The sequence below is a fragment of the Dioscorea cayenensis genome, chromosome 18, assembly GCF_009730915.1.
Source record: "Dioscorea cayenensis subsp. rotundata cultivar TDr96_F1 chromosome 18, TDr96_F1_v2_PseudoChromosome.rev07_lg8_w22 25.fasta, whole genome shotgun sequence".
NCBI classification, from domain to species: domain Eukaryota; kingdom Viridiplantae; phylum Streptophyta; class Magnoliopsida; order Dioscoreales; family Dioscoreaceae; genus Dioscorea; species Dioscorea cayenensis.
In genome coordinates, this window is record NC_052488.1 from 22,975,208 (window position 1) to 23,046,115 (window position 70,908).

At 37.9% G+C, this 70,908-nt stretch overlaps 9 protein-coding genes and 1 non-coding gene across 10 annotated transcripts in view; 5 read left to right on the forward strand and 5 right to left on the reverse strand.

The window, feature by feature from the left end:
* LOC120282455 (transcription factor DIVARICATA-like) overlaps positions 1-1,927 on the forward strand; it is a 2,800-nt gene extending 873 nt beyond the window's left edge. Inside the window, exons 2-3 of the mRNA XM_039289275.1 lie at positions 1-302; positions 479-1,927. The exon at positions 1-302 is cut by the window's left edge and continues 236 nt beyond it. Coding sequence (XP_039145209.1) covers positions 1-302; positions 479-977 — 801 coding nt within the window. The 3' untranslated portion in view covers positions 978-1,927. The remainder of the gene's footprint in view (positions 303-478) is intronic.
* A 2,720-nt stretch (positions 1,928-4,647) lies between these two features.
* On the reverse strand, positions 4,648-11,188 carry LOC120282454 (beta-glucosidase BoGH3B-like). The gene is made up of 8 exons (XM_039289274.1): positions 10,613-11,188; positions 10,454-10,544; positions 10,200-10,345; positions 9,836-10,079; positions 9,652-9,756; positions 9,389-9,571; positions 6,776-6,977; positions 4,648-5,164 (listed from the first exon to the last, which is right to left on the reverse strand). The coding sequence occupies exons 1-8, from the start codon at positions 10,972-10,974 to the stop codon at positions 4,668-4,670; spliced, it is 1,830 nt and encodes a 609-aa protein (XP_039145208.1). The 5' UTR covers positions 10,975-11,188; the 3' UTR covers positions 4,648-4,667.
* A 791-nt stretch (positions 11,189-11,979) lies between these two features.
* On the reverse strand, positions 11,980-16,238 carry LOC120282091 (coronatine-insensitive protein homolog 1b-like). The gene is made up of 3 exons (XM_039288825.1): positions 15,486-16,238; positions 13,097-13,580; positions 11,980-12,999 (listed from the first exon to the last, which is right to left on the reverse strand). Exons 1-3 carry the CDS (start codon positions 15,971-15,973, stop codon positions 12,199-12,201), a joined length of 1,773 nt encoding a protein of 590 aa, XP_039144759.1. The 5' UTR covers positions 15,974-16,238; the 3' UTR covers positions 11,980-12,198.
* Positions 16,239-19,105: 2,867 nt separating this feature from the next.
* Positions 19,106-23,394, reverse strand: LOC120282102 (coronatine-insensitive protein homolog 1b-like). The gene is made up of 3 exons (XM_039288843.1): positions 22,775-23,394; positions 20,270-20,753; positions 19,106-20,172 (listed from the first exon to the last, which is right to left on the reverse strand). The coding sequence occupies exons 1-3, from the start codon at positions 23,260-23,262 to the stop codon at positions 19,372-19,374; spliced, it is 1,773 nt and encodes a 590-aa protein (XP_039144777.1). The 5' UTR covers positions 23,263-23,394; the 3' UTR covers positions 19,106-19,371.
* Positions 23,395-29,509: 6,115 nt separating this feature from the next.
* On the forward strand, positions 29,510-38,427 carry LOC120282953 (ATP-dependent zinc metalloprotease FTSH 7, chloroplastic-like). Its single transcript, XM_039289783.1, has 15 exons — positions 29,510-29,668; positions 32,434-32,466; positions 32,568-33,533; positions 34,137-34,202; positions 34,286-34,420; positions 34,540-34,605; positions 34,682-34,867; positions 34,959-35,045; positions 35,138-35,251; positions 35,350-35,474; positions 35,559-35,667; positions 36,541-36,666; positions 36,777-37,100; positions 37,176-37,299; positions 37,819-38,427. The coding sequence occupies exons 1-15, from the start codon at positions 29,510-29,512 to the stop codon at positions 37,941-37,943; spliced, it is 2,745 nt and encodes a 914-aa protein (XP_039145717.1). The 3' UTR covers positions 37,944-38,427.
* A 142-nt stretch (positions 38,428-38,569) lies between these two features.
* On the reverse strand, positions 38,570-38,641 carry TRNAD-GUC. The gene has a single exon. It is a non-coding gene; the product is annotated as a tRNA-Asp (tRNA).
* Positions 38,642-38,853: 212 nt separating this feature from the next.
* Positions 38,854-40,338, forward strand: LOC120282099 (protein SRC2 homolog). The gene is given in 2 exon segments (XM_039288834.1): positions 38,854-39,531; positions 39,533-40,338. Coding segments are annotated over 2 exon segments (1,032 nt in total). The 5' UTR covers positions 38,854-39,027; the 3' UTR covers positions 40,061-40,338.
* A 3,507-nt stretch (positions 40,339-43,845) lies between these two features.
* On the forward strand, positions 43,846-44,689 carry LOC120282097 (pleckstrin homology domain-containing protein 1). Its single transcript, XM_039288833.1, has one exon. It carries the CDS (start codon positions 43,937-43,939, stop codon positions 44,402-44,404), a length of 468 nt encoding a protein of 155 aa, XP_039144767.1. The 5' UTR covers positions 43,846-43,936; the 3' UTR covers positions 44,405-44,689.
* A 2,389-nt stretch (positions 44,690-47,078) lies between these two features.
* On the reverse strand, positions 47,079-48,883 carry LOC120282954 (glycerol-3-phosphate 2-O-acyltransferase 6-like). Its single transcript, XM_039289784.1, has 2 exons — positions 48,254-48,883; positions 47,079-47,954 (listed from the first exon to the last, which is right to left on the reverse strand). The coding sequence occupies exons 1-2, from the start codon at positions 48,881-48,883 to the stop codon at positions 47,079-47,081; spliced, it is 1,506 nt and encodes a 501-aa protein (XP_039145718.1).
* Positions 48,884-70,764: 21,881 nt separating this feature from the next.
* LOC120282955 overlaps positions 70,765-70,908 on the forward strand; it is a 3,024-nt gene continuing 2,880 nt past the window's right edge. The window contains exon 1 of the mRNA XM_039289785.1: positions 70,765-70,847. Within this exon, the coding sequence (XP_039145719.1) occupies positions 70,765-70,847 (83 nt within the window). The remainder of the gene's footprint in view (positions 70,848-70,908) is intronic.

Genomic DNA, 70,908 nt, shown 5'->3' on the forward strand with positions numbered 1-70,908 from the left:
TATATTGACAGCGACACTCCGAACAGGTGGAAGATGGTTGCTGAAATGCTCCCTGGGAAGAGCGTGGACGATGTTATCACACATTACCGGGATTTGGAGCATGATGTCAGTCATATCGAGGCTGGTCTCATCCCGGTTCCTGGTTATAGTTCCCCATCTTTCACTCTGGATTGGGAGAGCAGCAACCTTGGATTCGAAGGCTTAAGGCAAGCTTACGGTGCTGTTGCTGGGAAGAGGGCTGCTGGAAGGCTCTCTGAGCAAGAGAGGAAGAAGGGGGTCCCTTGGACTGAGGATGAGCACAGGTACCTACCACCACCCTATGAAATTATCAAACGCCGTCTGTTGTTATTAATGTTTACAAATTTAGTTTTTTTCTTTTCTGTTCTTTTTCTTCTTTCTTTCCTCGTTTGGTCTTTGGAATTAAAACAACAAAGTATGAGTTGTTGATCAAAGCTAGCTGATCTATGGTTTTTGTCAGGAAATTTCTTATGGGGCTGAAGAAGTATGGGAAAGGTGACTGGAGAAATATATCTAGGAATTTCGTCCCCACTCGGACACCTACTCAGGTGGCTAGTCATGCGCAGAAGTATTTTATTAGGCTCAGTTCTGGTGGTAAAGACAAGAGGAGGTCTAGCATCCATGATATTACCACTGTCAATCTTCCTGATGATAATCCTGTCTCTCCAACTCATGCCTCTTCTCTTTCCACCCAATCAAGTTCTGTGGTCTTGCCAGGGACGCCGGATAAGTTCTCTGTCAAGTTGGAACCTAATAATTGCACTGAAGCAGCCAGAACCATGAGTGGTACGTCAATCCAGATGCACACTAATAGGCTTGTGCAACCATCTTATGGTGTCACTCCCTACCAACTGAAGTTGCAGGCTCAAAGTCCAAATAAAAGCTCTTTTGGTTCCATCATGGGAGTAAACCACAGTATGTTCCGCACCTTATCTGCTCAGCTCCATCCCCATGGCTAAGAATTACCCAATGTAATATCACTCTATAAACCTTACTTCATCTGGCATTTCTAATGAAGTTCTTGTGGATATCTTCTATGAGGTCATTCTTTATGAGAGGAGCAACTGTGTCATCAAGCCATTGCATTTGGAATTTCACATGAGGAAAGAGGAAAGGGGAAAGTCCTAGCACATGTGTTTTGCTTTGAATCAAATTCTTTTTCAAATTCATCTTAACATGACTGCAATTCAGTGGATTGAGTTTGAGGTCTCCTTTTGCGGATGTTAATTGGTAATTCTTGCATGGCTATGGGATTGCTCTGTATATGAGTTTTGAAGCAGTAGAATGGTTCTTTGACGTGCTGTTTTCAGATGAAATGAAAACCTGTGTACTCTTTTGATTTTTTTGAAGGCGTATGATCGTATTCATCCGAGAATGCTGTGGCAAAGCAATACTAGCTAGCTAGCTCCATATATATTTTGGTTCTTTTTCTAGTAATAGGATAAGACTTTTCTTATTGTATGGAAGAGATCTTCATGAGAGTGTATCTTGAAGAGGCCTTGCATCAACATTATCATACAAAATGGCCTCTTGAGAAAGTTCCAGCTTAAAAGAATATTGACGATACCTTACATTTGACGGTGCTGTTCATGAGGTATGCACTGTAGGCCTTTTTCTACCTTATTATAACTATGTGTCACAACTGGGTACGTTCTGTGTGTAAGCTGTTGTGAGAAAGATGGATCGGAGAGCGGGTGGACGGTCGACCTACTATTGTGGTGTTGATAGTTGATATTTTACCAGTCATGTCTTGATGTCTAGATTCATAATTTCCAATTGCTCATTGAAACTGTCCTAATTACTCTAATGTTTCTCATGGCACATGTCAACCTTTTATATGCTTCTCTTTAATTATGTAATTCTTCAAAATCATAGCTATATTAATTAATGTGGTATATGTTTGATTGAAGACATGATGGCTTACCTTTTTAACAATATTGTTCTTTCATCTTTTCCTTTTTCTATGGACTAGTATCACTTCGTGTCCACTTAATGTTTGTTTTTATCCATGGCTAATGAAGTCAAATAGTTTTTATGTTTAGCAGTAGTAGTATGTTACTTTTAAGAGTTGAAGTGAATTTGGTGGATGAGGGTAGGAATCAGATCATAATACCAAACCAAGCGTTTTCTTTTGAGGCCTGACTAGATTTTTTTCTTTGTTAAGATGATTGTCTATGTTCAAGTGCCTCCTTCACTTGATTATTTATTTAATTTTTTATTGTAGTTGTGTTCTATGTGCAAATATTTATTTCAACATGCATTTTGGTCTTTGGGACATGCATGCAAAGCTCGAGCATGACATGTTTGATAGAGAACCATGGTCACAAAACTTGGCTGAGATGCGTCTGGTCTCCACTATCTTTGCATTTTATAGGACAGCCTCTCCTTTTTCGGATAATTCTTTTTCTTTGTTTTTGGCTTTCTCTTATCAAGGAAGGGAAGGGGCGTCCTTGGGGTTGTTGACGGGTCCTTCATTGTTCACAGTGTGTGACACTGTGAGTGTTAACTTATTGACAGGAATATCATCACCAAGTCGGCTAACAATATGGTGGATCTGGATTCTGGATGCTGTGTGTAGCTAGGACCTGGTTGTTTGTTGATTGAATCCTGTTATAAGTCTTCAAACTCAAGTTTGCAGTCACTAACTCACCCTCACCAGCAGCATATGCATGTTCTGGATAATGAAAACTAGTAGTTATTTGTGCATGTTGTAATACCTTTTTCATTTTTTCTCCTCTTCGTAAAGTTTTTATATGTTTTTTCTTGTTTGACAAGAGTTATATTATTCTGTATTGAACTTCAAGCTTTTCAATGTAGGCTTTGCAAAACACTTAATCGATTTGGTCATCATATTATTGAAAATAAATAAAAATAAATCAAAATCAAAGAACTATATCCATAATCTACTTGGTCATTTCACCCGTCACTCTTATGCATGAAGCATTTAGTGCACTCATCCTTTTAAGGATGGGTCCGAAAGGCATACTGGCAGAATATTCAAGTTTTTGTTTTTTTAGGGAGAAATTATTCAGGTAAAAGTGATATTAATGAAACATGAGCAAAAGAATATAAAATTCTTTCTAACAAAAAGGAGTAAATACGTGGATGAGGGAGGGTTATTTATAATAAGAATATTTCTCAGTACAGTGTATATATTATATATACACAGCCATCAAAATCTCAACTAGAACATTTCCTAATTAGAGCAGGTCTCAGTTATATATTTGTTATGCGTTTGTTGGATCAGTGGAGTAGTAGGAAAGTATATTATTATAAGGATAATTCCACTTGGTTTCTCACTTGTTATTTATTAATAACTCCTGCTTGTTTGATTGTGTTTTCTCCATATATAAATCAACAGAGCAATTTGTGCTACTAGTTGGATCGCATGGTGTCATCAGTTGGGTTGAATTGGGTTGGGTTCACTGGGCCTGGATGAATTCTGATCACTTTACTTTAGGCTGATGGATGTCCGCATCGCGCGATAAAGATTCTATCGTTATCACCGGCAAGCTACTTTCTCAATGGAGTTGGATGTTTCATCAAAGACAACAACAAGAAGGCAACTGTTGTTTCTTGTGGAGGTGGGTGGCTTGTGCCTGTTCTTTGTGATTAGTTATTTATTCTTTCTTTTCATTTTTTTTTAATTATTTTTTCATTGGTTTTCTTATTCCACTCGTGTTCCTGCATGTGTTTGATGTTGTTGTTGTGGGCCTTGTGGCCACTATTATCATCACTATTGCAGCTACTTTGTGATGTACTGGATGCAACTTACAATACAAGACTTGCTTGCGTAGATAGACATCTCACTTGACTTTAGTTTTTATTTATTATTTATTATTTATTATTTATTATTTATTATTTATTGGGTAGGAAAAGATTCAACGCAACATATGGCAACAAGTGGAAGTGGTCATCCCTGTTTAGCTTTTCTGGAGGTTAGTGACAAAACAACTCACTTTCTTTAGTAAAGATACAGCATCACTTCTGATGGTTGAATAGGAAAAGCACCACCGGGTTCCACTTTATTCTCGTTTTGATCCCCCATTAATTAGATCCAGGCCACATCTACGGTCTCAAAGCTCTGCACTCTTCTTTTTTAAAAAAACAACTTAAAAAAGAAATGCATTTTTGCCTTCCCTTTTCACCGTATTCTGATTCCCATTCCTTTTAAATTGGTTTTGCAGGGTCCTGCAATCTATGTAGTTATGCTTCTACACCACCTGCTCAAGATAAATATCTCCCAAGTGGCAATTTGAGTGTGCTTGTCGTCATCTCACGTCATAAACAAAGTTTTTTTTTTTTTCTTATTATTCCATACCAAAGAACAAACATAGTGTCCCGCAATCTATGTTTTTTTTTTCTTATTCTCCCAAATTTGATCAAGCATGCCAATCACCATAGCCATACCAAGAACACAAATAGGAGTGTGCTATGAACCAATGTTTTAATTTTAATAACTATACAGCAAAAATACACCACAAGCATGGCACCCACGAATAAAAAAATATCATATATATATATATATATATATATATATATATATATATATATATATATATATATATATATATATATATATATATACATATATATATATTTGATAGCCTGATCAAATTATTGGTACTAGAACGAAAAAAAATTAAAGATTAATCTTCTGTTTGTAAGTCCAGCCCCATCTTCAACCCAAATCCAAGTGGAAATAAAGGGTCATACAAGTTATTTCCAGCATTCAGTGGCAACTGAGCAACTGTTCTGAACCATGTAACTGGCAGCAAACCTTCAAATTCATGATCTCCAAACAAAACATCAGTAATTCCACTTGCCTCAGTTCCAGGCAACCAAGCAGCAACCAGTGCATCTATTTCATCCAACAGATAGGGCTCCAGAACCAAAGGCCTTCCAGATATCAAAATAACTAATGTAGGAACCCTGCTAGCCACCAGACTAATAGTACTTCCACCATTTAGAGGAATATCAAGATTTGATCTGTCCCCCAGGAATTCAGCATACGCAACTTCTCCAACAACTACTATACCAAATGTGAAATCTTGATCCACAAAGGTTGTAGCTGATGGACGTTCCTCATAGATAACTTCAGTATTCTCTCCTACTGTTTCTTTGATGGCTTCTAGTATAGTTGTGCCTGTGAACAAGCAATGATACACCCATGTAGATTATGCAGTGAGTACAATAGACTCCAGCCCTAGACATAATTTAGGTTTAGAAGGTGCTTAAGAATTAAATTATGGGTTTTCATGAAATTAGATATTAAGGTTACATTAGGTAATTAATTTCACTTTTTAGCTTGTAGACTGTCAAATCTGGCAGGTATATTTTGAATTTTATTCTAAGTCAAAAGGTTTAGCTAAGTACTTGTGTAGATAAGTTTATTTGCATGAAACATCACAGGTAAGATCTCTATTATCTATAAAAGGTTAAGGAGGGGAACAGTCAATGAATTAATTTCAGGTTCTTTAAAAAGTTATATACCTTTGAAGTGTGATTCCATAAAGTGCTGTTTGATAAGAGGAAATGAAATGAGGTGGGAATGGAATGAATTGTAATAAGACAATGGAATGGAATTGAATGCGTATTCTCATTCTGGTGTTTGAATTTGACAATGGAACGACAACCTCATTCTCATTTTATTGTTTCGTTGCTCAATATGATAAATTGGAATGGATTGGTGAATATAAATTATAAAAAAATAATAATATATAATTACAAAAAATATAATTATAAGTTTGATAAAATAATATAATATCTAATTACAAAGACAATAATCATATTTTTAATTAAAAATTTTAACACAAAAATGGGAATAAGGTTGCCATTCCATGTTTACATTCAAACACTGAACATTTATTTCATTAATTCATTTTTAGTAATAAAATCTCATTGCAATTTGAAACGCTCGTTCCCATTTGTCTTATTTCATTTCCCCCACTAAACCCACCAATATGGGAATGAGTGTTTCATTCCCTCCTACCAAACAACACCTAGGTGCTATTGCTTAAATTCCTCGCCGTCATTGCCTAAGCCTATCCTACATCATAACCACATCCAAATATAGATTCACAATTAAATATTTCGCTCTATTGTGGATATTCATATTGAACTTCATTGCACAAAGATTGACATAAAGAGCTCAGATGTTATAACCAATAGAATTATGGGGTGAGAAATGAGAAATAGCTCTGGGACATGCAGTGCCGTCAGATGAGAAGTGATCCAGAAGCATTTAAGAATCCAGGAAAATATAACTGCCTTCGGCCTTATGGGTATGGTGATTTGCAGTCAAGGGTAATTTTCAAACCAAAAGTAGGGACTCATTAAAACTGTATATAACCAATAGAATTATGCCTAGCGATATGTCGGTTGCTCAGTAAGGAAGACGCCTATAAAATTCTTGGAGTTCTTTGGCCACATTCATTGTGATTGCTTACCCCTACTAAAGTTGGCATTATACTCTACAAACACTTAGTCCGATAATTGAGCTGATCCATGAAATTACTATCAGTTAGAGGTGATTCATGACAATAATGCTGAGGATAAAATACGTTTACCCATTAAATGAATAGCAAAAATAAACTATGGCGAAAGTAAATGGAACTAGTCCACTAATATGAAGTTAGTGACTATGGGCTAAGAGAGCAATAAGAGAATTATATGATAAAGAATGAGTATGAACTGAAGAATACTGTTGAGATTAATGGATGAATTATTTTCATTGTGTTTCAGCAGGATGACGTACCAGTTGTTATTTTTCCACTGTTTCCGTGCCATGTTATGGTCCATCCTCCACACTGGTATCCAATATCATCAGCATGGGTTCCCGCAACAAGAATTTTTCTGGCCTTTTTGTCCAAAGGAAGGAATGGCCTATTTGAATCCTTTCCGTTTTTCAACAGGACCAGGGACTTTCGAACTGCCTCACGAGCCAATTCTCGATGTTCCTGGAGAGAAGTAGGTTAAACATTTAAAATTGCCAATCATTGATAAAAAGGCATTGAATGTATTAAGCATGCTTCTCAAGATACAATTTTCTACATTTAAGTGGTTCTTTAAATAAATTTCGTTTTATGCCCAAAAGGCCAACTAAAGAAACAATTTATATTTTAAAACAATTACTAGAGAAGTATAGGGATAGGATACCTGGGGAGGCCTTTTAATGGGTTTTAGTAAAGAAAGAGGCTACTACTTTGTCCATAGATCTAATAAAAGATATGTGTATAATAGCTATATCAATAGCAATAGAATTAAAGGGAGAGAGACTAGAGAGTTCTTTTATTATTATATATTTATATCAAGGTTCAACATCAAACCCTAACTTATTTGCTTTAGTTTTAGTTGAACTGCCTAAGCATATTCAAAATTAGATCCCTTGTTGTGTGTTTTTTTGTCAAAAATGTGCTCTTAATAGATGAAAATAAATAAGGTCCCAGTTTAAAGTTGGAGATGCGGAGAGACACTTTAGAAGTTAAGAGTTTGGTTAAAGACAAAATATGTAAAATGCGACTTAGTGAAAAGGTAAGTAGAAATGAGGGAACTTATCGAAAATGTCACAAATAAGATTAAGGACATGTTTAGTTATAAAATAAAATAATATGGCATAATTTTATTATGTAGGAAGTGCAAATGTTTATTACAGAAATTGTGGAATATTTTATTCTTACTGAATGAGTGTTAGTTTAACAAAATGACAAAATTGTAACCGGTCGATCGGTCACTGGAGACCGGCCAATCAGCGGTCGGACCAGTCGGTAGATTGGTGGTTAGTGGCTGCCAGTCACGGAGGCTGGCCGAACAGTTCCGGACCACCAATGGACCAATGGCCAGTCATCGGAGGCGATCGGACCACCAGTGTACCACCGGTGGACTGCCGACAAGTCACCGGAGGCAAGCTGGATGATGGTCAAACCGCCACACACTTACAATAAAAAAATATTCCACTTATAACCCATATTATGCCATAATGCTATATTCCAAATCAAGTGTCCAAACAACCAATATGGCATAATTATCATAATATGGCACAATTTTCTAAATTATGGCATATTGTACGGCCATATATATATATTTTTTTCTATCCAAACAAGCCCTAAGATAGATTGGGTAAAATAAAATTTTATAGAATGGTTGTTACGTCAGCTATGTTTTAAGGTTGGAATATTGGACATTTATGAAACAATATGCTCAAAGGATGAGAATGGCTAAAATGAGAATTTTGAGATGAATGTCAGGAATTACTAAGAAGGACCAATTAAGAAATGAATTTATTTGAAATAGATTAGGAGTGGCACCTATTATTGATAAAAAAAGGGCCAATTAAGATTGTAGAAGACCCATAGATGCCTTTATAAGAAAAGTGGAAGCTCTACAGGTGAAAAGACATAGAAAAGGGAAAGATGGACCTAAAAAGTCTTTTAGCATATGTGCTCGATTTATCTATTTGGCCTTTGATAGAGCAATGCGAAAATGAAGAATTCATGTAACTAAGGGCTTATTATTGTTGTTGTTTTAATATTGAAATCTTTTTTATAACAAATTCCTAGAATCCTCTCAACAAATACCATATACTGCAAACTAATAAATTTGCCACTATCATATGGTTATCAAATAAACAATTTTAAAATAAAATCCACTTTCTTGTTTAACTTATTTATTTTAAATAAAATAAGTTTCTCATGTAATTTACTTATTTAAAACAAAATCCATTTATTGTTTTATTTATTTATTTGTTTGTGTTTATGTGAATTAAGTGGAAAAGGGGAATTTCTCAGGTAATGGGAAAATATTGAGAACTCATACTACTTCAGCCATTTGGCATCAATATTAGCCTTAAAAGGCAAACCCAATAGACCTTGATTAACTAAACTTTTTTCTCAATGACAACCTTTTGATCGGCATCTCCCAAACTGGTCATAGTATACTAACATTTGTGTGGATCTTATAATTCTTATCAATGGTATGTAGAACCTAAAAATTGCCACCTTTCAATCTGAAAGATCTTGCTTGCTACGTGCAACTTTCAAGAAGAATTCTATACTTATTACTAAGGCAGCAACTGAGAAATTGGCATTCAAAACATTTCAGATGGAAAACTGTAGTTTCATCTTTGGATTCGATCGACTCAGTAAGCATGCAATAGCTTCTGGTGAACATGGCACCTCAATTCACAGCAACTTAGAAGGTCATGAGCTAATTATTTGTTACCTTTAGTCCAACTAAATATTTTACAAAAAGATGGTCACCATTTCTCCATGGGACTTTGTTTGTTGAGGTTTCTAATATTGCATGGATAGAATTATTGGAATCTGATCATTCTCCTAGACTATAATTTCTTATTGAAATTCTTCAAGTTTACCTTGCAACCAACTGTGTGAAGCAGAGATCGATCTGAGAAAGGGTGCTCAAATAATCCAGCAACAAACTTTACCCTCAGGATTCGCTCAACAGCATCATTGATCCTGGACATGGGTATCTCCCCAGTTTCCACCAAAAATATCAAATCCTCCACAAACTGTCCATATCTGAAAGGCACCATTATCTGAAAAAATGCGCCAGCAAAATAATTGGATAGTTCAACCGCAGTAAAGGAGTTAAATTTTTCTGAAAATCAACTTGTACCATGTCAATGCCGGCATTAATTGATGCAGAAATGCAATAACGATAATTTGATCCATGCGGCTTAGAGAGCCTATCAATGCCTTGACAATCTGAGATCACAAATCCCTGAAAGAAAGAGTACAAGGTGAGTTGTAAGGCTACTTGAGTGAGTAACTACTGTTCCAATGGAGTAGAAAGTGAGTACCTTGAAACCCAGCTTTCCCTTGAGAATATCATTCACAAGAAAACGGTTGGCGTGCAAGGGGCTGCCATTCCATTTGGAATATGATACCATGACAGTAGAGACTCCCTGAGAAAGGCAGTTCAAGTAAGGGCTTATGTGAATCCTCTCCAACTCATCAAAGGTGCAAATGGCATTGCCTTCATTTATCCCCTTGTCCGTGCCCCCATCCCCAACAAAATGCTTGGCGCATGCAATTACACTATTTCTGCAATCACACACAAGACTTGCCCGCTTGATGAATCATGATACGCTACTAGCCTGCTACACTAGCCATCCATAATACATACGAAAAGAAAAATATTATGCTTCGAATTGAATCCGTTACCTTCCAGCAACGAAAGGGTAGCCCACAGGATGATCTTCAGGTGGCGTTCCCTGCAACCCAGATACAATTGAGGTCATCTTCCGGACAATCTCAGGATCCTCGCTATAGCACTCGTAGCATCTTCCCCATCTAGGATCCCTGCAAACCTATGAAAAGAAATCATGATTAGCATCCAAACCACACCGTAATGCTATGCAAATAAAAAAAAAAAAATTTATTCAATCAATCAATCAATCAATTATGGTGTGGCTTACCGCAACACAGGGGGCAAAGGTGTAGTGGATGCCGCTCGCCCTCACTTCGACAGCAGTCGCCACTCCGATCTTGCGAGCTAGCTCGGAATCTCTGGAGTACAATTTAAAGGTTTAGAAGAACTAAAATGGAAGCCCGAGGCGAGGCCAGGTGAAACGAACCTGGTGGCACCGAGGGCGACGTTGTGGGGGAAGATGGTGGCCCCGAAGAGGTTGTTGTGGCCGTGGACAGCGTCGGAGCCGTAGATGATGGGGATGCCAAGACGAGAGGAAACGGCCCAGCTCTGCATCTCGTCAATCATGTCGGCCCAATCAGCAGCCGAGGCTTGCTCTCTCGGGGCACTGCCGCCGGCGCTGAGGACGCTGCCAACGGCGAGACGGTTGAGAGAGTGGGGAGTGGCTACGGATCGCTCGATCTGGGCCATCTGGGCGGCCTTTTCCCGCAGTGACATCCGGGAAAGCAGGTCCTGGACGCGGGTTTCCACGGGCTGAGCCGGGTCTTTGTAGAGGGGGAGGTCGCCCATAGATACTATCAGGTCTCCTCGTCTCGTCTCGTCTGTTGGTGTTGGTGTTGGTAGTGGTACTGCAGATAGAGCGGCAGCGGCAGCGGCAGCGGCAGCTTAAGGGACGAAAGAGAAAAGAAAACAAACAGAGCTCAAGAAGTCAAATGGGAGAATAGTACTCACGCACAGACATACCAAAGCCCAAACTAAACGCCATTGACTGACGCCAAGGTCGTGCCGTTAACAACTACACACTCGTCTTTTCTGATTTCTATTTTCTAATGTACATGATAAATATTATTTAGAAGTACACGTCACATTTGGCCTCTTTCACCTCAACACAAATATATAATCTGATGCCTTAAATTTTTTAAAAATAAAAATAAAAAAAATTTGCTTCTTTCCAATTTTGCAAATAAAAACATAGATTTATTTTTTTCAATTTTTAAATTAAATTAATTATTTTACCTCTTATGAGTTTATATATATATACATTTTTGCTAACCTAAAAAATCACATAATTTTAAAAAAAAAAAACTTTTTTTTTTTTCAAAACTGAAAATTCACAATTTTTTTAATTTTTTTTTTTAAAAACATAACAAAACACTGGGATGGATGACTAGATATATCCCACAGACTGTATATCAGTATGTCATTGATTTTAAGGGGGATGATTTTGTAGGGGCAGAAAAACAAAACCAGTCGTCGGGTCCATAATATAATTTATACACTCATTAGGATTAGGAACTAGCAATACAGGGACGAGAAATCAATGCGTGCAACAAACAGAGGAAGGATGGATAGTAACAAGCACTTATTTGTTACGCGTCAGTGAAGAAGCAGCACGAGTCATTGGTATATGTACACAAACATAAATACATAACTTCCATGAGCTGCCTATCAATGAAAGGAAGACAAGTGCACCGAAGAGCAACACAGAAAGATGCTTCACCCTCGAGCGTATAGCAGAGGTTGCCACAAAACAAAATCCCGTGGCTTGATTACTTCACCAGCTGGAAAATTGAATGAGTTCTATCAAGATTTTTTTTATTTATTTTCCAAACGGTAAAGACAACATACAAGAGATACAATGTGCAGGGAGATGATTATTACAGAACGGGTCCCTCGAACTCTGAAATGATACAAAGATATATGCACAAACTTTTCACGCCTAGCACATAACAAGAGCAAGAAAAATTCAATGAACCTAATGACAGGAAAATTTCGATGAGGGGAATGGAGCGCTCATGCATGTGGATAAAGAGGAATCACTGTATGAGGGCAATCTGTCCTTCGCCCGGCAAGTGAATAGTACGCCAAAATCTGAGCAGGGTGGTCAATTGGAGGAAGCTCTCCTGGCCTTTCATTAACCTGCCGAGGAGGGATGAACTCAATGTTCCAGTGCGGACGTGCCATCACCATAAGACCACTGCCATTGGGGGACGCGTTGTACCCCTGCACCCATATGTACCTCAATGACACTAGCTGGGTGGCTGCTCGGGCCAACGCACGCTCGCTGAAGCAGCAACCCCTCAGTTCCAGCTTCTGCAGGTCAGGGCAGCCTTCTGAAAACCGGAGAAGCCCGGCATCAGAGTCTCCTACAAAACCCAACAGCATATACCGTATGTTCTTACTGTTTTCACCGATGTATGCAAGGCCCACATCTGATAAACCCCCGGGTCTTAGGTACAGAGCGAATCTCCTGAGCTTGGTGCATCCCCTCAGCAGAGCTCGGACACCATTGTCAAGGGGCAGCTCTGTGATTCTTTCTTCCCTCTCAAGCAAGACAAGCCGAAAATCACAAAGGTTTTTGCTGAAGGTGCCTATGCATTCTAGGGCAGCATTTGAAATGTCGAACACATACACAGCCAGGTATTCCAACTCCAAACATCCTTCGGCAACTGCAGAAAGCCCCCTTTGTGAAACCATACCTTGCTCATCCTCCAGTCCTTGTTCATCCTCCCCTCGCTCTATTCTAAGCCTTCGTAGTTTCTTACATGTCTGAGCCACAACTTCTAATCCTCGGTCTCCAATAACATTCCTTACCTATCACAAATACAAGAGAACTATTAATGGGAAACAAATTAAAGCCACAATTAACAATCAGCTGAGATGTGACACCAAGAGCAGCGCTGTATGCTACCTCAAGAATCTCTAGATTTGGGCATTGTTGAATCAGTTGGCAATGGTCCTCAGTACTGAGAAAGGTTAGCTGAAGATCCAACTTCTTTAGTGCAGCAGCAAGTGGGAATATTATAGGCATCTCATTGGTTCCCATGAAAGTGAGACCTATACGGCATAACCTTGGAGGGAACCGGACATTTGTGTACCTGTTGTTCACTTCTCCGGGTTGTTCATCAAATGAACCTCCAGCAAAGTCTTCCAAATTCCTGGCAGCTTGGAAAAACCCAATTAGCTCTGACATATCGCAGTCACTGATCTTCAAAGAAACCAAAGACTGACAATTTTTAGCAAGCAATTCAAGTGCTTGATATGGGACAATTTTGAGCTCTGTCAGATAGAAGTTCAAACTCTCAAGAACCGTACTGTTGGAAGCAAGCTCATGAAGCCATTTGGCATCATTTTCAACAATCAAACTTTCTTCTAGAAAAAGTGTTTTGAGGCATCTGCACCACCAACATTTCACCATTGAGAATATAAGGTAAGCAATAACATGAGCAAGGTAATAGTAGACTAAATATTACAACCACCCCACAAAAGCAATAGATTAAATTCCTTTTCATGTTCTTATTCATTTAGTGGAACATTAACGCAATTACCGCCGGTTGAAAGGCATGACAATGTAGTAAAACATCAAGGTATTAGATTCAAAGACAACACACTAATTAAACAACACTTGATTTTCTAAAAATCACCTTATGAACTTTACTCTCACATATTTCCTACCCCAACCCCAGTATCAGTGTGAACTGATGGGAAACAGAACAAAAAAAACATCCAAAACAATCTCAATCAAATCAGATCAGATTATAAAATGATCATTAAGTGCTTGATTATTTGCTTTCCCGAAATGAAGACAAAATAAAAACACGGATTCACTAGTATGCAATGTGGTTTCATGACACCTCGTTATATCATCAGCTTTTACATATGTGCCCTTTTATAATCCTTTTACAAGGAGTCTCTTTTTCTTCAGTTTCTTCATGAAGAAACAAAAGATAAGCCTAATTGTTAGCTCAAAGCCCCAAACGGTCAACCAATTAATGGGGCGCCAGAGTACACAGTTAGAAAGCCAACAACCTTTCCAGAGCAAACAACAGTTAGATGTTCACCGATTCACATATTAACCAGACCAACCTCTTATCATTGGAACAACTGAATTTTCATTTTCTGCTTGGCACCCTTTTTAAATTTATGACTATTCATTGCATCTACTAAGAACATACACAACATAAAGCACCCCTAGGCCAACCTGATACAATACTGCCATAAGTGTCATTCCACAAGTTCTCTTTACCCCAAAGGTAAAGCTTAAGACTACATGACATAGAAAAATTCTACATGAAGACCAAATTTAACTTGAATCAAGAATGGACTTCTCTACGTAAAAGATGTGAAAGTACAAAGCAATTGCACTAGGGAACTTGTAAGTCACATATTGCATAAATGTTACATTGTTTAGGTGTGATATTTTCTTTTAGATATGTTACATTCATCTCTTATAGTATAAGCAAGACTCCTGTAGCCTAAAGCCTGTCATGATGTGGTCATGATAAATAGTTTTGCAACTTCCCTACATGAGATTGATGGCATAAATGATGAAAAAACAAACTCCTGCAGAGGACTTCATCAAAGACTGGGTTGGCATTGGCGCTGAATAAAATATTCCACTTATTGTGTCTGACATTTAGACTGATGATATATCAAATGCCATCCAGACTATGCTCTTCCTCACTAACTGAAAATGAGAACATTTTATTAGGAATGTTCTTGTAAGACAGGAAATGCTAATGTAAATAAAAATGAAATAGCAAGAGCTTATTGACCCAACCTCAGAAAGGTTTAGCACAAAGAATCCATATATGTTCTTAATACTCCCTGTGTGAAAAAGCATGGCATGAACCTGTTAATTGATGCCAAGTGAATCACGTAGTACAGACCTAATTACATGCTTTACCTATACCAACAAACCATCAATGCTTAATGAAATTAGCGTTGCTCCACCAAAACTCAAGCTGTTTACAATTGTCAACTGACTTCAATAGTCGAGGCAGAGAAAGATGACAGAACAAGGAAATCGATTGTGTTCCAATCTCATAAAGTTGAACTTATTCTAGCAAAAACAACAAAATGAACATGCAGTAGCATTGTCGCTGATCTCATTTAACTGCCAAGACTTCATCCAAACGAACAAGAGGTTGTTTGTTAGGAGAATTACTCGATTGTTTAGATTGTACCAGAAACCAACAGTATCAGTAACCAGAGAGATGCATGCTGTATCTATAATAGTTAGAAACAAATAAAGGGAACAATCAACATAAATGGATCAAAACAGCAAGTTAAGATCATACTTGCAGGAGCGTGCAACATGGAGAAGCCCATTGGTAGAAAAGCCTGAGCACTTATCTAGCTTAAGCGACTCCAGAATCCGGCCCCGGGCTCCGACCAACACCATAATATCAGCATCTGTGACAATCATCCGCCTGAGATGGAGGGCTTTGAGACAGAGAAAAGCATCGGCGATCACGTTGATCCAGGGACCCGCGTGGCCGCCCCAGTCCTCTGGTATGAGATTATCAAACATAGACGCACGTGGCTTGCCCTTGAGTTTCAAAGACTCGAGATGTGGAAATCTCCGGCGAAGGCGGTCAGGGGTGGTGGAGTAGCATAGGGCGATGGTGACGTGCTTGCGGGTGATGGCGTCGATGTGGCACCATCTCTGGCAGACGAGGGAGATGGAATCCCGGTCTTTGGGGTCGTCGATGTAGTTCATAACGCACTCCAGCGCCACATCTGAAATCCCGAAGCTCAGAGCTCTGCTGAGCTTCCGCTTTTCCATGGCTTCGATCCGATTTAAACTATCAATTTGGAGGAAACGGAGCAGTTGCTGCTAGGGCTTTGAACGGACCAAGAAGCAAGGGGACGGCCATAGTAAGCATCAGGCAGTGCAGGAGATCGGATTAGGATGGAGGAAGAGAAGCAATCGAAGCCAGATGGCCGAGTGGCACGAGGAAGTGGCAAAGCCCTAGACTCCCTCTTTCTCTCTTTCTCCCCCCCTTTGGCCTTGAGTAGTTTGAGTTGAGTCCTTGACGACGAGGCAAGCGTTTACAAAGTCCTATCCTATAGCAATGATTGCGTGCGACTTTAGACATTCTTGCAAATTCACAATTTTGTAGCCCACTTTAAAATTCCAATTCTCGAAGTAGAATGTCATTTGTCGTCTCTAAATAACAAGAAAATACACTGTTTTTCATGTTATTTTAAAATTTTTAAAAAAAAACATTATTATTAACAAAGGCTACATTTTCCTCATTATCGAGAGAGAAAAGGAGGGGAAATATTTATTAGAAAAATCTCAATTTTTGATTTTTTTATGATTTATGAAAGATATGTTGATGTGGAAGCCATTAACATAACTATTGATAAGTATTTGTCCAATTTTTAATATAGCAGTGGCACCTTCAAATATTTTCATTCATGATAACAAATGAGTAAACACATATATTATTAATATACTCATTTGCATTGGAATGATGAGAGTAACATTTTTGTTGATGCATAAGGGGATTAGTTGTCATAAAATTTAGGTCATTTTTGTCGAAGGGTGACGATTCTATATCTAATCATCTGGCTAGTGAGCTTCTTAATTCAACAACTTATTTGAACCAATTAAGTTTTTCTGGAGATGATGGATCCAATCTCCACCATTTTTGCGAGCGTCAAGCTTGTCTACATCCCATTAATCACCCCCACCCCCCGCCGAAGCAATAGCACCTATGCATCCTTGACAAGGCCAACTAAGAGTACATGTACTACTTCTCCATGTGAGGCTGGGGCATTCAAGATCACATTTTGTGAGGAATCTCTACTAAATCTAAATAAGTGCCCAAGGTCCCATTAAATGTGCATTGTGAAATTTCCATAGTAACCAAGGCCACCAAGTTAGAAAATGCCATAGACATATATTCTAACTAGATAACCACATATTCTATTATGCCATACAAATGTTAGATATAAAAACTACACGTCCAATTAAAAGGCACATTATAATACAAGGATACCGGAGCAGTCCAGTGTGGTAATTGTCACGGCCTTTCCGATCCCACCAACGATCACCGCGCGGCGCTCGTCACACCACCAAGACGCCGAGCCAGCCTACGGCCAAGGATGAGCTACAACGAACAAGATACAAACAGCCATGCACACAAACAAGGAAAGTAGAGAGAAAAACATAAACTCTCTAATTTGAAACCAAGGTTACACCATGAGCCAACAACACAGCCAAGACCTTCTCTCCACCAAGAGATGAAGGTGAACAAAGCCCAAAGAGCAAGCCTCTTCTTCCAAGGAAGCTCAGCCCCTTACTTGGTCTCTAGTTTTTCATACGAGAGGAAGGGGAGGGGCTATTTATAGCCAAACACCCTCCAAGGATTGAAGAGAACCAGCCCTTCAATTGTGTGACCAAGAATCACCCGGTTGTCCAATCACAACAAACACAATGCTACAGTGCTACAGTACCAAGAAGCACAGTTGCAACAGTGTCACAGACTCAGTCGGCCACCATCAAGATCGCGCTACAGTGCGGCCCATTACCACTATTCACCTGATCGGTAACGGTCTCGGATCACCCGGCCGACGTGCCGCATGCTCTCGGTAGCGCGCCTATCGGACCGTGGGTGCCGATACGCTTCGGTAGTCAATTAATACTCGGTCATTCCTCTCGGTAAAGACAATCGGTAGCGCGCCCATGCGCCTTGTGTCATGCTGACTCATGGCTGGCTAAGAGCTCCCGCTCCGCCCACCCGATCCGCTGACCGACCGTACAAGTCCCTTGATCGATCATACCGTCTGTGCTTACGCTGATCCGGTTAATTGGCCCATACTTAGCCAATTCTCGGGCTCCAGACCGTGATCACACGATCACCCACCCATTGATCGAGATTCCTCGGCCACGCGCATCACGCCATGCGCGCTGCCTAGCGAGCCCTCGGCAATGCGCGCCACCATGCTCCCACACCCGCTCACTCGGTACCCCCGGCTAGAATTCTCGATTATGCGCAGACTCAACCCGCGCATCGGATGATCGGACGGACAACGCCTATTTGGACTTGGAATTTGGCCAACCTTGGCTTCATTAGCCATCTCCCTCGGCCAGGGACCACCCTATGCCGAGCGTGTAAGGTGGAACCCTTACAGTAATCTCCTAGACATATAGACCAATCAAGTAAACATTTTGACTCCTTCAAGCATGGCCTATGTTGAGGAAAATTATGAAGCCTTCAAACAATACTCGAACAGCATAATTATACGATAATTTCTTATGTGTATAATTCAATGGGAGTAACCACCTAATTTAAACCATGTGCAATCTAAAAGCAATCTAATTATGACTACCATATGATTTTATTGAAAGACACACAGCAAAGCTTTCAAAGAACTCCCTAATAATCGAAAATGGTAATTTGGTATGGGGTATCTAACCTAAATCAATACAACTAGTAGACCAGCCATCGGAATTCGGAAGATATACTTTAAAGTTCTCCAAGCATGCTCGAGAAACATACCCTGGCAGGTGATTGATTGGCTAGAACTGTTAGTGTACTAGTTGAATATTTCCAAACTATTTAGAATCAGAACGAGACAATTTGAACAGATAAAAGTAAACCAATTAGACATCTTGAATATCCAGGTTTGTCATCATTGTTTTGTATGCCTCAAGCTCGTCTTTGTTACTCTTCATGGAAAATAGTAAACACACGGAGGAGAAATCAATGCGTTGAACATATAACGGGAAGGATTGACAGTAACAAACACTAATCTGTTATCCTTCTCATTAAGAAATACACTGTCATTTGCAAATTTATAGACACATAAATACATAATAATTTCAGCGACCACCCAATGAAAGGAAGACAAATATTAAAAATAGAGCAATATAGAAGATGATAAACAGTCGACCATATAGCAGAGGTTGCCACAAAAGAAAAACCTGCTGCTTGATTTTCTAACCTACGGGAAAAATTGCCTGAGTTCTATCAAGATTGTGTTTTCAAAATGGCAAAGAAAAAGTACAAGAGATACAATGTGCGGGAAGATGATTATTACAGGACAGGTCCCTCGAATTCTGAAATGATACAAAGATATATGCACAAATTTTTCACGCCTAGCACATAACAAGAGCAAGAAAAATTCAATGAACCTAATGACAGGAAAATTTCGATGAGGGGAATGGAGCGCTCATGCATGTGGATAAAGAGGAATCACTGTATGAGGGCAATCTGTCCTTCGCCCGGCAAGTGAATAGTACGCCAAAATCTGAGCAGGGTGGTCAATTGGAGGAAGCTCTCCTGGCCTTTCATTAACCTGCCGAGGAGGGATGAACTCAATGTTCCAGTGCGGACGTGCCATCACCATAAGACCACTGCCATTGGGGGATGCGTTGTACCCCTGCACCCATATGTACCTCAATGACACTAGCTGGGTGGCCGCTTGGGCCAACGCACGCTCGCTGAAGCAGCAACCCCTCAGTTCCAGCTTCTGCAGGTCAGGGCAGCCTTCTGAAAACCGGAGAAGCCCGGCATCAGAGTCTCCTACAAAACCCAACAGCATATACCGTATGTTCTTACTGTTTTCACCGATGTATGCAAGGCCCACATCTGATAAACCCCCGGGTCTTAGGTACAGAGCGAATCTCCTGAGCTTGGTGCATCCCCTCAGCAGAGCTCGGACACCATTGTCAAGGGGCAGCTCTGTGATTCTTTCTTCCCTCTCAAGCAAGACAAGCCGAAAATCACAAAGGTTTTTGCTGAAGGTGCCTATGCATTCTAGGGCAGCATTTGAAATGTCGAACACATACACAGCCAGGTATTCCAACTCCAAACATCCTTCGGCAACTGCAGAAAGCCCCCTTTGTGAAACCATACCTTGCTCATCCTCCAGTCCTTGTTCATCCTCCCCTCGCTCTATTCTAAGCCTTCGTAGTTTCTTACATGTCTGAGCCACAACTTCTAATCCTCGGTCTCCAATAACATTCCTTACCTATCACAAATACAAGAGAACTATTAATGGGAAACAAATTAAAGCCAAAATTAACAATCAGCTGAGGTGTGACACCAAGAGCAGCGCTGTATGCTACCTCAAGAATCTCTAGATTTGGGCATTGTTGAATCAGTTGGCAATGGTCCTCAGTACTGAGAAAGGTTAGCTGAAGATCCAACTTCTTTAGTGCAGCAGCAAGTGGGAATATTATAGGCATCTCATTGGTTCCCATGAAAGTGAGACCTATACGGCATAACCTTGGAGGGAACCGGACATTTGTGTACCTGTTGTTCACTTCTCCGGGTTGTTCATCAAATGAACCGCCAGCAAAGTCTTCCAAATTCCTGGCAGCTTGGAAAAACCCAATTAGCTCTGACATATCGCAGTCACTGATCTTCAAAGAAACCAAAGACTGACAATTTTTAGCAAGCAATTCAAGTGCTTGATATGGGACAATTTTGAGCTCTGTCAGATAGAAGTTCAAACTCTCAAGAACCGTACTGTTGGAAGCAAGCTCATGAAGCCATTTGGCATCATTTTCAACAATCAAACTTTCTTCTAGAAAAAGTGTTTTGAGGCATCTGCAGCACCAACACATCGCCATTGAGAATATAAGGTAAGCAATAAAATGAGCCAAGTAATAACAGACTAGATATATAAGGTTTGCTTGTATTTGTTGTTTCTTTTTCAATAAAATAGCTTCAATGCTCTTTTTATCAAAAAATAACAGACTAGATATTAAAGCAACCCCACAAAACACAGATTAAATTCCTTTTATATTCTTGTTCCTCAAGTGGAACATTAATGCAATTATCACCGAGCTGGAAGGCATGAAAATGTGGTAAATCATCAAGGTATTAGATTCAAAGACAAGACATTAATTAAACAACAGTTGATTTTCTAAAAATCACCTTATGAACTTTCTCCCACATATTTCTTAGCCCAACTCCAGTATCAGTGTGAACTGATGGGGAAACAGAACAAAAAAACATCCAAAACACTCTCAAGCAAATCACAGATCAGATTATCAAATGATCATAAAGTGCTTAGTGATTTGCTTTCCTGAAATGAAGACAATAAAAACACAGGTTTAAAAGTATGCAATGTGGTTTCATGACACCCTGTTATATCATCAACTTTCACATGTGTGCCCTTTTATAATCCTTTTGCAAGAAGTCTCTTTTTTCTTCAGTTTCTTCGTGAAGAAACAAAACATAAGCCTAATTGTTAGCTCAAATCCCCAAATGGTCAACCGATTAACGGAACGCCAACAACCTTTCCACAGAGAACAATAGTTAGATGTTCACCAATTTCACATATTAGCCAGACCATCCTCCTGTTTCCATAAATTTATACTCTACCATTGCAACACCTGAATTTTCATTTTCTGCTTGGCACCGCTTTTAAATTTATGACTATTCACTGCATCTACTAAGAACAACAAATCATAGAACACCCCTAGGCTGACCTGATACAATTCTGCCATAAGTGTCATTCCACAAGTTTTATTCATCCAAAGGTAAAGCTTAAGACTAGATGACATAGAAAAATTCTACATGAAGACCAAATTTAACTTGAATCAAGAATGGACTTCTCTACATAAAAGATGTGAAAGTAAAAAAGCAATTGCACTAGGGCAATTAAAAGTCACATATTGCATAAATGTTACATTGTTTAGGTGTGATAACTTCTTGCAGATATGTTAAATTGCATCTCTTATAGTATAAACAAGATTCCTGTGGCCTAAAGCCTGTCATGATGTGCCCATGGTAAATAGTTTTGCAATTCCCCTAAATGACATTGATGGCATAAATGATGAAAAAAAAAACTCATGCAGAGGACTTTATCAAAGACTGGGTTGGTCATTGCTTATTGGCATTGAATAAAATATTCCACTAATTGTGTCTGACATTTAGACCCATGATATGCCAAATGCCATCCAGACTATGCTCTTCTCATTAACTGAAATGATAACATTTTATTAGGAATGTTCCTGTCAGACATGAAATGCTAATGTAAAGAAAAATGAAATAGTAAGGGCTTGTTGGCCCCAACCTCAGAAATGTTTGGCACAAGGAAGCCATACATGTTCTTAATACTCCCTCCTGTGTAAGAAAAAAAAAAGAGGGAAAACATGGTATGAAGCTCCTAATTGATGCCAAGCTAATCACCTAGTACAGAACTAATTACAGACTTTCCCCTAAATCAACAAAACCATGAACACTTAATGAAATTAAGGTTGCACCACCCAAACTATTGTCAGTTAACTTCAATAGTCAATGCATAGAAGGATGACAGGACAAGGAAATTGATGTTGTTCCAATCTCATAAAGTTGAACTTATTCTAGCAAAAGCAACAACATGAACATGCAGTAGAATTGTCGCTGATCTCATTAACTGCCAAGACTTGATCCAAAAAGCAAAAGGTTGTTCATTAGGAGAAATAAATGATTGTTTAGTTTGACTACTCTGACCTTAATATGGTTTAGTCCTCGAACAGAATCAGTAACCAGAGAGATGCGTGATGTATCTATAATTTTTAGAAACAGATGAAGGGAAAAAATCAACATAAATGAATCAAAATAGCAAGTTGAAATCATACTTGCAGGAGCGTGCAACAAGGAGAAGCCCATTAGTGGAAAAGCCCGAGCACTTATCTAGCTTAAGCGACTCCATAATCCGGCCCCGGGCTCCGACCAACACCTTAATATCAGCATCTGTGACAATCATCCGCCTGAGATGGAGGGCTTTGAGACAGACAAAAGCATCGGCGATCTCGTTGATCCAGGGGCCTACATGGCCGCCCCAGTCCTCTGGTATGAGATTATCAAACATAGATGCACGTGGCTTGCCCTTGAGTTTCAAAGACTCGAGATGTGGAAATCTCCGGCGAAGGCGGTCAGGTGTGGTAGAGTAGCAGAGGGCGATGGTGATGTGCTTGCGGGTGATGGCGTCGATGTGGTACCATCTTCGGCAAACGAGGGAGAGGGCATCCCGGTCTTTGGGGTCGTCGATATAGCTCATAACACACTCCAGCGCCACATCTGAAATCCCGAAGCTCATAGCCCTGTTGAGGTTCCTGTTGTCCATGGCTGAATCCAATCTAAGCTATCAATTTGGCGGAAACGGAGCAGCTGCAGCAGCTAGGGCTTTTAAGGGACTAACAAGTGGTAAGCCATGCCATAAAATCGCAGTCAGAGGTCAAACAAAAAAGAGGTAAATCAACGGAGAAATATATATATATATATATGTATACATATATATATATATAGAGAGAGAGAAAGAAGAGCGATATATTGAGCTGAAATCAAAGAAACGAGATTTTTTTTTTTTCTTGGATTCAGGGAAAGTCGGAGGAATCAGCGGATGAAGGCAGCTAGAAGAAGCACAGACACCATCCGCGAATCGACGACGGCGATGTTCAGGACTGAGATCGGGGGAACTGGGACAGAGAGAGGGAGCCAGAGCCGAGGGCGGCTCGCTCGGGTGGGATGATGTGCGACCTCATTCCTGGTAGGCCATTCGCCCTAATGCTCTCAGTGGCCTGGCCTTCTTTCCTTTCTGATGATATATTAAATATTTGATAGAGAAAATGATAGAGAGATGAGGATAGAGAGAGAGTGCGTGCGTGTGTGTGCGCGCGCGCGAGAGAATGTGAGAGAGAGAGAAAGTTATTTTTGTTTGTCTATATATATCTATATATATATATTTTATTATTATTATTATTATTTTTTTACTTGAAAATTTTCACCTAGTATGGTGAATGATGTAGATTTGGTGCTCTGTGGTGGACTGTAGCAGAGAAAGACGGAAGCCTTTAAAGAGGAGAGAAACGGAAAGGTAAATGAATCTGATGAGCGTGTCTGTGTCTCATCACATCTTCCCACCGTACATGTAAATAAATAAATAAATAAATAAATAAATAAAAACCTAATCTCTCACCTCATTGCATCTTTTCTCGTGAAGAGCTGGATCTGAGAGCGCCTAATATGAGGGATTAGGAGGTGGTATTTGAATTATTGAATAAAATAATGATATATATATATACATATTTATAATATTAAAATTAATAAAGGTTAAAGTCAAGACAAATGATGTATTGGGGGTCAGGTCAGCGACATCAGAAGTAATCCTGTTGTGGGATTTAATCATTTAGGTCAGGAGAAGGACAGGACCCAGGGCTAGCAATGGTCGGTTTACGTTTTCCTTATTGAAGTCGTTCAGAATCAGAATGATTTCGAGGGGCATGTCTCTTCCACCTCCAACCCACAACTATCTATTGCCCTTTCTTACTTACATTACAACAATATATATATATATATATATATGTGTGTGTGTGTGTGAGTGTGTGTATAATATGGGGTAGGCTACCTACCCACACAGCGGGCTGGTTTAGGATAAGAGCTGCTTGGCACTTGGCACTTGGCACTTGGCACTTGGCAGTGTCCTCATATATGTTATAGGCCATTGCGTTACAGTGACGCCAACGTGTGTTTTTGTCTTCACCCAAGCCCTGCTAATTAATTGTCTAGATCTATTTCACTCACAGTGGGGGCCTGCTGCCATTAACTAACATGGGCCTCCTTCTGTTTTCGTTCTTCTTCGGATAAACTCAGGATGCTCTCTCCTGCTGCTTGCTGTTACTGTTGTTATGCCACGTGTTTCTACTGACTTTGCACTCTCTTGATCTTCAATCTCAGCCACACAATTTTTAATTTTAAAACTTGCTCTGAAGTACTTCCTATGTATTTCGCCTTGCTGCTGCTGCTACCCTGCTGCTGCTGCTGCCTCCTCACAATATTAAACAAATACAAATAACAAAAACTAACCTCTGTTATCACAGGTACTGTAAGCAACATATATAATAAAGCAATAAAAGAAGAGAGAGAGAGATGATCAATTATTGTGATAATGATGTCAAAAAGGGACTTAGTCATTCGTTCGTTCAGTGGAGTAGAAACGGCAGGGATTGGACCCGCCACATTTGGGAGTCGTCCCATGGCCATGAGAATGACATCTTTATCATCCTAATCTAACATGCATTCATGTAATTTATTTTACAACCCACAATTCAAAAGAAATATTGATTAATCAGCTTATTTTGCAAGTGTTTTTCCCTCTCCTAGTCTCCTGATATCACAGTCTATCCAAACGCGCAGACCATTTCATCACCACATAAAATATTCCACACCTCAAGTAGAGGATAAATAGAACGCTATAAAGTAAGGTTAATTTGTTTTATAAATAAATAAATATAAATATATATATATATATATATATATATATCAATCTAGCAAGTAGCAAGTGCTACTCTATGGATTGCTAAAAAGAAGTCCTTGGTGGTGGTGGTGGTGGTCACACTCATTTTAATCCACAGCCATTGCATAAAAGACTATAAATCCCATAACGCAGAAAGCCAAAAAATTGAGACTAGCTCTGGATCTTGAAAGCCAAGCCTCATCCCTCATGGGGACGGCTTTCCAAAGAATGACCCAACTTACGGTGTTGTGCCTGCGAAAGTGACAGCAGCGAGACCACACTGCAGTGAACCTAGCTAGCTATCTCTCTCGTTGTAGTACTGCCCTGTGCCAATCCTTCATCAAAAAAAGCAAATTAATAATAAATAAATAAATACAGAGCTAGCACCCATACCATACATACTAAGATGATGTATGATGTCAGACTGCTTTTTCCTTTTTCCTTTTTCCTTTTTCCTTGTTCCTTTATGTTATTTATTCTACACTTTCTCAATCATGGAATTGGAGAGACAACATACACATGCAATTAATTCTCACAGTCATGGGTCATAGTAATTAGCTGCAACACCGCCAAAACTCATCTGCAAACTCTGAAATTTGATATTTGAAATATTAAATATAAGCTCTCTCGTACATGATGCATCTTTTTTTTTAAAATTAATCTCTCAATTCTAGTTGACCAGCCAGCCGTGATTAATAAATAAATTACTCCGAGCATTAGCAAGAAAAATAACGGGGATGTACGGAGTTAGTTGATCTGCATTATCTGATCACGTACAGCTTTAAAAGTCATAGATGGAGAGTGTTCTTCTGTTCACCCTTTGGCAAAGCTTTGGCTGATTTGACAACGTCCTAATCATGCACCCTGTCCTCGATATATATAATTTTTTTATTTTTAGCATTAATGGTAGGTTGCTTCATTTCCAAGCTACGGAATAAATTACTAATCATGATGCCGTAGTTGATTATATAATCTCCCATTCTGTAATGGACGTTATATAATGCAAAACGTTTATTACCTCATCATAAAATTAATTAATTATTCTCTGATAAGTCTTGGAAGAACCAAATGACCACACCATACTATATATATATACTTTCCACGAAATTATATATATAGCAGTATATATAGCACGCACCACAAACTGCAAGCATCTACATGATGCTCATCAGAGGACAAATCGTCTGTAATAATAATTAACATTTAACAATGTGCTTGATCTATGATAATTAAAAAACAGATGCTACTGCATTAATCTAAGCAACCGTTTTTTTCTTTAAAGTATATATATATATATTTATATATTTCATGTTCTGAACATTATCTGTGAAATAGTAGGACAGACCCCCTTGAGTAAACTCCGTATATTACGGGCCGGAGGAGTAGGTTAAGAGAAGTTAAAAAAGGACTATAGATTTAATGATGTTGTGCTTTGTTTTGTTGAAGATATAGCAGGGATGAAGGAAAGCATAGCTCATGCGGATAACTGAGATTGATGTGAGGAGATGGGACAACAGGACAGACGCTGTATATATATATATATATATATATGCATGTGTGGTGGAGAATATTGGTTTATATATAATGCTAGGGACAGCACACTGATTCATTATATATATATTTTAGTGAAGGGTCCAATTAATTGAGGAGAAACATAAAATAATAATAATAATAATAATAATAGAACCTTTTGCACGAGAACAACTTTGGCTACTGTGACAAAAAAAGAAAAAAGTTGAAGAGAGAAAACAACTTTGGATAGATGGTCTTTAATTTGATGAATGGTCCCGGATTTGGCCACTACTGCATGCCAGATTAAGGCCCTCCCATTTATTTAATGGTCATGCTGCATGACTCATGCATGGACTCTTTCCAACTTTGCGCTTTAGTTCTCTTTGTAACTGTCGGAAATTGCACGTGGTAGCGCATGTCCGCTGCTTATAAAGGTAAGAATTACCTGCATGTCACGAGGAACTTCTCAGAGGAGAAAAATAAACAATAAAAGTTATGATCCAATTTGTCCAGAAAACTATCAATAACTCCATCATATCATTTAACATACTATTAATGGATATATAAGAATTTGAGCAAGATCGATGGTCCATCTCGTGTCGTCTATATATATATATATATATACCAATTAATCCGACCCCAGTGCAAATCCAAACATTCTTCACTTACGCCACCATCGGATCACTTAATTGTAGAAAGAGATGAGAAGCCGGCGCGGTCATAATCAGTCGTCATTGATAAATAAATAAATAAATATATATATATATATATATATATATATATATATTCACATTGAATGAATTAATGGGATCGGGGAAACCTCATGCATACTTCAACTTGTCAGATACTACGTACTGAATCATTATTTTATGGCCCATGCCGCCCATCTAATGACAAGCTATAATCATATCCAGACACTTGTCGTTAAACCATTTAATTAACAATTAATCGAGTGCGCCGGTAAGTCATTTTCTTTTATAATTATCCGATAGTTCCTTTCAGACTTTCAGTGGAGCGCACCTTTAATCGGTGTAATAAATAAATAAATAAATAAATAATTAATTAATTAAATTTGATGAGTTGAATGAATCCAAAGTCTTGTTTTTATAGATTCCTGATTTCTCCGCAGAGCAGTACCACTCCCTTATCTCTGAGCTAGGATGTGGATTTCTTAGAGACGAGAATCTGGAATCAATTGGTTTAGAGCAAAGAGATACTAACATGCCATAATTTTATTCGATTCACAGCCTCCAATTGATCCATTTTCCTTTGAAAAACAAAACATAGCCAAAATCATCAGCACCAACAAGACATATAGGCTACAACTGTGTGAGCGATCGCGTACACGTCAACTTTAATTTATTGAAGGGTGTCATATAAAAGATAATGTTTTTTGTTTCAGGGTGGATAATTCACAATCAATTTTACTGAACCCGTATCATATACAAGATAATGTTTTATTTTAGGGGATTCATGTCTAGAGGGGAGGGGAAAAAACAGGGGTAAATCACGAATCCAATGGTAATTAACCAAAAATATCTTATAATAGAATGAGGGTTCAAAGTTTTGCTCTCACAGTATTTTTCATAAATTGTTCATTGGGGGAAGAAGGCCGGAGGAGAGCCATATTGTAAAATACTATTTATTCTATATATATCTGGTCATAGTGTGACTTTGTATTTCTCTACTTTTCCAAAATTACATAATATGGAAGATTAACCATTGTGAGGTTATAATTCCTAATATATTATATATTGTGGGTGTGTCGCGTAGTAAACTTTCATCATCCTTGTGTTAGTCTGGCCCACATGTTAAATTTGTAAATAATTAAACCACCTTAAATGGTGTATTTCTATAGTTGTTTGTTTTTTTACAACACTTGTTATCTTTATAAAATAATAATAATAATAATAATAATAATAATAATAATAAAACATATCGAATATTAGAATGTTGCTTTTTGCAACTACTTGTTATATTAATATATTATATTATTGATGTATATAAATATATCCTAACATAATTGGTATCATATGATATTATATAATAAAGTTAGTATAGCTTTTATTTTAATCGACTTTGAAATATTTTTTTCTTTCTAAAATATAAATAAATCACATACGGTATATATATATATATATTTACAAGAGCTTTTCTATTTTCTCTAAAAATTAAATTCACTCTAAACCCGACTGCTCTTAATTTGTCTATGTTTCTTGTAGGTGTATCCACTCTCGATGCATTTTTTTTTAAAAAAAAATAAATAAATCATGTTAATTAAATAGAAAGGAGAAAACTACAACATCTCTTATTTCAGCTGGTTTAGTTTTATACTTTGTAATTTTTATTTAAATAAATTAATAATTCATTATAAAAAAATTGCAGTAACAAAAAAAAAAACAATTGAAAAGCAAGATACGGAGAGATAAACAAGATAAAATCCACCAGCAGTGGCAAGACAGCTGAACAAAAGGACTAAACATAACAAGGACCAAAATCGAAGGTCAAATTTCTCATCAGTAACCAATTTGAAAGTTACATCAACTGCAAGCATGGTTTGGGCAAAATGTCACCTATTACGTTCGTCCATTTTGCAGATATTCTCAGCACCATATTATATTATATGGCTGACATGGCCCACGCCAAGCCGTTGCCGTCGCCGTCGCCATCGCCGTCGCCGCCGTTGCTGCTAATCATTTCAGAGATTTCGGCTTTAGTGCTGATGGTACATGCATCATATTACTTCTCCTAGCTAGCTCGTTGTTGTTGATGATCTGCTCAATTTATTTTCTTCAGAGTTTTGGCCTAATTAATTCTATGTACTAAACCTTATCCATTCTGCTTCTTTTTTATATTGTCCAATCATTATTGTCGGAAATATTTAAGTCGATTACTTGAAAAATGAAGATAAATCTGAGCAAGATGCATGGTCTAGCTTGTTGCAATTGATTTTAGTTAATTAATGATCCGTCTCTACGTTGTCATCTCACTTGATATTTCTTTTTTACTGGATTAATGGACCACGCGCGCGCTTAAAATATTTTCTGCTGTGATCGATATATATCAGTGTTTTAGTTTGGGAGAAAGACGTACGTCCTCACTCTCCCCATTTAGATTCATGAAATTAATAATTATGCATGGTATTCATCACTCTCAGGTAGAGGGGAAATTAAGGATTTCTTTAATTTTTTTGGATGGATGGATATATCGTCAATGATAAGGAAAAAAAAAGAAATTTGGATGGATGGATGGATTTATCGTCAATGATAAGAAAAGAAAGTCCAACAAAAGCTTCGTTGGTTTATTTGGTTGTACTGTTTTTGTAGGTTATACTCCTTTTTGTTAATGGATGTAGTTTATTCACTTTTAATCCAACAAAATGATTTAACATGTCTATTAATTGTATGTGCATATTAATGTTTTCCTTTATAACTTTTTCCTTATTTCTTAAAATTTTATCTGAAATATTTACTTTACCCATTCTCTCTAGGGGAGTGAGATTCTGATCAGATAATCAAAACATATACAATGATTAACGGAGGATGTTTATAGAAGTCAATATGAGGGATACAACAAAGTTGTAATTTATCAATTTTTATAAAATAAAAAATAAAAAATTTGAGGGATACAAGACAAGACGGCAAGTGTCACGGCCTTCCCGATCGCCCCAACGATCACCGCGCGGCGCTCGTCACACCACCAAGGCGCCGAGCCAGCCTCCAAGACCTGGAACCAAAAACAGTCCAAGAACTAGCAAGCACCCATGCCCTATCAAGCAAACAAGGCTAGTAAGCATGCAAGCCCACACAAAGACATCATGAGAAGTCCAGGATAGATCATCCCCACATCACACCAAGGTTACCCGAAGAAAACCACACAAGACAAGGAGCTTGAGAGAAAAAGTAAACTCTCAATATAAAGGATCCGAGATACACCACAAGCCAACAACACACAGCCAAGACTTTCTCTCCACCAAGAGATGAAGGTGAACAAAGCCCCAAAGAACAAGCTTCTCTCCCAAGGAAGCTTAGCCCTTTACTTGGTCTCTAGCTGGCCATATGAGAGGGAGGAGGCGGGCTATTTATAGCCAATCACTCTCCAAGGAGAAGGGAACTGACCATTCAAACTTGTGGCCAAGAATCCTTCAGCTGTCTCGTCACAACTAACACACTGCTACAGTGCTACAGTACCAAAAAGAAGCACAGTGCTACAGTGTCCCAGACTCAGCCGGCCACCATCAGGATCACGCTACAAGTGCCGCCCATCGCCACTGTTCACCTGATCGGTAACGGTCTCGGATCACCCGGCCGATGCGCCCTATGCTCCCCTAGCATGCGCCTATCGGACCGTGGGTGCCGATACACTTTGGTAGTCTGTTAATTCTCGGTCATTCCTCTCGGTAAAGACCCTCGGTAACGCGCCCATGCGCCTCGTGTCATGCTGGCTCATGGCTGCCTAAGAGTCCCCGCTCCGCCTCCTATCTTGCCGACCGATCGCACAAGTCCATATCGACCGTACTGCCGATACTAACGCCGATCTGGCTCCATTTTTGGCTCATACTTAGCCAAATATTACCCATCCCGTGCCTCGGTCATGATCCCATCACCACGCCGCATCACGCCCCACGACGTTGCCCTAGCGAGCTCTCAGATATGCGCAGACCGCGCTCACAAGACCCCTCGCTCGGCACTCCCTGGCCGGGATCCCCGATCATGTGCGGCCGCTGCCCACACATAGGCCACCGGACGACTAGTGCTTCATTTGGACTCGGATTTTGACCTATCTTGGCTTCATCGGCTCATCCTCCCTCAGATGGAACCGTCCACCGCCGAGCGCATAAGGTGAAACCCTTACAAACCACCCCCACTAGAGAAAGTTCGACGCCCTCATCGAACGGGGCTAAGGGTTTATAGTAACCTCATACGGGTCAAACTAATGCTAGTAGTCGGATTTCATACAGCCAAACATATGAGTTTATGACAGATTAAAAAAATAGGAGTATATATATATATATCCTAATGCAATGGCAGCTTGACACGTATAGTTGGGTTCACTAGGCGCTAGTAGAGAGCTGGATGGCAACGCACGGGCAAGGCAGGACCATGAGTTGCAAGTCTAAAAGTGATCCTATTATAATTTTTATGAATTAAAAGTTATTAAGCAAATTAATAGATTATTCAGTGTGGCAAACTGCAAACTGCAAACTGGCAACTGGCGACTGGCTAGGAAAAGACGACCCCCCGAATTGGATGGAGATCCAAATAGCGCGGTCCAAGAGAGAGAGAGAGAGAGAGAGGAGTTTTGGTGGGCCTTGAGGCGGCCCAGAGACCAATTGATGCATTACCATGGAATTGAGGGAGGCATAACAAACAATAGCAATAATAATAATAATAGCAAATAGCAATGGCAAAAACATGGTAGAAGAGAGAGAGCATGATAATGCTTATCTAATCTCTTTCTGGCCGTGCCCTCGAAAGTCGAAACAAACAGCAGCAGCAGCAGCAGCAGCAGCAGCAGCAGGAGGTTCGTCACTTCTCTTCCGCTTGCTTCGCCTCCTCTTCTCCATTCTCCCCTCTATGACAAATCTCTAGCTACGCACAAAGAAAACCTAAACCGAGCGTTAACGATATGGCCACCACTGCCATCGAATCCCTTCGTCCTTGTTCCCATCATTGGAATCGCGGAGGAGAATTTTACAACTGCCGTCCCAGGGGCTTCTCCATATTTCCGCTTCGCCAACACCGCCATCATCACATCATCATCATCATCATCATCATCTTCTTCTTCTCTTCCCAAGTCACCTCGCCTCCGTTGACAAGAGTTTCAGGGTTTCAATCAAAGAGGGATCCGATATCTGGGGTCGATTCCTTAAGAACCAGAGATGTCCGGCAACCCACAGAATCCGCGCCAATAGCTCCTGTGAGCGGGACAGTAGTGAATCCAAGGCCTCAAGTACCGGTGAAAACCAGGGCGATGGGCCTCCCGCTACCGATAACAACAGCGTTCAAGAGCACTCTACGCCTTCTCCTCCGCCGTCTACTACTACTACTACTAATACTACTACTAGCACCACTTCTAATTCCCGTTCCTCTTCTCAGCGACAAAATAAGTGGAAGGCCGGCGGCTGGTGGAAGGGTGGTAAGTGGCAATGGCAGCCCATAATCCAGGCCCAGGAGATCGGCGTCCTGCTGCTGCAACTAGGGATTGTGATGTTCGCCATGAGACTGCTCCGCCCCGGCATCCCTCTGCCGGGCTCGGAGCCCCGCCCGCCGACCACTTACGTTAGCGTGCCCTTCAGCGATTTCTTGAGCAAGATTAATAACGATCAGGTGCAGAAGGTGGAGGTTGATGGCACCCATATAAGATTCAGGTTGAAGCAGGACACCTCTGGCGTAGAGTCGAAGACGGATGCCGTGGTTCGGTCGGAGGAGGCCCAAGTGTTGATCAAAGGTGCCACACCAACCAAGAGGATTGTCTATACAACCACTCGCCCCGGTGATATTAAGACACCTTACGAGAAGATGGTGGAGAATAACGTGGAGTTCGGCTCACCTGATAAGAGGTCTGGTGGATTCCTCAACTCTGCCTTGGTGAGTCCTCATCTTTCCGGCTGCTTCAAATTTCAGTGCTTTCTGGAGGCTTACATTCATATAGCAATTTGTTCTAATAAAAAGGTTGAATTTTTGTATATTAATCTTCTGTTTTGATGATGCATTGTACCAAATCACACTGACTGTTTCCTCACCATGCCATTGTTCTCAAGCTTTTCATGTTTTGAATTTTCCCTTTACGTATTGTGTTGGTTTCATGGCTCGATCTCATACTAAGCTTTCTAGAAACTGTGGCATGGATACAAAATGTGACAAAGAATTTCTGGACAATCCAATTTCAGATTTCTCTCGGGTGTCTATGTTTTTTTTTCTTGGTTGTTAATGTGCTAGATGTACTGGGAGTGCAATCTTTTACCTCACATGTTTCTTTTCATTGCTGTGAAGAAGGCTAATGCTGATTACCAATTTACCATTGGCTCTAAATTTTCTCTGTAATATTTGTATCATGGCAATAATAGTTTTCTTTTGTTCTGCAAGTTTGCGTTTCTTCAGAAAAAACAACATGGTTCCTTCACATGTTGATGCACCAGAGAATGCCCTCCGCTTTCCTTAAAAATTTTATGTCTACACTTTATTTTGCAGGTTGCTGTTTTCTACTTAGCTCTACTTGCTGGACTTCTACAACGTTTTCCGGTTAGTTTCTCTCAGGTACAAACAAAGCCACACACGTTGCAAACTTGTAATTATTGTCATTGATCTTAGAAATATGATTGTGGCTTTCATTGTTTCAGCATTCACCTGGCCATTTGAGGAGCCGTAAGGCTTCTGGTTCTAACAGCGCCAAAGCATCTGAACATGCTGATGTAGTCACTTTTGCTGATGTGGCTGGTGTTGATGAGGCTAAAGAAGAATTGGAAGAGATTGTGGTATTAAAGAATCGACCCTTGTGACTTCTAATTAGAAAGTCTATATTGCAACATATGGGGTGGTCTTTCTTGTAAGATGTACCTACCTTTACCTTTATTTTCTTGTAATTAATATGCAGGAATTTCTTAGGAATCCAGATAGATATATTAGACTTGGTGCTCGTCCTCCTCGAGGTGTCCTGCTGGTGAGATTAGCAATTGGAAAGAAACTATTGAGTTATCGTCGTCAAGTATTTATATGGTTTCTTCATGGTTTTGTAGGTGGGTCTTCCTGGGACAGGCAAGACCCTTCTTGCTAAAGCTGTAGCAGGGGAAGCTGAAGTACCTTTCATAAGTTGCTCTGCAAGTGAATTTGTAGAGCTCTATGTGGGTATGGGAGCCTCTAGAGTGAGAGATCTCTTTGCTCGAGCAAAGAAAGAAGCACCATCAATCATTTTCATTGATGAGGTGCATGACAATAGTCTTCTATCTGGTTTCTGTTAGTGTTTTTTACAACGAGATGATGACATTGGGTTACTTCTTCTTGTACTTTGGACAGATTGATGCTGTAGCTAAAAGTCGTGATGGACGGTTTCGTATTGTCAGCAATGATGAGCGAGAGCAGACACTCAACCAGTTGCTCACTGTAAGATGGCTCAGAAAGCTCTTTGTCAGTTGACAAATTGTTGACATAGTAATTCATTTGTAATGACCAATACTCTAAAAATGGGTCATCAGGAAATGGATGGATTTGATAGCAATTCTGCTGTTATTGTCCTTGGAGCAACAAACCGCTCAGATGTCCTGGATCCTGCCCTTCGCCGTCCAGGGAGATTTGACCGTGTGGTTATGGTTGGCTTTCCTGTGAACTTTTTGAAGTTGACATCAGCGAAAATACAGTATGATTGTTTCAAAAATAGGTGTTCATGTCAATCTGTTTGCTGTCTCAGGTGGAAACCCCTGACAGACTTGGAAGGGAATCTATTTTAAAGGTTCACGTTAATAAGAAGGAACTTCCTTTAGGAGAGGATGTGGAGCTCAGTGAAATTGCATCAATGACCACTGGTTTCACTGGGTAAGATCTATCTTTTTCTTTGCCCTTCTTGAGAAACCTGTTCTTCTTGTTTTTAACTGGTAGTTTTGTTTTAATGTTATGCAGCGCAGACCTAGCAAATTTGGTTAATGAAGCCGCTCTGTTAGCTGGAAGAGCAAGTAAAATTGTTGTGGAGAAGATTGATTTTATCCGAGCAGTGGAACGTTCAATAGCTGTATGTCTGCCTTAATTTATATTGCACACCTAGTCTTCTATGCACTTTTCATCTGTTTCTATCTTTCTGGGACTTATGCCTTCTTTGCCAGAAATAGACCTTTTTGATTATGTCTTCCTCCTTTTATCTTTGTATATTTAATAAATTGTTTATTCAGTATGATAGGGAAATTTGATGCAGAGAACTGCTAAAGATCTTTAGTTTGATAACCATCATCATGATTAAAAAAATCTTACCCTGCCCTGTGTGTTATAAATTCATTTATGTGAAGTTAATACACCTTATGATCAACAAGTGCTTTCTAATTCACAAGACTGGCACAACTTACCCTGCAATATAAGGCCCCTTAGATAACTAGTGTTTTCTGTCTTACTTTTGGTCTGGCAACTTTTATGTTATCTTTTTGGATGCACTAACTTCAAGTTCAACACCATGGCACTCCTTTTTTCAAAAGACAAGCAGAATGGTTCTTTGTTAGAAAGAACTTGTGACTTCTCTAAGGCTGAGAGCCCTCTGTCATGATGGTTCACTTTCTCAATGCCTTTTATCAGGAAAATATTATATTTTATTCCGTTTATCTGTTCAGGAGAAAGAAAAAGTTACTAATATGATAACAACGTATTGTTTAAGCCATCCAGAAATGATGCTATAGATTGAGTAACTCCTAGGTCAGTTTTTAATAATGGTTTTTGAGAATCACTTAGGTCATCCTAATTTACCATGAACATTAAACGGTGCATCCAAGTAAAACTTTATTTTCTTAGACTTTTAAGATCTGGTGAAGGTCTCATGCTGAAAGACTGAGTATTTTAAGTGATTGTAAGTGTTAATTTGGTTGTCTGATTGTGAGCTAAGATAAGTGCATCCATATAGGGCATAGAGAAGAAGCATGCAAAGTTGCAAGGAGGTGAGAAGGCTGTCGTTGCACGCCATGAAGCTGGTCACGCTGTTGTGGGGACTGCTGTTGCAAATCTACTTAATGGGCAACCTCGTGTGGAGGTAGATGCTTAAGCTATTCTAGCTGTACAAATGTAGATGATGCTTAGCTTTATTATAATCAAAATTTTTTTTTTCTTAATTCAACTTCTTACTATTCTGTTTATTATCAGAAATTGAGCATACTACCCAGGTCAGGTGGTGCTCTGGGTTTCACATACACACCTCCTGCAACCGAGGACAGATATTTACTTTTCATTGATGAACTACGAGGTCGTTTGGTAACTCTGCTGGGAGGACGTGCTGCAGAAGAAGTTGTTTTCTCAGGCCGTGTCTCAACTGGGGCACTTGATGATATAAGGCGAGCAACAGACATGGCTTACAAGGCTATAGCTGAATATGGTCTTAATCAGACTGTTGGTCCCATATCACTAGCGACATTGTCTAATGGTGGGCTTGATGACTCTGGAGGTGCAGGTCCATGGACAAGGGATCAGGTTTAGATTATTATCATTTCATTTTATATTATCTCTGAACTACTTGAAAACAAATCTATAAGACTAAATTTACAGGGACATCTAGTTGATCTCGTGCAAAGAGAGGTAAAAGCACTACTGCAATCCGCTCTTGAAGTAGCTCTGTCCGTGGTGCGTGCCAATCCCAATGTGTTGGAGGAGCTTGGGGCTTATCTGGAAGGTTGCTCTATGCACAGTTTTATGCTTCTTCTTGCCTGCAAGATTATTAGATTTTTGTCTGTTTGTCCGGTCATACAAGTTTAGTACTTATCTTGAGTGTTAAGATGCGAACCAAATATATTATTTGTGTTTGATGCAACCCAAAACCTTAAGCGTATAGGATGAGAAACCCAGACTTATATATTCAAATCTATATTTTCTAAATTAACCAATATAGGATTGTTAGCTACTCTAACACTGAGTGTGTAATTTTCCTCTGGCCACCAGCCGCCTTTATCAGCATAGTGAGATTTGGAACCTTGATTTATCTGGAACCAATCAGACATATTCTTGTATTCAAGCTCTGGTTCTGGTAAGCTGATAAACTATAGGAAAGAGAAATGGCTTTTAACCAGATGAGCATTCTCCATAGTGGATTTAGTTTGTTCAATCACTGTTATAGACTGTATGTAGATGTGATCTTATATCATCTATATGGAGCATTTCTGCATGGTTACTTATTTGTGCCACTTGTGTGCAGAGAAAGAGAAAGTAGAAGGGGAAGAGCTGCAAAAATGGTTGAAGTTAGTTGTGGCCCCTACAGAACTAGCAATTTTTATTGAAGGCAAACATGAGAATTTTCTACCACAGAAGGCTCTCTCCTGACAAGTTCGTCTATTATAGTTTAGTTGACTCACGGAGCTAATTGTTTCATTGTGTGACATATCTCTCTTACAACATATGGGAAAGACAGTAAACGCTTGAGACCCTCTTTACCAGTTCATGTTGGATCAGAAGCATGATGAGAAGGGATGCGGGAATTGTTGGTTATTTCCTTTCTTGGAGCTGGTCTGTGGAGAACATTCATAAAGATAAAAGATTAATCCAATACTACTCTCCAGAGTGCTACTCCATCCCTGGAACTGAAGTCTCTGTTTCCCCCCACTTTTTGGGAGAGACTCTTGTGTTTATTAGATGTACATTATTATCGTTTCAATCAGCAAGTGGGGTAACCTTACCTGTATTTTTTTTTTATTATTATTTTGGATTATGTGTAAAAATAAAATCTGTCGAATTGTCTGTAGAGATAACTGAATATATCATATATAAAACTGAAAGCACAATGCTTTTGATGGTGTTTATACATACATATGCCCAGGCTTGTTTGTACCCCGTTCTCTGCTTGTTTTCTTTCATGAGCTGCTCGCATTGGTCAGGCGTGTTCAGTTTTGCATGAATTGGTGTTAATCCATACGCAACGTAATTCGCAAGAGTAAAAAATTACTAAGAAACGCCGTTGCCGGGGATCGAACCCGGGTCACCCGCGTGACAGGCGGGAATACTCACCACTATACTACAACGACTTGTGCAACGGATTCGGCTAGATTTATATAGGACAAAAATAGTAGTACATCACCTTTTTGATAAGATTATTTGGCTCATTAATTATTTTTTTATAAAAATCCAAAACCTAATCCACATAAACATCGATACTGGGCCAAAAAAAAAAAACAGTAAAAGCAAATCCCGAAACAAAATGGACGGCGCATAAGAAATCGCAGCAACAGCAGGAGGAGGCCCATCAAATGTATTGTGTTGTGTTGAATTAGATCACTCACCGTCTCTTGAATCTTGATTCCTTTACCAAATCATAGACAGGAGACAGCAGGATTCACAAAGCACGCCTGACGTTTCTCCCTTTCCCGCAAGCCCCAAGCTTCCAAGCCAAGCAGCGAGCGTCTCCGTGACCATGGCTTCATCGCGACCTCCTCCTCCTCCTCCTCCCCCTAAATCCTTCGATCTCGTCGAGATCACTGTCGTCTCCGCGAAGCACTTGAAGAACGTCAACTGGCGCCACGGCGATCTCAAGCCCTACGCTGTTGTCTACTTGGACCCCGAGCGCCGTGCAGCCACCAAACCCGATGATTCAGGATCCACGCGCCCCGTCTGGAACGAGATCCTTTCCCTGCCCCTCCCACCCACTCCCCTCGACGATCCCTCTCTCATCCTCACCTTCGATCTCTTTCACTCCAAGCCCTCCGAGACCCCAAAGCCACTTGTCGGCACCGCCAGATGCCCCCTCAAAGATCTCCTCTCTGAACCCGCCGCAGCCCTCGATGGATCGCCCTCTCCCATCAAAACCCTAGAGCTCCGTCGCCCGTCGGGCAGGCCCCAGGGAAAAATCCGGATCAAGCTCGCCATCAAAGACCGCCCTGCTCCTCCCCCTGAGCATGGTTACCACTTCGGCCCTCCATCTGGCTATTATTACTCAACCGCCGGGGCAGCTCCTCCTCCCTCCTCCTCCTCAGCCAGCGAGAGACTATAGCCGATACTCCCCTCAGCCTCCACCCGCCTCTCCTTACAGCCATCCTATTCCTCCTCAGCCCTCTCAGTATTCCTATGGGGTCTACTCTGATCCGTTCGCTGGGTACTATTCCTCTGGCGCTGGATATTATTCGGCTCCTCCTGCTCCTGCTCCTGCTCCTGCCCCTGCGCCCACCCAGGCTCCTGCTCGTTCCTATTACGATCGAGCAGCTGGGTATGGTGGCCCATCTGCGCCTCTGGACTATTCCTCCTCGGGCCCTTCTTCTTATTATGAACAAAAGCCTAAAGGTAGCAGACTGGGGATGGGAACAGGCTTGGCCGTTGGAGCAGCGGCAGGGGCACTGGGTGCTCTGGCGCTTGAAGAAGGTGTCAAGTATGAGGAGGGGAAGATTGCAGACAAGGTGGAGACTGATCTCGCTGCGAGGGATGATTACAGCGACTATCGTGCTGACTATTGATAAGGTTTTCTTTCCTCACCACTCTATAATCTCCGTGAGTTAGTTTGGTTCTGGAGGAGCTATGGATTTCAAATAAACTGAAAAAGTAAATGTTTGCCATTTGATGTTTCGTTTATCACCCTCTTTATGTAATATATTGTTACCCATGCTGTGCCCCCCTTGAATTTGTTCTCTATTTTTTTTTTTTTATCAATGAACTCCAATTTAGTTATGTTACAACAATGCAGCTCATGCTTGTGCAACATGATATTAAGGTTTCTATCAAGTGTTTCTCAAAATTGTGGGCGCCTCTTTTGTTCTATTAATTGTGTGCAACTTCATTGCATACCAGAAACCACACACTGGAGCAAAGAATCTCCCAATGTTCAGCCTTACTTGCATGCCTTTTATTTTTTATTTTTATGTTTGACCTTGAGTGCTACGATCATTACTGAATGATAATGTTAGTTGAGTTTTTCAAGTTTGTATCTAGATGCTCTTCTTGCTCCTTTTTATTTCTTATTTTTCTCAGGCGTGCATATTTTTAATCTGTAGTTCATGGTCTCTGCTCTTTGCCCTTCCCCCTCACATTTAAGAAATTAGTGTTTTAGATTGGGCATGTGAGCATAGGTTCTATTGATGTTAGGCTCTTTCTATGTTTTAATTCTTCATTTGTGGCATGTTGGCCTGTGTTTAAGTGATTTTAAAATCAGTCTAATGATTTTGAGTTTTGTCTCTTCTCAACAATTATTGTGAAAATTTGGAGAGAATTCTACCATGCAAGAGTCAGAAACAAAATCATACTTATACTAGGGCTTTAGATAATCATTTAGATGAGTAAGAATGTGACATAAATCTACCTCAATGTATCTTTGTACCAGATTCTAGGGCACCAGCTCTCTCATCCAACATCTTCATTACTCTGTGCTGGATTAAAAATGAAGAACTCCTTGTATCCACGGTCCCACCCCATTGCATCACTGATCACTCTAATATCCCATCGTTCTCTGTTATGAGAGTGTGCGTCCTTCATTAGCCATTCAGCCTTCGCCCTAAGATTTTGGGAATAAACTATGAAAACCTAGCACATGACCAAACTGACACTGCAAGCCTTTTACAACGCTGCATTGGAGGGAGAGGTGATCTACTGTAAAGACCTGATCACAATCAGAATTGAAATTGGGGTATCAGTTATCATGTCTACATTTTTTGCATGAACCTCTTCTACATTTTTCCACCCTCTTGAACATAGTTTCTGGTGACTATATGATGCATTTATATGATGCCTAATCAAGAACTCACTCAAAATCGAGTAAACAAGAATATAAAATTTGAATACATCGGTTCTCTTTCACAAATTTAAAACAAGTATTTATAGATATGTAGACTAAGGACAAAATAATAAATAAAACTAAAATAATCACAAAATACTAGATAAATAAATAAAACTAAAATAACCAATAAAGCTAAGATAATTATAAAATATTAAATAAAAACTACTTTGAAGATTTATATTTAAAATTTTAAAATCATTAGGAGATATTTTTCACCATGCTGTGTCTTTTAAATGGTAACTTCAATCTCTGAAAATCTGTTCTGTTCTTAGAGCACATGCCACATTTCATATTCACATACATTTTCTCTTGTATGTGTTGTGTTACATCTCTGAATTCACCTCAAGTTCTGCTTCATGTCTTTAGTTACTCCATTTTTGCTGATTCCATGTTTTTTTTTTTTTTGATAATGTTAGAAAATCCACTCCAATATGTGATCCTTAGAGAGCTGTTGCATTGTTGTTGCTGTCACAATTTATCTAGGTCATCATAATTTTCATTTTTCTTGTGAGCCTTTGTTCTGTGACTTCTGTCAGCTGTGAAGAACAGTGAGATCAGAAGAAGACTTGAAGAAATGAATTTTGCTTATTGTTGTATAAAACACGGGTGCATTTCTTTCCTTATTCTTTAAGTTTAAAGATCATTTTAGATAGAAGATTGAATGGACACTTCTGCTTCTTGCTAGAACTAGCCATTATCTCAAATGAGTGCATCCATTCCATTGATGACCAATTCTTTATGGATGTGCTTATTCATCCCTGTTGTAATTTTAACAGCATATGGTCTTATACCTGGTTGCATATAGCCTTTGCTTTTGGTTGACAAGTGGGTGGCTTTGTTTTCTGGCAGTTGCTGTATGGTTAAATTGGGTGGTAATACATACTGGAAATTGTTGCAGCCATCACGATTTATGTTGTAACTATTAACCATATACAGGATAATGTTTTTCCCATCTCTATTTGCATTATAGTTACTATGCTGAACCAGGGCTCCTTTTTGAACTCTTCAATAGTCAGTGGGGTGCATTACAGCCTATTGTGCAGAGTTTTTTGATGGAATGAATGATCCTGTATGTTGATAAATGATTGAGTCTGGACTCTGGATGCATGCATGACCCGCATGCGGCATTGTTTGGAAGAGTTTTTATTCCCGGTTTACCTTTATACTGTTGCTTGTGGCATATGCTACTGTATATTTCCATTCTAATTTATTACTGTCGTTATTGTGATGGGCATTGCCCGCAGAAGTTGCCATTGTTTTTCTGCAAGGCAATCGATCCTAATTACCTGCAATGAGTATGGCAGTTATCTGTGAACCTTTACTATTTAGTGACTGTTTGGTTCGTGGTAATGACATATTACCACGTAACGAGATTATCATAGTAATATGAGTGAAAATGTTATATGGTTGAGAATATTGCGGTAAAAAAAATAATCATGTTTGGTTGGGAACTCTTATTACCGGGAATAGTTCATTACCGTGTTTGGTTGTCATGGTAATCAATTTGTTAAAATATAAAAAGTTATAAGAGTATCACGGTAATCTAAGATGGATACAAAATTTGGTGATAATAGGATTATCACTTTTTTTGTAATATTTATAAATTGGTAATGTGATATTACCATCCAAATTAGCACCGGTGTAATGCTAAACGTGGTAATATTTTCAGTGGTAATATTTCTATCCTACTGTGAATTAAATGGCCTCTTGTGAGGGGGAGATTTCCCAAGTTTCTTCTATGACTCTATTCTTGGTGAGTGGATGGAGATCAGGTTAACAAATAACGATTATGTCGGAAATGTGGTTTGGGAAGCGAAGCAGCAAGGGGATGCTTGTACACGAAAAAGGAATACGCAAGGCGCTATCGCCTGCCGTGGGCTGCTTTGCTGGCTATAATATAAGTATATATTTATATATACATATATATATATATATGGAGGAGTTTTAATACCCATAAATTACTTTAATGATTCACATTAGAATTATGCTTATTCTTTTGGCTCATTAAGAAAAAAATTAAGAGATCAATTTTTTTTCATAACAAAGGATTCGCCTCTTAAAAATTTTTTTAAAAAAAAATTTGCTATGTGATAAGGTTATAGTCTTTTTATTTTTTAAATTTTCTTGTGTATCTATAAGAGTCTTTGTTAAATATTAGTATTTTTTTGATAAATTTAAATATCCATAACTTAAAAATATCTATAAGAGTCTTTGTTAAATATTAGTATTTTTTTAGATAAATTTAAATATCCATAACTTAAAAATATGTTAATTCAAAGCCAAAAGGCCCAAAACCAAACCAGGGGAAATGACCTGTACCCGCGCTAGTCCAGCAAGCAGGGTCTAGGTTATCACGCAGCATAAGGTCGGAATTAAATTCTAATCTTTTAAAAAAAAAAAAAATCTCTTTTATATGCCATGAATAAATAATTTAATATATATCTGTTATATATATATATATATATATATATTCCAACAATCCTCGGCTAAACGCCACATTCAGGAGAGTGGGTCGAGTGGCATCTTGGTCTAGGCCGTAAGAGAAAGAGGGGTGGAGATCAAGATGATGAGTCTTTGGAGGGCGGCCATGGGATCGGGAGCGGCGGAGGAAGCCGCCGACGGCGTGGAGTTCTGGGTGGATCCCGAGCGATCCGGATGGCTGACCAAGCAAGGAGAGTACATCAAAACGTGGCGCCGTCGATGGTTTGTGCTGAAGCAAGGGAAGCTCTTCTGGTTCAAGGATTCTTACGTGACGCGATCGTCCGTCCCGCGGGGCGTAATCCCCGTCAGCACCTGCCTCACGGTGAAAGGGGCGGAAGACGTGCTGAACCGCCAGTTCGCCTTCGAGCTTTCCACCAGGCAGGAGACCATGTACTTCATCGCCGATTCTGAGAAGGAGAAGGAGGAGTGGATCAACTCCATCGGCCGCTCCATCGTCCAACACTCACGCTCTGTTACCCATGAGGAGGTCCTCGACTACGACAGCAAGAACCCCACGGTGCTCACTTCTACGCCAGATCCTCAGCGCTAGATTGCCAAATTACCGTCCATTAGGTGCGCCCGGCCACCTCCCTCTCCCTCCTGGAATTCTATATGGAAATATTAGGGTTTCTCTTCGTCGATTATGATTATGTTCTTTAATATTACGACTGTGATTATCAAGCGTGGATGTTTCCTACTTCTTTATATATAGCTATGGTTGTGTATACTATATAGAGGTCTGTTCTCGTGCTGTGGTTTGTATGCACAAAAATCTATTTCATTCCAAGCTACTTGATCCTTTTGCATGCTGTATAAATCTTTGGTTCTTCAGATATATGGTCTTTTTTATGCTTGTTATTTCTATTGATCTGATGCATCTGCTCCTCAGCCTCTCATTCATTCATGTGCCATGGCATCTATAAATTAACTGTAATCTTGTTTTTCCATAGAATTTCTTACTTTTTCATATTGATTATTTCTTGTTGAACTTAGCAAGTTGCAGAGAAGCATGAATCTTGCCCTGAATATTTAAGACTACCAAGATAGGAAATGCACATCTACTTGTGATTTGTTATTATCCATCGCTTCTCCCCTAGATATAGGGCCATGCTTATAGAAAATGCTTGCAAGTCCTAATTTGCTCCATAATATCAGGCAACATAGGCCAAAACACCATCTTTCATTGTAAACTTTGCTTTTCCCCCCATCACACATGGAAGGGCTGAAACACCTGTAATATGCACAATCATACTTGTACATCTAGCATACTGGAATATAATGTTTTCAATAATCACGAATGAGTCTATGAGTCAAAATGATTCTATTAATCAACCTGCTTTCATGCTTCAATGATGAAGCAATTGTTAACAATAAATAATGCTGCAATTGCTACTTGCAAAATGACAACCAGAAACTTGTCATTGACTGCATTTCTGTAACAGGTGATTTGGCGGCTTCCTTCTATGTCAAACTTGTCCCGATCATTTAATCAAAATCTCACCCCCTACAAGAAATCTATCCTGATAGCTTGCATATTTATTACAGCATCTTTTATTTCCATCCCCTGGTGATTCTGTACTGAATGATAGAGTGATCCCATTGACAGACCCTAAGCATTCCTGCATTCGTCTGTTCATTTTGCAACTTGGTGTCTTGCCTTGTTTTACTGGCTGTAGATTAATAATTTCCAGCACTTGTTCTGGTCTGCCTTCTCAACCTGACTGTGGAGGGTGAAGCCACCACTGGATATATCCTCAGTTGGCTGCTTCCCTGTAAACAATTCTAACTGAAGCATGCTTTCCCTGTAGACATCGCCTTTAATTGATACTTTTATGATTCATTAACTAATAAAAAGATTACACTTAAAATTGTAACTTCAATTTCCAAAATATCTTGTGATTTCAGTTCACATGCCACCATTCATCATTGTGGTGAACATCCTGTTGTTTCTGCATATCAAACTGCTTGTAACTGCGTGTCTGCATACTCTCCAAGTGCTGCTCCACATCTTCCCTGACTTAATTTCTGCTGATTGCATCATCTCTTCATTATAACAAAGGAAAATCCATTCCAATTCATGATTATTGAGAGAGTTATCACATTGTTATTGCTTTCACTAGAATTATCTGGGTGATGGTAACTGTTGTATTCCATGCTTAACTTTCTTTTATCAGCTCTGCAAAACAGTGAGGTTAGAAGAGAATTTTTGAAAAAGGGTGTCTGCTTATTTCTGTATATACCACAGGTCTTCTGTTTTTCATCCGTTATCTTATACCTGTATGGAGCTAGTTAAGATTGCATTATGGGGTGCTTTTCTCTTGAACAATAGACCAGCAATTTTATCTGGTAAGTATATCAATTCCATTGATAACCACTTCTTTGGGGATGTGCTTAACAGCGTATGGCCTTGCAGTATTTAATTTGCTTTTGATTGAGAAGGTGATGATTTTGTATTCTGGCTAATCTTTTATGGTGATATGTTGGAGTGGTACTTTTTGCTAAAATTTTATTATGACTGTTGACCATATACTGGAAATCATCATCACGCCTATCTTGTTGTGACTGTTACTCATGTACTGCAAACGAGACATTTTTGTGGCATACTTGATTTGTGTTAAGAGTTGCTCTGCAGAATCAGTGGTCATCTGTGAACGCTCCAGACTTAAATAATAAGCTAGGTGCGTTTGTGATGGCTTGCAATCAAGGGACTTGTTCTTGACCAGCTTCATCCCCGATGAACCAGGATCTTGATTAATGATCATCTGAGCCTCTACATAATACATATGCTTGCCCGCCATTCATGGATTGGAAGAGTTTTTATTCTATGTTTTCCTTTTTATGGTCACTGGTGGGAAGCTTCCCCATGCCATATGTTACCCGCCGTTTATTTTCACGGTGACTTAAAAAAACGAGTTAAAGGGAATTTCAAAGTTGGTTATGACCCCCAGCAGTAGCGCTAACCATTTTCCTTTTATTTCCGCATTATGAGCAAGTCTTAATATATATATTTAAGCTCATTGTCCAGTGCGTTATAAAGGTCACCTGAGTGAAAGGCGGGAATTCTCACTACTACAGAACAACAACGTCTTGGAGATTGAGTTAAAGTATTAAACATCAAGAAGTTCTATTAACCTTACTGACACAAATTGTCATCCGTTTTTAAGTTTAATTGGTAGCTAGATATATATATATATATATATATATTAAATTAAACCACCCTTATATCATATATCCTTTTTGGGTGAAACGCGACCGTCAGTCCCGGCGAGCATGAGGTACTTGTCCTTACGTGTAAGGTTGGTGCACTCGTAGCAGAGAGTAGCGGCGAGAAGTCGCTGGATGTAATTGGCAACCTGGATGGGTGACTTGCCACCAGCACAGGTGTGTTCTTTGTGGAGTGGTTTTAGGAACGTGATCTCAAACGTGGGGATGGGGTTCATAAAGACCATATAAGGGTCCAGCGCCTTCCAACCCCTCACGGTCGTGCCTTGAAACATGCTCTGCTTCGTAATGATTGCTACGGGGACAATCTGGTCCGTCAGCTCAGCGAACAGGGCGCTGAATCGCAATAGGTAGGGCTCCCTGCAAGTGGTGCCCTCTGGGCATATCACCAGATCGCCCTCTTCCAGTAGCTTCTTGATGATTTCGGCGTCCTTCTCTCGTTCCCTGCTCAAAGCCACTGCTTTGATCGGGGAGATGATCTCTGTGAACTTGCTGATGCTGTAGGTCACGCAGCTGACCTTGCGGCCAAGTGCCACCGCGGTGATGAATGGGTCACACATCGTGCGATGGTTGCACACGAAGAGGAAGCCCGGCCTGCCTTTTCCTGGAGGTGGCGGAGGGCTTCCCTTCACCACCAGGTTAATACCCATGAGCTTGTAGTTGTACCGGATGATGTGCTCAGGGAATGGAATGTTGCAATATATTCGGATTAGTGCTAGAATGAAGCCGATGGGCATCCACATGAAGGTCAGCAGTGCCACCATTGCTGTCGGCCGCCGGACCCACCGCCCGTCATGGAAAATAAGCGGTCGCTGTAACTGCTTTATCGGTACTCTCTGCCATCTCCCATCGTCATTATTTGGTACGAGGCACACTTCCTGCAGTGCAGTGCAGTGACTCATTTCTTATTCCATATCTTATAATTAATTATTATTCATTCATGCATGCGTGCTTGCATACATTACCATTTTATTTATTTATTTATTTATTTCAGATTGAGATCGAGCACTAATTTCCTCATTTAGCTAGGTTGTTTAAGGTTTGTCTTCTCAACCCCTTCATGTTGGAGTTGAGTTGTCAAGTCACTGTTATGAAAGTAATTAAAAGTGCATGGGGAAATGGGCGGCAACGGCGAAAGATCGATAGAAAGAAAGAAAGAAAGAAAGAAAATTCAAACCTTGCACATGGACATGAAGCCACAATCAGTTTCTCCATCTCCATTAATACCCAAATCCGGCATGTTATCACCAAATTCTTGCTGGAGCGTCTCCTTCATGAGCTCCCCGAGAAGAACACCGGGTTTGCTGACAAAACCTGTTGCCCTTCCGGACTTTGTGGTTTCTAGTTCTGTCCCCAGGACCTTGTCAGCCCCTAGGAAGCTCTTGACGAAGGGCTCAACCATTATTCTTGGGTTGGCGGTGACTATGCACCTCTTGCCAAAAGAGTTGAACATTTTCCATCCCTCAGGGTGTACATCCTCGGTGTAAAACTTTGGCAAAACTGCCGCTGCCACCATGTCTATGTCTTTGATCTTCAACCCGGCAAAGGATATGTAGACAAGCATCTGTATCCCCAGGGACCGAGAGATGAACAGGGTCACAATGTACACGAGGGGGACACAAACCAGGAGAATTACTCCCCTGAGGAGACTGCCAGCTTCAAGTGCCACGAGCATGTAGTAAGGAAAGGCGTTCCTGGACAGGAGAAGAGCGCCATCTAGCTCCGCTATCACCGTCTCATCAGACCTATTTTTAATTCCTTTTGAGCTCTGTTTGCTTATTGGTTCTAACCCACGTATAACACCCATGACTGCTGAACGCTGGAGAACGCTGGAGAATATATGTATATATATATACATATATCTGGGACGACGGCAAAACACGAAAAAAAAGTCTAGGATATAGTTGAGAGGTAAGGTAACCTTGAGAGTGTCCTTAATTTTGGTGGCTGCCATCTACCCGTATGCATATGAATTGGATTTTTTTCACTACCGCCTTGCTTCTTTTCTATGCACGCTAGCAGCGCTTTTTTGTTTCATTTCACGTGAATAAAGACTTTGTTGTTTGTCCTTTTTCTTAAACTATTTTTTTTTTTAAATGGATAACCTTGAATTCATTAAGAAAACATCATCCGAATAGAATAAAGAGACAAAAGACCTCTAAAAACACCCGGAGGTGTAAACATGGGACAAAAAAACAAATCAAACAAAACACATTAGCAACTAGCAACATAATAAACAACGCCTAAAGAAGATGTCGGAAGCCATGATCGGGAGAGCAAACTAAGAAGGCGCCGTTGATGGAGAAACATCAGTCGTGCAAGCAAAAAGCTGGTGGATTTGGTGGGTGGGTGGGTTGGGGGGCGGGCAAGGATCCTGGAGCCCACAAAACTAAGACTATGCCTGATCATAGGAAGAGACTCCACAAGATAAAGCCTAGACGAGTCGGATGCTGCATTGATCCAAACAATGAGTAAATGATCAATCTTACCGATAATGGCAAAAAACATTTCAACGACAAAAGAAAATATGCGATTATTGCGTTCAGTGCAAATGACCCAACAGATGGCTCGTATCAGGAGACAACCTAGATGGTTTTGACTCAGTCGATCCTTCCAAAGCCCAAGAGGTCCAGCCTCTGCCAGGGTGGTGGGGGCCCCTAACCGTAACACGAAGCGAAGTGGGTCCAGATCAAAGAGGAAAACGGACAAAGAATTAAGAGATGGTCAACACTTTCCAACTCAGCGTTGCAGAGGACACAGGTATTGGTTGAGATTCTATTGCAACCCCGCCGAGCAAGCTTATCTTGAGTTAAAATTTTATTGTTCTGGGCTAACCAGAAGAAAGCTTTGACTATAATCGGGTAGTGTCCCCCTCCAAAGAACCTTGACGAAGGCGCAACGAGAGCCACCATAGTTGAGAAAAGAGTAAAAAGATTTTGGTTTAATTGCCGTACAGGTCCCTATAATTGCGTAATTTCTGTCCTTTTAGTCATTCTAATATTTTTAGATACAATTAAGTCCTCATATTTAGTCGAATTGGGTAATTCTAGTCCACAACAATATTTTTAGGTACAATTAAGTCCTTGCAATTTACACTTACCCATCTACACATCGGACTAAAATGACCTAATTCAACTAAATATATGGACTTAATTGTACCTAAAAATATTGCAAGGACTAAAAGGGCAGAAAGTACACAATTACAGGGACCTGTACATTAATTGAACCAAAGATTTCACAGTGAAGCCCTTGTTGTTCCATCTCCAGATTTTAGAGTCTTTATCATGGGTAACATCGAGAAGAAGTGCAGATCATAATGGAAGAAGCAACACAAAACTCGGATCCAGCTCTGTAAGGCAGAAATCCACCACCGAGCTGAGGGGGTTACTCAATCCAGCGAAGAGGTCAGGCCATCTGTGTCTCAGCATGGAGCCCTCATACCATCGGTCTAGCTAGAACGAAGTGTCCTTCCCGTCTTTGATAGAGACATCAATACTAGTTAAGAAAGTAGCTCTGCACTTAAGTAGACCTTTTCAAAAAAAAAAAAGGGTTGATCCTTGGGATAGTATGGAACAGAATGATCGACCTACCAATCGGCGCATAGTTAAAAGTAATGATGTTAGACCAGTAGGAACTACAATAGGTGGAGAACTTCCACCACCATTTGCCAAAGAGAGCCTGATTGAAATCAGCGAGATTCAGAATGCCCAACCACCTTAATTTTAACGAAATATGACAAAGAATTTTCAAGTTTTGTTAGGTTTGACGACGTGGATTGGCATTATTTGACAAGCCAAGTAGTGACATGGCAAGAGAAAAGTGACATGGCATGATGACTTAGCAAATGAAGTAATGACTAGGATGATGATGTGGCAAAATGTTGATGTCATGACATGTGAAACTACAAGGGTTAGAAGATCATAATGAAGATGATGTGTAGAAGATATATTTCTCAATGAAGTCATGTAATGATCAACTATTTTTGGAAAGTGCATCAAGTTAAAAGGATCTCTTCAAGAAGGGTAAGTTTTATTTAAAGTATGTTTATCTATCCTTGATAAGATCCGGGATGATAAATCATATCTTTGATAGAACTCCTTTTTGGAAAGATCTATTTTAAAAAGGGAGAGGAATATTCTATCATTGGTAAAAATTCAAGATCATAAAGATTGTATGGAACTTAGTTTGGTGTGAAGCTATTTGAAGACACAAACTAAGTTAGGCAAAGGCAAGCCAATGTGATTATCAAGACCATAGTTAGCAAAAACTATTTAAAGAAAGATCCAAGAGCAAATTATGGGCGGAACTATTTATGGAGACTAGTCATGTATGGAGATTGATTGAAGATTACATGAGATATGATTAGAGATTTGAAGATCCAAGCATGGATGATTGGAGATCATGCTTGAAGATATCGAAGGCTAAACCTGGATGAAGATGAGATCAAGTTTAGAAACAATATTTCCATGAGTCAAACGAAGATATTTTAGGAAGACCAAACTTGGGCCAAGTTTGGAAAGAAGATCGGGAGATCTTCGTTGACCATCTTTGGTAAGATGGTTGCATGTGCCTTGGTGGGCACGTCCCTCGGGAGAGGGTAACCTACTGAAGTGACGTGAGGAAGGAAGCAACTGCAGGAAGGAGGAGCTTGGGTTGAGTCAACTGCTACGAGGCGAACTGAAGGAACCTGGAAAGTTGAAGGTTGCAGATTCGGGTGCAATTGGCTAGAACCCAATCATGTTCAGTAAGGTGGGCCATGTTACAACCGGATTTTGCAACTGGGTGTTACAACATCTAACTTTGGAAGGTGTCCAAGTTAGGAAGCTGCAGAGAATTCTAAAAGAGGAAGGTTTATTTGGATGTCGGTGCGTCTATATCAGATATCTTGTTTGAAGATTTAGGACGAGCTACGAAGTGAGAGACCCTTGGGCGAGGGTTGAGAAGAGTGGACATCGGTCAATCTTAAGAGGATATTCTGTGTCTTAGAAGAGTGAGAGAGTGTTGCACTATTTATTCTTAAGCCTCTTTTAGTGGATTGATTCTCTGGACTTGGCCCCCCCCAGATGTAGGCATGGTTATGCCGAACTGGGTTACCATCTTTCTTGTCTCCTTTCTCTTGTTTGGTCGTGTGTGTATGTCCAATCTTCGAGTGAGTTATTGAGTGACTTATCTTACCACAATACCTACTGGAACCATCAAGTTTCAAAGCAAAATACATCATCCTTCACACATTACAAGTAAGACATAATGGGTGGAACTAATTATTAACTTTATAATTAGGTGAATATATATTGTTAGAGCTAGGCTATATAGTTGGCATCATTTGGCACCAAATTAAGATGATGTGGCAATGACAATGATGTGGCAAGCCTAATGACATGGCAAGATGACTTGGCAAAGGATGATGATATAGCTTGAAGACTCGAAGACCATGGTTGGTGCTATATTTGGAGGATCTCAAGAAACCATATGGAGCTATCTTTGGTAGAAGCTTATATTGTGAGAATCTCTCTCAATCAACTTTGGAAGATCTCTCTTGAGTAGAAAGCAAAAGCCATGTGAAGAATATCTACACAACTATATTTGGAGATTGGATCTATTTGAAGACATAATGATATATATATGGTCACAAATAATTGGTGAGATCAAAGCTATATTTAGAGAAGCTATATAAGGAAAGTGGGTTGCAACTTCAAGAGCAAGCAAGCAAAATCCTAGCCTTATGAAGTCAAAGACAAAATGAAGACACTTGTATATTTGGCAAGTGAATCTATCAAGCAACCACTTGTAGGCAAGATCTCATCAAGACCATATTTAGATACAACTAAAGATTTGTTCAGATTTGGAGAGAATCTAAATATGGAGGCAAAGCTAAACGGAGTCATGTCTATTTTTGGTAAAAAACATTAAGGTGAAAAGATCTCTCTGGAATAACAAGCCATGAGGAGTATATCTAAAGTTAAGATTTAATCTATCTTTGGTAAGATCTAGGATAATAAAATTTATCTTTGATAACTTTATTAATTTCTAATGAGAGATTTATTTCTTGAAGACCATGTGGAGAATATTCTAAAGAAGGAAGTAATCTATTTTTGGTAAGTATGAAGACCTTCATTTAGAGACCAAGATTGCATGGAACTTAGTTTGATGTGAAGCCATTTGAAGGTACAAAATAAGATAGGTAAGGGAAAGCCAACATGATTCTCAAGACCATAATTAGCAATGCAAATTGAAGAAGAAGATCCAAAGTTAATTATTGTTGGAGTTATTTGAAGACACAAGCTATTTAAGAGCACACGTTATCTTTGGCAAGTGTATGGATTTGGAAAAAGATTGATGACCCAAGCTTGGATGAATGAAGATCATGCTTGGAAGATATTGAAGAGCTAAACTTGGATGAGAGGTGATCAAGTTTAATAACAATATATTGAAGACCTAAAGACCAAACTTGGATAAATGAAGATCAAGTTTGAAGATTGTGAAGACAAAACATGGATGAATAGAGATCAAGTTTGGAAAGAAGATCATGGAGATCTTTGAAGACCATCTTTGGTGAGATGGATTCGTGCCTTGTTGGGTGCGATTTTCAGGAGAGGGACCTGCTGATATGATATGAGAAAGGAGACAAGTTGTTGGCAGGAAGAGCTCAGGAGGAATAGACTACATCGATGCTAACTGGAGCAACCGGGAGGGTTGGAGGTGTCACAGGTCATATTGTAACAGGAGCTGTAACTCATTTAAATTAGTAGGTGGGCTGCATTGCAAGCTCGGTTGCAATAGGTTTTGCAACATCTAATTTTGGAAGATATCTAAGTTAGGAAGCAACGGAGATTCTAAAAGAGGAAGTGCTATTTTGGGACATAGAGACGTCTATATAAGATACCCTGCTTTGAGATCTAGAGTATGCCACTGGAGAGAGTCCCTTGAGTAAGGGTGAGAGAGAGTGGGCATCGGACAATTTAAAAATTAAAGGGTTATTTTTTTATCTTTGTAATGATGAGTGTGAGAGTTGTACTCATTGTTTTTCATCCACTACAAGAAAAACAGGAATTTGGCACGGTAGATTTGGCACGGATTTTGACCAAAAAACCGTGACAAACTGATGTTGGCACGGATTTTGGCACGGAAATATAACCGGGTGCTTATAGCATGCGTGACAAAATATAATTTGTCAGCGGAATAGTAAAACCGTGCCAAATTTTGTCACGCTTTTTAACTAAACCGTGCCAATTTTGTCACGGTTTTAGGCACAGTTTTTTGGTACTATTTTTGGCACAGTTTTGTTTTGTCACGATTTTTAGGCACGGTTTGTTGTCACTATTTTTGGCACGGTTTTTGGCATGGTGTTTTGTCACAGTTTTTGGCACGGTTGTGTTTTGGCACGGTTTTTGGCACGATTTAGTTGGTACAGTTTTTGGGACGGTTTTATGTTGTCACGGTATTTGTTCTGATTTATTTAGTACCATTTTTGTCACGGTTTTGCTTTTGTCACCTCTTTTTGTCACGGTTTATCTTTCGTCAATTTTTGTCACGGTTTTTTGGCACAAAAGACAATTTTTAGCACATTTTTTTGTCATGATTTTTTGCACGATGATTATATATAATATAGTTGTTGGTACATTTTTGTCACATTTTTAGGCAGCGGTTTTAAATTTAGTAAGGATATTGGCATGGTTTTTGTCACGAAATTTGGAACAATTTTCTTTAAAAAATTTATAAATGGATTTATTTAATAATAAAATCTGTATTTAATTTCATCAAAATATATATTGCCATATTTGTAAAATAACCAAAATTGTTATTACAATCATAGCATGACAATAATAAGGTCCAATCTACATAAATCCACAAAACTCTAAACATAAACCATGTATATTATCACTCTGTTATGACTCCCAATGGCTACCTCATTCCATAATTCGTCTTGGTTAATAGAATTCTCATTCATCCCTTGACTGCATTTATCTACTAGTGCTTTGTCAAATTCCTCCTGCATCCATTAAAAAATAAACATATTATTAAATGATAGTGAGTTAAATTGGCTAATTAATTTGAGTTTATAAAACCAATTCTCAAATATTAAATAAAACTAAATAAATATTAAAGGTTTTCATACATTAGCTGACTTTCCTAGGTTTTCATACCATTAATGTCCATTGAACAGACCTTTCCTAAAAAACCACTCTCATTAATAACATAAATTTAATCAATGACTTTCTTTACAAAGAACATGAAATGCATTCCCATAATTGAAAGTAGTATAATATTTGGACTAATTAAATAAATAAATAAATAAATAAATAAAAACAAATGAGATAACGAACACAAGTGGCATCTAAATTTAATATGCATTCTATGGCATCTAAAAGAATGTACAGCAAATCATGAATTGGATATATAAAGCTAGAATACGAGCTCATGTTAAAACAAAGTTCAATTTTAACTTATATATTCAAATCCTATTTGATAAATCATCAAATTAACATTTGAGGAGTCATACTTCTGCTATCAACCATCAGAATTAAATCTAATGACCCAAGAAATAATTGAACCTTATCAAGTCTTGGACAGATATATTGATGAAGGAATAATAAAAAATAAGCTCAGCTAGAATTCAAGTACATTTAACTCAAAGAAATAGAATGAGGAAACTTCAAATAGAATCCTGGAAAACTGATATATCTATAAGATTGACCTCTAAAAAAAAACCATCAAATCACATCTCATAATATACAATTAATTTCAATGAGATAACATAATGTGCAGACAAGATAATGTAAGCAAATTTCAATAAATGAAATCAATGTTAGTGGCTCTCTAGCATTTCAATACTAGTGGTTTTTTTCCTGTATGACTCCATGATGCTAATGATACTACTACTACTAAGAATAATAACTACCATGATGCTTTTTTCCTGTATGACTAGTGGCTCTCTAACATTTCAAATTTCAATAAATGAAATCAATGTTAGTATAGTATTTTTATTTTTTATTTTATTCCAACCATGTCCAAGTGCAGTGTATATTTAGATTTAAAAGACACATTGAACAAACACAATAATGCACACACATACACAATCAAAAATGGAAAAGAAAGAGGGTGGGAGAAATGGGTGCTATTATGATTCAGATGGTGATTAGGGTGCAAAAGTGTTGATCCATTAATAAAATCATGAATAATTTTAACTAATTTGTCTCCATAAAGCATATGCACCATAAAGTATCACTAGTTTGTCTCCATCTTACGATCTCCCAATCATCTAGCACTGTTATATGCGTCATTCAACCACCCAAAGAAATTACCAAAGTATCATTGTATTCCACTGGTTCTTACCAAGAATATTTATATATATATAAGAAATGTGATCTTGGTCAATGCCATCAAATGATCAGATCATGGCTACAAACCGTATTGTACTAAAGCAGTTTAACAAAAGTTTGATCTTTTCAACAACAAAAAATGATTCTGTGATTTTTTCCTAAAAACAGAAAAAATAAATTAATCCACTTCTAGTGTTCTTTACATACATGTTTAACAAATGGAATACAATGGACTACCTTTCCAGCAAAGCTTTTTTCACCATCATTTCTCCTAAATGAAGTGCCCTGCTTCACTGAATAAAAAGCCGAAACAAAAAAATAATTCGAACCACAGAACTCCAAAAAAATTTGAAATCTATAAAATAATTCCAAACAACATAACTTCATGAAGGCTTCAGTGCAAACTAGTTATCAATGATTATCCGTCTCCAAACCATTTTTTTAAGATAAGTAGATGAAAATTCAAAATTATAAGTATAGTACTCGATCATAAACCAAGTTATGACCCTCCATCAATAAAAAATATAAGAAGATTCAATTATGCCAAGATACCCTGAATGACAGAAAAACTGTTTAGCACCAAAGATTCCCCATCATAATAATACAACCCAGCCTGTTTATAAAATGGCAAGCACACATCCTTTTGAACTGCAGCACAATAAAATCACAAACCACATGCCATCAAGTGTTTTCATCTGATAAACATCATCATGGCAAAAATCATAACAAAATGGAGTTTCTATACTCTATACATCTCCTCAAATACTTAGGACTTGGGCCCTGATAAAATAGCCCATACTTACACTATAACTGACTATCAATTAAATATAAAAAACAAAGCCATAGAAACCATGGAAGGATTATTTACATCAAATTCACTGTATAGATATTCAGACACTTTGCACTACTAATGATCATTAGAAAACAACACAATCCATCAAAACTCAAAAAGTAATTGCAACACAGTGCCAATAGAATCAACAAAGTGATGAGCAAAACTCTTTGATAGTACGAGATTTGGGTATGCATGTGTCAATAGACACGTGAGATATATCATAAACATTATGCTCCCTCTCAACAAATAGAGAGTCATCAAAAGTCAAACAGATATACTACACTCGAAGGAAACAAAAGCTTCCTTCCAACATAATAATTTGAAAACATTAAAATCCTTCACAATCACAACCACACCATGCAATGTAAAGCAAAGTCATTAATGGAGCAGAGATGGACCTCACTTATTCAACTTCTAAGAATTAGCTTATACAACATCTGATAGCCAAATCACTATGCAACTCTAACTTTTCACCTAATCGAGATCGGAGATGTCTCAAAAACTTGAGCGTATTACAAACAAGTCATCCAAATAAGAGTCGGATAGAGCAATTCGTCGAGCGACAAGTAAAGCATGCCAAGCATTGTTTGAAAACAATCCAAGTACATTTGTTAGGCACTAAGTTATAATTAATTGCATTTTTAAACCGCTCAGACATCTCGGGTTGTCATGTACATACCTCCAAAACAAATTTCTTATAATGTTGATCATTAAAAAGATAGAAACCATGTTTACCAGTTAAGATACAGATACGTAAAAGAAAGAAAAAAATCACACTATAAAAATAGGCATGAAGCAAAAATACCTTGGCTTGTTCCAATTAACCATCCACATTGCTAGTGGAATAAGCGACTGCCTGCTTTGCGAGCATTAGCGATGATGGGAAAGCCCGATTTCCTTGGAAGTGAGTCCTCCTCTTGGCAAGCACACCCTACGAATAGAAGTAACAAACGGTGATCATAAAGTTTAGGATATGTGACATAGATCCATGTTGCAATTTTTAAGCGGGAGCGAACAAGCAAAGACACCAACCTACCTGCTCTAATAGATGATCTAGAGTCCATGAAAAAGGTGTTAACCTTTGATATCAAATGCATAGTTTTACTGCTTAGGAAGTAACAAACCTCTCTAGGATAAGTATATCAAGCTTGTATTTTTGACTATTGGTTCAACAACCCGATTTGCTTGATCTCTATTCTTCTTACGCAAAGCTTTCTTGATCTTTCTCTTATGGGCCCTTATATCCCTGAAGCATAAGATGAAAAACAAACAAACAAAAATGTAAGCAATTTACTAAACACCATATAGCGAAGATCAAAAGAGACAAAACCAATAAACAAAAACAAAGAGAAGACACCGATCACTCGAACTTTTTCAATCGGTCATGAGCCGGAAGGCGATATCTTTCATATGATAATAGGTCTTGTTGTTTCCCTCGACCTTCTTCTTGGGCTCTCGAGGAATATCCCTTGAGAATACATAGCTTCCCCGCAAATCGAGCAAAAAAATGGCATAAAATCGGAGAAAACCAATACCTTTCTTTCGCAAAACAAAAGCGAGAGAGGCACTGTCTGGAGAGACTAGTCCGGAGGTAATGAATAGCCTTGGTCCCGGTGATGTACCGAGTCAGCGTTCCCCCTCCTTCTTTTCCCCGGAGAAAGAGAATGAGCAGATGATTGGTTGTGGTTGATTGGAGATGGAGATGGAGATCGAGAGGAGAGGGAAAGGGAGAGGGAGAGAAGAAGCTCACCGGGAGGCGTTAGTGCTTCGAGCATGCCGACAACCCTCGAGAGGATCCAAGACGGAGGAGAAGAATGGAGAGCTTGAGCGGGCTAGCAGTGACTACGAGATGAGCAAGGGTTTAATAGGGATGTCGTCGTCGGTCTTTCGGTGGCTTCACGCCAGCCAGTGACGCCAAAAGGAGTCTTGAGGGAGAGGATCGCTCGGGTTGGAGCACGAGGCGGCGAGGTTTGATCTTTAGGGTCAGAGGGTGAGAGAGGATCGCTAGGGTTTTCCGTTGTATTATTTTTGTTCACATGTAAAGCATTTGGTAATTTTGTAAATAAACCGAATTTAATACTGGGTTTCTTTTTAAGGAAATAATATTACAAAAATTCAAAATGCAACATTCAACCCTAGGGCAAAATTAAAAAAAAACATATAATTTTTTCTAATATTATTCAAAAAATTTTATTTCCAAATATAGGAAAATCTAAAAAAATCTGTAATTATTTTTTTTAAAAAAATAAGCCACTTAGGTTTTTGTGATATATACACTTTTTTACACATGCATGCATACATGATAAAACATAAAATTTATTTAAGTATTTAGAGTGGAATAACATTGTGAGAAAAACTTCACAACAGAAGTTAATGGTGTATTAATGATATAATTTAAATCATAACAATTTCCGCTCGGAAGCAATAATAAAATTTATCAATATTAATAAAATTTAATAAATTTAACATTGAATATTGTAGAAAATAACCAAAAGAACCTTTCACATATATACCCTTTTAAAAAATTTTAAATTTAAATATAAATAAGAATAATAATACTTAAATAAAATATTAATTTTTAGATACGTTTTTAGTCCTTTTCTATTAGAAACGGATTAGAAACGGATATTTTTAATATTTAAATAAATTATATTTTAAATTTCCGTTTGTAAGCCGTTGTTATTTAGATTATATTTAAAACGATTGTTGGTCCATTGTTAATCGGGTGTAAGTAGAAACGAAATAAATTCCGTTTGTAATATTCCGTTTTTAAACAATAACTTTCTTGTAGTGTTCAAGGTCTTTTAAGCTATCGAATTAATGTCAACAAAAACTTACTAATATAGCTCACACGTTGCCATTATTTTTCATCGTGTTAAAAGAAATAATCAAAAGAATAATTAAGGGGAAAAAGCGGGGAATAAAGACCAAGCAGAGGACCTAATTTAATTGCCCTGATCGATCCAAAAGAATGAAAAGCCTTAAATTATTATTACTATAATTATTATATATTTATTATTAATAATAATAATAAGAAGAAGAAGAAGAAACAAATAATGATAAAACAAATAAATATATATATATATATATAATATAATATAAAAATATAATAAAAAAAGAAAATAATAATAACAATAATAATAATAATAATAATAATTTATTTTTTTAATAAATAAATAGAGTAAAATTATTATGTAATTATTATAAATAAAGTATAATTATTATGAATATAGAATATTATATGTATGGGTAATTAAATTATGCTACCAAATTTTAATATATTTTTGTGAAGAATAGTAGAGATTTTGTAAGAAAATATTATGCCAAAAAAAAAAATATAGCTTTTTTTATTGTGGGTCTATAATTATTATCAAAAGAGTAAAATTATTATGTAATTATTATAAATAGATTAAAATTATTATAAACCGTACAAAACTCGCGTGACAAATAAAAGGGGTCGTGTGTTTGTTTTGTCAGCAGTTTTTAGCATGATCAGCCTTAAACCAGCAAACGACCGTGCTCAAATCCATGGACTCCGTTGTCGCGGTTTTTTAGCGCAGGTTCAAAAGTCGACGCCAAAAAAGCGTGACAAAGAAAGGATGATGTATTTGTCACGGTTTTTGACACCGTCAACCCTAAAGCTCGTAAAAACCGTGCCAAATACCATGGATTCCATTACGGTTTTTAGCGCGGATTTCACGACGCTATAAAAGCGTGACAAATAAATGTATGATATGTTTGTCACGGTTTTTAGCACGATCAACTCTATCATGCTAAAAACCGTGCCAAAGATCATGAATTATTAGTCACGGTTTTTTATGCTTAAGACTGATCGTGCCAAAAACCGTGACAAATAAACGCATTATATGTTTGTCACGGTTTTTGGCACGGTCAACCCTAAACTGTGCCAAAAACTGTGACAAATACCATGGACTGATTGTCGCGGTTTTTGGCACGGTTTAAGCTGATCTGTCAGCTGTGATCAAATAAATATATGATGTGTTTGTCACGGTTTTTGGCACGGTCAACCCTAAACCGTGCCAAAAACCGTGCCAAATACCATGGATTCTATTGTCACGGTTTTGGTACGCTTTCAAAGGTTAATCATGTCAAAAAACCGTGACAAATAAAAGGCATTATATGTTTGTCACGGTTTTGGCACTGATTCAGGGATTGATTGTGCCAAAAATCGCTCAAAAGCCACCTGGACTCCGATTGTTATGGTTTTGGGATCTGTTTAGGATTGTTCATGCCAAACATCGTGACAAATGTGTTTGTCACGGTTTTTGGCACGGTTTTTTGTCTAAATTTTAGACAAAAAACATAAATGGAAAATGCTAAATCATGGTGACAAAATTGTCACGATTTAATGATCTGCTAAATCTGGTGACGACATTTGTCACTACAAATTTTTGTTCGCTGCCAATTTCCGTGACAAGTTTGGCACGGAATCAAAACCGTGCCAAATAGATCGTGCCAAATTCCTGTTTTTCTTGTAGTGATCACTTTTAGTGGATTGTTGATCTTTGGGCTCGGCCCCATAGAGGTAGGCAAGTTATGTGGAACTAGATAACCAATTCGTGTATTTCCTTTCTCTTGCATGTTTGATTTTACATTGACTGTGTGTGATTGCATTATATGAGAGATTGATCGAAAACTTACCACACAACTACCCCTCCGGACCTAATCCGGACCTAATATATGTATATATATATATATTTAACAAAGACGATAAGTGTTGTCCTACAAAGGAGTTAATTAGGTGAATATATATACATTGTAATTGTCACCCTTCGTTTCCATTCATCCCTTTTCTTCTTCTGACTTTCCAACTATAGAATAATAACAATAATAATACTTGAGTACCACATCAAGTGTGAAAAGAAAAAAAAGAGAGTTGTAAATATGCACGAGATGTAGGACGTTAGTTGAAGTGTTGGTGCTTTCATGCATTAATATAGTTGCATCCCATACACCACCACTGCAATGAAACGTGAAACGTGAAATGTTGAGCGGACCAGCCAAATTAAATAATTTGAACATTGTTATACTACTCTTTGCAGATACGTTAGACGCCTCAGCCACCTCCCTGGGAGCTGGGTGAGTTGATTTTGATCAGCGGTTTAAGTTTAATAGAGCAATTTATAGTACTTAGTACCATCCTAGACTAACATCGTTCCTTTATTTATTTCTTTATTTATATTTGATTTTGGTTTTTGCTGCTCTTGAGCTGTCGGCATGTTTCAATATTTTTTGAAAAAAAATTAAGTCATCCAATATATTAGAAAAAAAAATATAAAATTAAACATGTATAAATACAAGGGTGATCACCAAAATAAGGGTACGTGTGCAGAATAAAAATGGGATACACACAAATGTAAATATGGTATTTTGCTAGGAAGATGGTTGTTGAGACAAGTGAACGTGATATTTTTCATTTGTTAATTGTTTTATTTATTTATTTATTTATTTGAAGAAAGAACCCATTTATTAATAAAAAGAACAAAGGAACAAGGGAAAGGGAGCAAAGCCAGCAAGATTAAAAAACACATTAACAAAGAAAAGAAGAAAATAAAAACAGGAGCATTAGAAAGTAATCCAAAATCAATGAAGCTTCTCATGATCCAACAGGGGAGATCTTGTCCTTGGAGGAAAAGGTTCAAAGTATGAAGGTTTGAGCCATGAACAGCCAGCTTAGTGGCAGGAATGATCCAAGAGTGCGGAATAACATTGATTGAGTTGGCATTAATTTTGCTAGTTACAATAGCTAGTGTTGAAGGGTGTTTGCTGCGATGAATGTTGTGAAAATTGACTTGGGTAATAAAATGAGAGACGAGTGAATAAATGATAGTTTGGTTGTCTAACTTTTGCAATGAAACGATTCTACAACGTTCTTAGAAAATGCAAACTTGTTGGATATAGTTATCTCCTTTTTGTTGCATGACTTGTACTAGCAATAGTTGGAATAAAAAGGCTAGTAGTAGTTTTAGTTTGAGTGTGCATTGATAATAATTTTATGTTTTTTTTTTCAGGTTTGTATATTTAAATTATATTTTTTTAATCAAAAATTTTATTATCGCATTATTTTACATTAGAGACAATTGCTTTATTGGATGATTTTATATATATATTATACTTTTAGTCCACCCTTTTAGTGAGTTTTGCCACTTGTCCTATTAAGTTGATGTATTCACGATTTCAATCTAATATAAATTTTTATAAACTCTATTGAAGTTTAGAAAAGAAATCTATTGAAATTTAGAAAGGAAATCTATTGGATACAATTAAGAAATATAACTTTATCTCTATTTACATTGGATATTACTATTAAGGGCCATTTGTGAAAATATTACCGTCCGTTATATGACAATTTGGAAAGATCATCACGTTTGGCACTGTAGCAACAATAGTAATATATATTGATTGTAATATGATATTAAAAATAATAAAATATTAAAAAAAAAATAAAAATTAATAAAATATTACTGAGAAACTTAGTTACATAACCACTAAAACATGTGGTAATCTTGGATTACTAAGTGGTGGTGATCTAATAAAATTTTTAAGACAAACATGCCTTCTTTTTTCAAATTGATTTTTAATGTGTATATATATATATATATATATATATATATATATATATATCATTATGTGTATGCATATATATATATGTGAGAGACTGTTCTCCTCAGAGTGATAGCTGGACTTTGTCCCTACAGTCTAAGTATTGTCCAGTTATTCGGCAATTAAATTCATCCCCTCTCGGAATCGAACTTGTGGCCTAACCCTTTGTCTTTCTCTTAAGTCGAGAGCCTTTCACCAAATGATCTTTCACAAAAAAGGCGCATCTTTTGTGAGAGACTGCTTTCCCAAAGTGACAGCTAGACTTTATCCCTTCAACATAGTCCAGATATCATCTGGTTATTCACCAAGTTCATCCCCTTTTGAAATTGAACCCGTGACCTAACCCTTTGTTTCATACTTAAGGCGAGCGATTGATTCACGCATATTATACACACACATATATACCCTTGTATATACAAATATGTATATATTAATGCACATACACACATATGTATACATATATATACATATATAAATGACAATAATTATTTTAATTAAATTACCAACTTATCCTCATATTATATAATAAATAAATAACAAAATTTATAAATCCATGGATAAGAATGAGCCATGTTTTGCTTCGATGGTAGTTATCACATAATGGAGTCCACTGGATTATTTTTTTAATTTTTTTTAATGTACTTTTGTCAGCTTTTGATGGTTGTTATTTTAATTTTTATTTATGGTTTTTTCCTCTCTTACCCTTGATGCATAAATTCATATATATATATATATATATATATATATATACATGGGCGGATCTAGAGAGGGGCAAGGAGTGCTTGCCCATATAAACATCATTAAAATATTAATAGTATAATTTATATGGACACTCTTTATCTTTATTTTTCAAGATTCTACCCACAATAATTAAAATAAATTAAATAAAAATAATAAAATTATTATATTAAATTAAATTGATGTTGGGATAATAATAAATAATATCGCTAGCCAAAATAGATCTTCAAAATTAAAAAGAAAATAGATCTTCAAAAAAATTTGTTTTTAAATTTTATATTTAGATATATTTTTTTTTATTGAACTTATTAATACATAATTATAATTTTTTAGGATATCAATATAAATAAATAGTAATAATAAATAATAATAATAATAAAACTCTAAAAAAAATTGCAATTTTTATCTCAAAATCTCTAAAAACAAATCATTACATGAATTGCATCAATTGATGAGTTTTTTTATTTCTTTTTACTCAATCTATTCCAAGTATATTTTACTTTCATTATAGAGACTTATTTTATTTTATTTTTTAATTTGTTTCAAATCTAATTTAATTTGCTTAATTTTTTGTGTGATTATTTGTTATGTAAATTTATTTGACATTTGTTAAATCGTTGTTTGCTTATTTATTATGAAAATCATTGTGAAAATGGTTAGATATTTGTTATGATTAATTGACTATTCATTAGATTATTTTTAAAATAATTGTTGTATTTAATAATTGAATTTGTGTTAACTTTTTTTTAATTATGATATTTGTTAATTAGTGTTTAACAGTTAGTTGATTTATTTACTAATTATGTAAATATGATATTTTTTTTTTACACCTAAACCAAAATTATTAGATGAATTTATATTTTATTTTTTTTAAATATTGATTATAATCCTCTCAAATCTTAATTAATCAAATTATTTAATATTTATAATTTTTTAAAATTTGAATTCAGCACCCTCTAAATTTTGTCTCTAGTTTCGCCACTATATATATGAATTTGTAATCTTTGTATAAAATAAAGATTACAATACTTTATGATTATTTATTTGTTTTTAAGGATTTTTGAGTTTTCAAAAAAATGATATATATATATATATATATATATATTTGTTTGTATGCAATACTATATATACTGTTGGTGTTTGGGTTTTTGGGCTTTCTAAGAGTATTTTTAAGTGACATAGTATATGTATAGTATACATATCTAATAGATATTTTTAAGATATGTTATATATACACTTTATTTTATAGTTGTTAAATTTTTCTGTTTTTTATGTAAAAGATATAGTATATGCATATAATATATAGAGAGAGAGAGAGAGAACGTGTTGTCTGTGGACGTTCACAGACGTCCACAGGCAAGCACAGTAGCATTAACTTAGCTACAGTGAGAGCTAATTTTGATATAACCGGGTTGATTAATTGAGTTTTGGTTTATAGCATGTTTGCTGTAGTTCTAGTAGAAATAGGGTTAAACGGTTTAGATTTGTTTAATTCTTTCGTGCACAAATCAAATTCACGCACACCACTTTTCACCGTACTCTCATTCGTCGAATTGTGATCAACGTTGGATCGAAATCCAACCGATGATATAGCGTTAAAGTGAGATTTCGATTCTCGAACATGGATAGATGAACCTCATATATATATATATATATATAATATTTGTTTTTGTTTAGTTTTTTTTTTGCAGTGATTTTTTTTTAAAATTTTTAATACAATTCGCATCCTAATGAAACCCTAAGCATGGTCAATCTATACTAGTAAATATATACGGGTTTTTGGGGACTTAGTGGCAAAAACAATTATTTGGAATATCTACCTTGCTAGGAATGATTATATTTTCAATGTTAATGTTATGCATGCACATTGTCTCATTGTAAAAATTGATTGTATGCTTGTATCTTGGTGCTCTTCTATTGTAGAGGGAACTAGAGCGAAAATGGATGAAGATCTCAACACTGTTTGTAGAAACTTGGAGTTTCTTGGCTCTTTATGAAGGATTTCGGGTAAGTATCACTGGTGGCCACAAATGTTTCGTAAATATAACGCTGTGGCCACATACGTTTTTTTTGTAACGATGTGGCCACAAAACTTGTCTCCGGTTACACTCATGGCCATAATTTCATGTTTGGGGCTGATTCCGGCGAATATGCTGAGGTGGCGTCCGACGTGTACTATCTATTTTAAAAAAGATCTTAGGTGGCATTCCACCTCACCATCGTTTCTCTGCTCACTGCCACGTCAGCCAGCCACGTCAGCTGAGACCTTTACCCTATCGTTTCGTTCATCAAATTAGGGCTAAGGCTAGGGCAACATTCCCTCCGGCAAGATGATCCACCTTGTTCTCGCCCAGTATGAACTACTCCGGCATCGCTCCGACAAAGTAGGGCATCGCTCCGGCAAGATTTATGAGCTACTCCGGCCATTCTCGAGCATTACTCGGCCCACAAACTAGGGCATCACTCATGGGTTTGATCTTGATTTGTAGGTTTAGAAGGCTTGTGAGATTGTCTGTAATGGAGTTTAGCACAGAAAGCTTGTAGGTTTAGAAGGATTGTGAGAATGTCTGTAATGGAGTTTAGTACAGAGAGCTTGTAGGTTTATAAGGCTTGTGGAATGATTGTGAGATTGAAATCTAACCTTATTTTGAATGAATACTTGTTAGATTGTTAGTTTACTTCATGTGTGTTATTGTGAGATTGAAATCTAATCTTGCTTTTTCTGTCATTCTTCACATGAGAAATCTTTTACTGTACCAATTTACTTCATAAGAATTTTTATAATTGATTACAAAAAATACATCTTTGCACTGACAATACCAATTTACAATTTAAAATAATTGCACAATATAAGTCTGCAGACTTGTATGTAAAAAAGTTTGCATCATGGGTTACTAAAATCTGCAAACAGATTTACTGAAATCTGGTAATAATTTGGTAAAACCTGGGAATACAATTAAACCTGGGTAAAACCTGGGAATACAAATATGCTGAAATCTGGTAATAATTTGGTAAAACCTGGGAATACAAATAAACCTGGGAATACAAATATGCTGAAATCTGGTAATAATTTGGTCAAACCTGGGATACAAATATGCTGAAATGTAATAATAATTTGGTCAAACATGGGAATACAAATAAAACTTGGAATACAAATATGTTGAAACATAGGAATAAAATACATAACCTGGGAATATAAATCTGCTGACGACAAAGTTCATCATTGACTCAAAATAACAAAATACATTGACTCAAAATCCAATGCTTACAACAAAGTTCATCATAACAAATCCAACAAATCCAACAAAATACATAACTGACAGTGCTTAAAAGAAACTTCATAACATATCCAAAGGACATTGACTCAAAATAAAATGTTACTACTAGTTCACAAAGTTCATAATTAAAAATATCAACAGAGTTTTCCATCATCAAAACATTCAATTTCCTTTCCACCATCTATGACTGAGGAAGAAGCCCTATCTCTTATTGGAGATTGAGTTGGCATTGTGCAGTTGATCACATTTCCCATGTTAGACACACTAACATAGGAAGACTTGCTTATCTTGACATTTAATCTCTGGTCCTTTGTTGGTAATTTGACTTGGTTGCCTTGTCGCGAGGCTATCTGGGTGCCTAAGAGATCGGGTCGACTAGGTGAATTGGCGATGCTAGATGCCTAGCTGAGACATTTTTCTAGATTGGGTTTGCTGATTGCTTCTTCTCTGTGAAGCAAATAAAGATGCAAATAAATTAATGCAATATAAACTAGCTTCCATTATTTAACATGTTACATATGAGAAAATTACTTGAGGTATTTTCTGTCTTTTTCGACCAACGTCTGAAGGTGCAGATTCAGGTGCATTCTCAATCCCCTGACATCATAAAAAATCTTTTAGTGCTTTCCCTTTGAATTTCTCCCTGAAATTAGTATACATGTGCCGAACACAATTTCTATGTTCAGCATCTGGAAATATATCTTGAATAGCCCTTTTTAAACCCTGCAATTATAATTCACAAAATTAAATGACAATTACTATCAATAGAAAATGTTTAAACATACAACTAACCTTTTGCCGGTCACTCATTATGGTGAGATATCTGCTGTTCCAGATCTGCAAATCTTCCCTCAAAAGATCCATGAACCATGTCCAAGTATCTCTATTCTCAACCAACACTACTGCATAAGCAATGGGTAATATACAATCATTGGGGTCAATCCCTACTGCTGACAATAACTGACCACCATAGAGAGATTTCAAAAAACATCCATCAAATCCTATAAATGGCCTACAACCTGACCAGAATGCATCCTTTAAGGGCTTTAGACAGATATAAAACCCTTTGAAGACACCTTCATCCCTCCACAAAGTTACTGTGCTACCTGGATTGGTTTGCATGAGCTCAGCTGCATACTTGGTGAGGTTTGTGTATTGCTCACCCTCATCTCCGTTGACCAACTTCATTGCCAAGTGTTTGGTTCTCCAAGCTTTCATATGAGAAATTGTAAAAACCATGGTCATCCTTAACTTGTTTAATTATGCCATTGCGGCTCAATTTGGATCGACCTTGAACTTGTCAAAAATATTTAGTGGCAAGCCACCTTGAAGTTTTCATGAAAAATTATTGAAGACCTTTCCACGTTGTGATCAAGATTAGCACTCTTAATTTGCATCGATGGATTGTCTTTGCTCATGTGAAACTGCATAAATCTGAAAGAACATTGTTTGTTGTGGCATGCACATATCACTCTCTTTCTATCATTACGTGGGAACCATAGCTGAAAACTGCATTCTTAATCCCCCAGTTTCTACAAGCCCTCTTTAGTTGATCAAAATCTCTAAATACCAACCCAACCCTTAACCTTGGGTTATACATCTCCTTCTCTTCATTAAACTCTCGCAAACCTAGTGTCACCATCATCATCATATACGGTTACAGTGAACAAGTCCTCGAAATTATCACTCTGGCAGACTCACTTTCTTCTCCAACAAGTCCTTACATTCTTGTGCTATTTTTGAGGGAAAGATGGGATACCTCTACTGCCTTTATTTTTCACCCATTTCGTTCATACAAAAACCCTGCTGGAAGTCCTCATCACCAGAAGGGATATCATAGTCAGAATCAATGAAGTCATCCTCCTCAATTGGATGTTCATCTGGCACACCACTATTTAGCACCTCTTCCATACTATACCTGCTGTATGCTAATACAATTTCAGATATACAATAATGAGCGGGTCCATTCCAAATGCGAGGCGAGGGATGAGTTGTGGTCAAATCAATATATATATATATACTGACTGAAAAGGAAATTTAGACATATAATCATGAACATCATCCATCCCAAATGCAAGCGGGGATGAGTTGCGGTAAAAATCATACAATTACCAATTGAAAAAGAAATAAGCCATGTTAAGGGATAAACAAAACCAAATCCAACGAGAAAAAGATTTTTTCTATATCAACCATTTAGCATGTTCATGAAGCACAAAAATAGTAGCATACAATATATAAACCAATTTCTAAGGATGCACATTAAATTTATGAAGAAGGAACAACTAAAAGCTAAATAAAATTTCCAATATACTAACATAAAAGGTGAGGTTTTTACCAATCAAACGGGAAAAAATCATGATATAATCTATCATGATGTAAGCTAAAAAAAAATACCATGCATTGAAAAACAGTATTTTAAGCAGACAGACAAAAAATACCATTTAGATCAACAAAAGGTAACTGAGAGGAATCGAGGCTTACATCAAGGAGGTGTTGGGGATCGGAGGCATTGGCAAGTGCATTACAAAGAGAAGCATCTTCCTTATGCGTACTATGACTAACAAAGACAACCTTGCCTTCCAACATGTAAGTTCACCAACACAACCAGAACATAACACATAAAGCTCATGCCTTTCTAGATTAAAAAATCACTTTAGGGAAAATAATTTATTTCTGGGAGTTCCAACCTTAAATTAAGGAAACACAAGGCCACAAAACATAAAAACTAATATAGAACAACAATCAAACTAAAAAAAAATAAAATGCAAAACAAATCAACCTAAAATCCCTAAATTACTACCTTCACTGGTGCTTTTTCTTTGGGATTACGCCGTGGTGATGCTAGATCCGTCGAGTCTCTCGCCGTGAAGATCGCCGGGACGGGGAAGGGCTGATGGCGTGGAGAGGCAATATGAGATTAGGAGGAGAAATGGGGACGCTCGGACAAGGGGCGCTCGGACGAGGGTTTAGGTTTAGGTCAGTGTGATCTTCGGGACATGAGATGGGGGTTGGGGTTGATGGACGAAAGGGTAAAGGT

What these genes read in the sequence shown, in the direction of transcription:
- LOC120282454 (XM_039289274.1), bottom strand. Translation starts at nt 10,974, where the DNA reads ATGGGCGACCTCCCCCTCTACAAAGACCCGGCTCAGCCCGTGGAAACC. An exon ending in AGGGAAAGCTGGGTTTCAAG is followed by an intron (nt 9,757 to 9,835) that starts GTACTCACTTTC and finishes TCTTTCTTTCAG; the next exon opens with GGATTTGTGATCTCAGATTG. An exon ending in TTCACACAGTTGGTTGCAAG is followed by an intron (nt 6,978 to 9,388) that starts GTAAACTTGAAG and finishes ACTTCTCTCCAG; the next exon opens with GAACATCGAGAATTGGCTCG.
- LOC120282091 (XM_039288825.1), bottom strand. Translation starts at nt 15,973, where the DNA reads ATGGAAAAGCGGAAGCTCAGCAGAGCTCTGAGCTTCGGGATTTCAGAT. An exon ending in CATGTTGCACGCTCCTGCAA is followed by an intron (nt 13,581 to 15,485) that starts GTATGATCTTAA and finishes TTGGTGGTGCAG; the next exon opens with ATGCCTCAAAACACTTTTTC. An exon ending in CAAATCTAGAGATTCTTGAG is followed by an intron (nt 13,000 to 13,096) that starts GTAGCATACAGC and finishes TATTTGTGATAG; the next exon opens with GTAAGGAATGTTATTGGAGA.
- LOC120282102 (XM_039288843.1), bottom strand. Translation starts at nt 23,262, where the DNA reads ATGGACAACAGGAACCTCAACAGGGCTATGAGCTTCGGGATTTCAGAT. An exon ending in CTTGTTGCACGCTCCTGCAA is followed by an intron (nt 20,754 to 22,774) that starts GTATGATTTCAA and finishes TTGGTGCTGCAG; the next exon opens with ATGCCTCAAAACACTTTTTC. An exon ending in CAAATCTAGAGATTCTTGAG is followed by an intron (nt 20,173 to 20,269) that starts GTAGCATACAGC and finishes TATTTGTGATAG; the next exon opens with GTAAGGAATGTTATTGGAGA.
- LOC120282953 (XM_039289783.1), top strand. Translation starts at nt 29,510, where the DNA reads ATGTCACCTATTACGTTCGTCCATTTTGCAGATATTCTCAGCACCATA. An exon ending in AAGAATTGGAAGAGATTGTG is followed by an intron (nt 34,421 to 34,539) that starts GTATTAAAGAAT and finishes ATTAATATGCAG; the next exon opens with GAATTTCTTAGGAATCCAGA. An exon ending in GCTTGGGGCTTATCTGGAAG is followed by an intron (nt 37,300 to 37,818) that starts GTTGCTCTATGC and finishes ACTTGTGTGCAG; the next exon opens with AGAAAGAGAAAGTAGAAGGG.
- LOC120282097 (XM_039288833.1), top strand. Translation starts at nt 43,937, where the DNA reads ATGATGAGTCTTTGGAGGGCGGCCATGGGATCGGGAGCGGCGGAGGAA.
- LOC120282954 (XM_039289784.1), bottom strand. Translation starts at nt 48,883, where the DNA reads ATGGGTGTTATACGTGGGTTAGAACCAATAAGCAAACAGAGCTCAAAA. An exon ending in GCTTCATGTCCATGTGCAAG is followed by an intron (nt 47,955 to 48,253) that starts GTTTGAATTTTC and finishes ACTGCACTGCAG; the next exon opens with GAAGTGTGCCTCGTACCAAA.